The sequence below is a fragment of the Oreochromis aureus genome, linkage group 3 (assembly GCF_013358895.1).
Source record: "Oreochromis aureus strain Israel breed Guangdong linkage group 3, ZZ_aureus, whole genome shotgun sequence".
NCBI lineage: Eukaryota > Metazoa > Chordata > Actinopteri > Cichliformes > Cichlidae > Oreochromis > Oreochromis aureus.
Window position 1 is genome coordinate 32,938,650 of NC_052944.1, and position 60,948 is coordinate 32,999,597.

General features: G+C 37.0%; 5 protein-coding genes across 6 annotated transcripts; all 5 read right to left on the reverse strand.

Moving 5' to 3' along the window:
- Positions 1–15,352: 15,352 nt before the first annotated feature.
- LOC120439353 lies at positions 15,353–17,678 on the reverse strand. The gene is made up of 5 exons (XM_039610275.1): positions 17,591–17,678; positions 17,229–17,310; positions 16,983–17,046; positions 16,774–16,837; positions 15,353–16,694 (listed from the first exon to the last, which is right to left on the reverse strand). The coding sequence occupies exons 4-5, from the start codon at positions 16,802–16,804 to the stop codon at positions 15,736–15,738; spliced, it is 990 nt and encodes a 329-aa protein (XP_039466209.1). The 5' UTR covers positions 16,805–16,837; positions 16,983–17,046; positions 17,229–17,310; positions 17,591–17,678; the 3' UTR covers positions 15,353–15,735.
- Positions 17,679–21,362: 3,684 nt separating this feature from the next.
- Positions 21,363–24,143, reverse strand: LOC120439204. The gene is made up of 2 exons (XM_039609982.1): positions 24,115–24,143; positions 21,363–23,046 (listed from the first exon to the last, which is right to left on the reverse strand). The coding sequence occupies exon 2, from the start codon at positions 23,014–23,016 to the stop codon at positions 21,874–21,876; it is 1,143 nt and encodes a 380-aa protein (XP_039465916.1). The 5' UTR covers positions 23,017–23,046; positions 24,115–24,143; the 3' UTR covers positions 21,363–21,873.
- A 1,842-nt stretch (positions 24,144–25,985) lies between these two features.
- On the reverse strand, positions 25,986–28,366 carry LOC120433411. Of its 2 annotated transcripts, none has more exons than XM_039599557.1 (2): positions 28,340–28,366; positions 25,986–27,213 (listed from the first exon to the last, which is right to left on the reverse strand). In XM_039599557.1, the coding sequence occupies exon 2, from the start codon at positions 27,178–27,180 to the stop codon at positions 26,230–26,232; it is 951 nt and encodes a 316-aa protein (XP_039455491.1). In that variant the 5' UTR covers positions 27,181–27,213; positions 28,340–28,366; the 3' UTR covers positions 25,986–26,229. The 2 variants fall into 2 exon arrangements, with proteins under 2 accessions (XP_039455491.1, XP_039455487.1); XM_039599553.1 differs by lacking the exon at positions 28,340–28,366 and adding an exon at positions 27,356–27,463.
- Positions 28,367–31,584: 3,218 nt separating this feature from the next.
- Positions 31,585–37,738, reverse strand: LOC120437627. The gene is made up of 2 exons (XM_039608165.1): positions 37,696–37,738; positions 31,585–33,382 (listed from the first exon to the last, which is right to left on the reverse strand). The coding sequence occupies exon 2, from the start codon at positions 33,347–33,349 to the stop codon at positions 32,399–32,401; it is 951 nt and encodes a 316-aa protein (XP_039464099.1). The 5' UTR covers positions 33,350–33,382; positions 37,696–37,738; the 3' UTR covers positions 31,585–32,398.
- A 13,274-nt stretch (positions 37,739–51,012) lies between these two features.
- On the reverse strand, positions 51,013–53,164 carry LOC120439029. The gene is made up of 2 exons (XM_039609683.1): positions 53,091–53,164; positions 51,013–52,462 (listed from the first exon to the last, which is right to left on the reverse strand). Exon 2 carries the CDS (start codon positions 52,430–52,432, stop codon positions 51,440–51,442), a length of 993 nt encoding a protein of 330 aa, XP_039465617.1. The 5' UTR covers positions 52,433–52,462; positions 53,091–53,164; the 3' UTR covers positions 51,013–51,439.
- Positions 53,165–60,948: the final 7,784 nt, after the last annotated feature.

Below are 60,948 nucleotides of genomic sequence, written 5' to 3' on the forward strand. Positions count from 1 at the left end.
TCGGTTCGGTGGAGCCCCCATACAGCCACCACAGCACCCACCATACAACAGCATGCTATCCCTCATGAAACCACCCAGAGAGGTACACGGGCCAGACCCCACTCCTGAGAACCACAGAGGACCAGACCACCTGAGCACCACGACAAGGAGAAATAGTAAGAGTTAAAGAGAGCGTTCCCAGTGTTCTGAGTATTGTTCAGTACAACATTGCTGTCAAACAAACCTTTTTTATGGGAAAAATGGCAAAGAGAAACTACTGATAGTAGTCAATCATAACCACTAATGAGAAGTGAAGCGAGATCGATCAACTGTAGACCAGACAACAAACGACGGAGGCCCAGAAAAGTGCAATCAAACGATGAGTTTATTGACAACGGAGAACAACCATCAGCATATGGCTTATTTGCTCTGACAAAAATACACTGGGTTCTGGTTTTATAGCATAGAGGATCATGCCCCCACCTACACGTCAATACAGGTCAAAAATACATTATGTCTAGTCATTGTTTACAGACAAGGGTACATCTTGTACATCTCTAATAACTATGAACAGACATATAACTTCTTTTTGATAACACCTTCCTTTTAAGGTAATAACTTCAAACTTCAGGGCCTCTAATTTTCTCTAAATCAGGCTAATAATGGACCCTTCCTCAATCACTAGTAGACTGAATTGGCGCAGGGTCTCAAAAAAGAGCAGAAGACACTTGGGCCTTCCTGCTCAGGCCTGCTACTAGATTTCTGTGTATTGTAAGCATGCATGCAATTAACCTGCTATGTTCTCATCTTCCTCAACATGTATCACCTGGACACTCTCACCAGTGAAGCTTAAAACCCTCTTGGATAGAACATCAACTCTAAACAAGCACAGATATGCAATGTGTATAGAATGAACTCAACCTGTGAATAGAATGAATGTGATGACAAACATATTCAATGCAATATGAACCCTAAAAACAATATTACTGATAAAATAATACTGTAGAACATGTTATTAATGCATTTATCATAAGGCAGAGTATATGGCAGCAATAAAAGAATCTTGAAATCCCAACATTCCTCTTTTGACATTCCAACAAGGAATGTCACCACACTTCATGTTGTATCACCTCAACCCAGCATCAGGGTTAGGAACCATCGCCATTACTTTTACCAACAATCCTCTCACATCTTTACAAGGAATGATACAGCAACTAGCGATGACCAGTATTCCCAAAAGTACAGTCAAAGAAAATCATCACTGACATAGCCACACCTTTCCATTGTCCAAACACAGATGCCATCCAGGTTAGAGCAGATTTTCGATACCTGAGTGTTCATGCATAGTTTTAGACAAAGTTTTCAAGCCCTCAGAGCTCGGGTTACTGAGCCATCTGGGGCAGTATTATTAGGGATAAAAATTGCAGCACATGTCTCTTCAAATATGACGCAGAATCCCTTCTCATGTTAAGGGCCATTCGATTTCCATCAGCAAACTCGGACCCAATTGTTCTCGAACCCCATCATGGCATCCCTGGTTAGGTTAGAGAGTCTCAGCAGATTGCAATTCCAGTTAATGCGATCAACATTCTTAATAGGTGTCACCCAAAGCTTGAATATACTTTCACATCCTGCAACTATCAGATTTACCAGCTTCTACTTTCTGAACTCCCTGGGCACTCCTATGGAGTCTATCCAGGTCGGAGAGTTTAACCTAGGGTCATATGCATGTGTACCCTGGGTCCCTCTTTTTTCTCCAAAATATGTCTCTTACCTCTGGCGGCTAAGACAGCTGTGTTGTGTTGTGGAATAGCCTTTACCTGCCTAACTCCCTGAACACAGGAACACAGTCAGATACATGTTGTTCTCTCAGATCATTTGAGCCACCCAATCAAGCCAGAGGTTACTGTCCTTGAAACCTGTGGCACGCTTTATCAACTCCTTAGGCTTCAGTCTAAAGTAATCTGTTGTCAGAAGTACTCTCCCTTTCACCTGTGTTCCTTTTGAGCTACTGTTCCCGAGTTACCGTCTGATCAGTCAGAATGGTGATTAAGCTTTCTAAAGGCTTAGACTTTGCATCAACTAAATTTACCCTACAGCATATCATGGGGTGATTGCAGACCCATACATCATTGCTTAAACAGTTACTACTAGCTCCTGTACACTTAATGACGCCACACAAATCAAATGTGAATGAGCTGGTAGACCCTTTAACATAATTCAACTCTATGCCATTATTCATGCTGAGACACTCATCACCTTTACCTGACCCCTTTTTTTTTGTCTTTTAACAATCCCGCTTTTTATAACTACAGTCTCAGGAAGTGACTGGACTGGCCTCCGTGTTCAGACAAGTGGTCCGGAGTGCCACTGTAAAATATAGACAACAAACAACACAGCCATCATTAATATCATTGCATACAATGAACATGTAAAATGTAAGGAACATTCTAATCAGTTTTCTCATTCGTGTCTCTGATTCGTATGTTTGCATCATGTTATATAAACTTTGTATCCTGGAATGAAACTCCCTGCTTTTGTGGAGTCCTCAACTTGTCACCGCCTCCTTTCTGCTGGCGTGGCGACCTTCTGCGCTGCTCCTCTTCTTTCTTCGGGCCTCCCAGGTGGACTACTGTTGGCCCGTTGCACAGTGAGAGGATTTATTTTGCCTCTGCTCAAACCTGTGTTGGGTGTAGAGGAGTTTTAGTCAATCACTCCACTGTGCTGGTGCACACAGACCTTTGTCATGTCAAGTTAAAAGGCATTTACATAGAACATTGAGCAGCACTTATTAAAAGATTTTGAGTGAGTGTGTGTATATACTTGAACCTGCATGTATACTTTTGACCAATCCAAAAAATTCAAAATTGGATTTACCTGCACAACAGTTTTATTATCCATGGCTTCAAAATATAGAATAAATAGTCTGAAAACAGCACAACACAAAACAGCATCCTTTAACAGTTGCATCCTTTAAGTCATGTAAAATTGGCTAAACTACAGTGTAACCATTTAAAACAAAACCAGATACTTCCTTTTTTTTTAATATTCTGTCAATGAGCACAGTAACAAGCATCAAGAGTTATGATTTATAATCACAGTTGTAAAAGTACCTGATATGGTGCCATACATCTGCTGTGTTTTGCCTGTGAATCCTTCTGTGGAACTGAAGGTCAATTTATTCATATGCGATGCAAAACAATTACGGAGAAGAGTTAAGGGAATTTGGTTACCACTTCCTGGCCGAGTTGTTGTCATTTCTAATTGCTTCCACTTTATTATAATACTACTAACTACAGGGGTTTTACCTTAAAATATAAAGCAGCTTTAGGTGACTGTTGGTGGTATATAAATAAAACTGAACTGAATTTCATTTAATTAAATTTCATTGAACTGTGGAATATTTAGTAGTGACTAAATTCAACAGCTACCACACTGGAATCCACTGAGCTCCTGAGAGCAAGCCCTTCTTTCACAAATGTTTTTAGGAGGCCTTATTTTTTACACCTGTGGCTATAGAAGTTACTCGGACACCTAAATAAAATGATTTGCATGGGTGAGTGAATCCTTTTGGCAATATAGTGTATCATTGACCCCTCATAGTACCATATGAACCCAATGGAGCACTTTGCTCTCAGACTGGAGGATTACTTACTAATGCATATAGTTTGAGCTGGATCAGCTGACCTCACGTAATTAAGCTGCATTGCACTCATGTGCATTATGGGATGTACTCACGTTTTCTCACTCTATATTTTCTTTATACAACACACTGCATTTAATCATTGTTAACCTCTGGCACAGTGTGTCTTTTGGCCTTACTCCCTCCCCTCAGCACCAACCAGTCGCTGCTCCTCCCTGCTTCTGCCTGAGGCTTCTTCCTGTAAAAAGGGACTTTTTCCTTCTGTCACAAAGTGCTTGGTCATAGGAGGTTGTTTGTTTGTTGGTGTTTTCTCTCTATTATTGAAGGGTCCATTAGATGCATTGAGGCCAATGCTGCAGTGCTGCTGTGATTTGACACTAAATAAAATGGAATTTAGTTGAATTTACTTTTAACTTTAAGTAAGAGAATGATCAAGCCTAAGAAAATGACCTTATTTACATGTAAATCCTTATTTGCAAATGCAAATTTGTAAATGCTTAAGATTACGTGACTCTCAAAAGTGTTTCTAGTGTGTTGTTAAAGACCACACTGAGTTTATGAACCCTTCTTAAACTAGAGGCTCATGCTGAATTTAACTTAATCTCCTGATTTAATGTTCACCAAGAGGGTGGTCAAGCTTGAGAAAATGGTTTTATTTACATGCAGGTCCCTATTTGCAAATGCAAACATTTCATATTTAGATTTATTGCAAGTGACTATCAAGATGACTTGATTGTCAGAAGTGTTTTGTTATTCTGCCTTTCTTACCCATGTTGTTACCCTGCAAAGTCAAGTTGAGATCTTGAAACCAGTATACAGTAGAGGCTCATGTTTAGCCACACCTGTTTAACCACACACACCATTTTCATACATGTAAAAAGGACCGCACGCAAACACACACTGGTGACTGACTCCATCCAGTGGAGAAGAATGGAATGCTGGTGTAGAAAATCATAATAGTCTGTTTTTCACTTCTGTACAATGATTATTACTGTCACAAAAACCTACAAATTAATTATATTTCAGTATGGCACTATATTAATTTATTTCTAAGTCAAAATCATGCAACAGAGCAGATCAGGCTCCATAATATTTTCTACTTCATTTTTATTGTTAGGATCATCAACACATGCATTACACAGTGTGAGAAGAATTCAGGTTTCAGTCAGATCTGAGAAAAGCCAACAGTGCATGGGATTAATAAGTACAGGGATGAGTTTAATGTTAAGTGGAAGCGAGTTGACAAATGTACAAATGAATCCCTCTCAGTCTATTGTAGATTGAATTCATTAAAACCCCACAGAACAGAATCTGTAATGTGTATCAGTTTAAATACAGAATGAAATTTTTGCATCCATTTTTCTTACTTGTGAAAGGTCTTTAGCCCTCAGCTGTAAAAGGCTGATGAGGTTTTGTTGTCACCCTACCAGGCAGGCAGATGGGGTGGCTGGTAGCGTGGATACCCAGGTTTCTGAATATGATAACTTGAAAATGATGCCGCATTAAATAAAATTAATACAAAAAAAAAAAGAAAGAAAGAAAGAAAATGATGCCGCATAGGATTTTCAAACCGATTTCATAGGTGCATGTATGAAACGTTTCTGACGAGTTTGAAACCTAGTGACCTTGAAGTCAAAGTCAAGCACAAAGTTTTCGGAAAATTATGTAAACACGATAACTTGAGAATGAGTATTTTTAAATTCATCACATAGGTGCAGCTACTAAAAATGAGGAATGAGTTCAAATCCCAGTGACATTGAACTCAGCATCACTAACTGTCAAGGAAGGTGGTTGAAGCTTACTGATTTGGGCTTGTTTTGTTTTCAGTTATTGAGTCATCTATGAACCCCTCCAGGCCAGGTTGTATAAGGGTAAAGGTGCAGGTAACACATCATAAAAGAATTATTTGTCAACTTGATCCTTAAACTTTATCCTTCAAATGTACGTTTTCCTACTCAGTTTGAAATTCTGGACATTTGAAAGCATGCAGGTGTAAAACACATCATTTGCTTTACTTTGTAGATGCTGATGCTATGTTCTTATTTATATACAGTCTATGGTTCTGGTGCAAGTCTTTTAAATCACAACCCATCTGCAGCTGATATCACTGCACTGCAGGTTTGTTGTGCTGGTGTGGTGACTGGTGCCTGTGGGAAAGTCTGAGGGGAATAACAGAGGATAGAAAGATCTCTGTAAATGAAGTGAGATATAGCTTACAGAAACATAAATATCAATGCTAAAATCTTTCAAAACAACTTTTCATTTCTGGTTATAGTATTGCATTAACAGTTTAGAGAAACAGCAAATCAATCAAACTAAAACATAAAATATAGCCACTGTAGTAATTAAACATTTCTAAATGTTATCTAAATCAACTCTAAATAATTAAGAATGCAAGCTAAAGGTTTGCAAACATCATCATAGCTGTCCTGCTCCTGATGTCAAATCTTCTCTGCAGTCCTCTTTTAGAGTAAATCGCTGTTCTCCACACATGTATTTGCCGCTGGAAAACAAGATTGGTGAGCCTGATATTATGAAATTATTTATGTAAACAGGTGCTGTAAAACCTACAAAAAAGTCCCTCTCCCTGGCCTCAATGATTATCCACCACTTGTTAATATCAGATAGGATATTAGTGAATTCTAAACAGATCTGTAGCTCAATTTAGATTAGATGCTGAATTAATTCAAACATAAAACAAGCCATGAAATTTTGCTTCTTCTAGTTTCAGAAAACTTCTTTATTTAACATATGGATAAAATAAAACATAACCATATATGGGTCAGTAATGAGATGGTGTAAGTACGTTATTTAGGATCCGTACCTTCCTTTTGTTGCTTTTCACAGCCGATGTGCCTCCAGCGCAGACTCACAACACCAGACAGCTGACTTTGAAGAGAAGCCTCCAGCTGAATACACAACATACAAAAAAAGAAACAAATGGTGTCATTTGTTGCTTGAGTTGCTGAGAGCTGATAAGAAAATGGAGTAGAGGTGTTTTAAAGCAGAGCAAACATATCTATTTGCTGTACCTGCTGCAGCACTTGATCCCTGATGTTTGGATCTGTCAGATCAGCACTGCGTTTCATTCTCAGCCTCACTACAGTCCTCTTCTGCACACCTGGAAATTGTGAATGAAATAATTATTATTATTTTCATCTTTAAATAATTCTTCAGTTTTGTATCAAACCGGGGGAAATCCACTGGTGCACTTTATAACAATAAGACTTATTTAAGTTTAATCTAAAATATCTTTAATTATACATTAAACACATCAGCTATTCTTTGTAATAAAGCATAGCCAAATTGTTCAAGTTTTAATTACTACATTAAGAAGTGCTCAAAAACTTTGATATTCTTACTCTTAACCTTAGTACATTCATTGTGCTGTATGTGCAATATGTACATGGGGCTAAAGATTTAACCTGTTATATAATGTGCTATTCCTTTGCATAGGACATGTGGTTTTAGTCAGTGGGGCTATAATAGTACCAGTGTCACTACCTATGGTATCTGTTTTCAAAAGAGCAAAAAAAGAATGACGAGGTGAACATTAAAGTTAACTGTAACAAAAATCCAAAAATCATATCGGAACCTTAATAATTGCTCATTATAATTAATTATAATTATTATAATAATTATTTTACAAAGTAAAGTAAAGTAAAAAAAATTGTTCAGTTTTGTATCAAACAGAAAGGAAATGCTCTGATGGACTTGATAAGAATAAGACTTATATAAGACCAGAAGCTGCTTCTGGCCTGCTACCACTGCCCAGGTGTTTGGGAACCAGGCGCCACAACTGAGAACAGGAAGGCTACGCAGAGGGTATTAACACTGCCCAGAAATCATTGGCTGCCTTCTGCCACCCCTGGAAGCCATGACAATAAAGGGCTACTCTGTTCTAATTTCTTTCATTCTATCGAGCTACCTAAAGTTACAACAGATTGTACCTTTCATAGGAAGTCTGATGTCAGTTCGAGGAGTTGTAGCAATAGGAGTAGCAATGGTAGTATCTGTTGGAGTTGTAGTTGTAGCAATACGAGTAACAATGGTAGTGTCTGTTGGGGTTGGAGTTGTAGCAATAGGAGTAGCAATGGTAGTATCTGTTGGAGTTGTAGTTGTAGCAATACGAGTAACAATGGTAGTATCTGTTGGGGTTGTTGTAGCAATAGGAGTAGCAATGGTAGTATCTGTTGGGGTTGGAATGGTAGTGTAGCAATGGTAGTATCTGTTGGAGTTGGAGTTGTAGCAATAGGAGTAACAATGGTAGTATCTGTTGGGGTTGGAGTTGTAGCAATAGGAGTAGCAATGGTAGTATCTGTTGGAGTTGGAGTTGTAGCAATACGAGTAACAATGGTAATATCTGTTGGGGTTGGAGTTGTAGCAATAGGAGTAGCAATGGTAGTATCTGTTGGAGTTGGAGTTGGAGCTGTATTAAAGAGGTTTGGCCATAATGAGTCTGTAAAACAGGATGACAAATTTAAGGAGAAAATTAGAAAAAAAATAGAAAAAAATTCAAGTATAAAAATATATTTATATATAAAAAAATATTTAGGTTGTATGATAAAACATGAAAACATGTCACAGTAATTTCAATTAAAGACAGTTTTTAGGCACATGGATGATTTAGTGATGAGTTATTTAGTTGCTGTCATTATTATTGTTATTATTAGTTATTGCAGTACACCCCTGCTGCTATCACCATGTTCTGATTTCTGACAATCAGTTATACTAGATAGATATAAATTCATATTTTCTTACCTATCTGCTGTGTGGTCTGCACATTGAAAAAAGAAAAAAGAAACACCCCTGTAAAAACAAAGGAAATCAAAATTCATCCCAAACAATTCAGTTCAATTTTATTTATAAAGCGCCAAATCACAAGATCAGTCGCCTAAGGGCGCTTTACGCTGTAAGGGAGACCCTACAATAATACATAAGCAAACCAAAACATAGATACTGTATATATGCACTATTTCTCAACTAGAAATACAAGAAAAGAGTACAAACCAAAGATGAGCAGTTTCATTAATCTTCCCTCCATGATCTGCAATTCAACGCCCTGAATAAAATGTTGGTTTTTTTAAAAAAAAAAAATACATCTCCATTTGTAAATATATAATGTATAATGTATTTCTCTGAGTGTAGTCTCACCTCTTGGCTTTGTTTCCTCACTATGACAAAATTGTACCAGTGTATCTCCTTCCCCTTCTTCATTAACTTTGTATAATAAATAGTCCATAGCTTGGAGTTGTGTTTTTTGCTTGTGCACTGAGCCATTGTCAAAACATCATGTCTATGAACCGTGGCAAAGTGAGCAAGTTCCTAGAGATTAATGTTAGCAGGACACTTTGTCACTCTTGAAAACATCGGTACGTCTGCATGTGTGAGTAAAAGAGATATTCAGATATATTTGATTTGCAACTCACCGCAACTTGAATGATCTATGGTCAGGACATTTGCGTACTCTAGGGTTAAGTTTTCTTAGCATTGCAGGATCATTCAAAACTGTGTTTGTTTAAAAAAGAATGAGCACCAGGTCAGCTGCTTGTTTGTTTGCAATTTTCATTAAGAAATTATTTTTATATCATCCTGATCACCATATCTACTGTATATTTGACACAGGTAGAGGGAAGTAAAGCAACAATAAATATATTACCTTTATCATTCCTTCAAGCACAGATTATGGCTTTTTAGTGTCACAGTCACAGAGCACTAAGAGAAGCTAAAGGGAAGAGAGCCACACAGAAACAAAAGTCAAAGATGTTTTAGTGGTTATAATGATTTGCTTTTATAAGTGAAAGTTTATTGGCTGTTTGAAATGATTCGCAGCAAAAATTTCTGGCACAACTTCACTTGCTTCCAAGGTGCATGGAGAGGATGAAAGAATTCTGTTTGAAATGATTGGCAGTAGTTATTGCGCTGATGTAATATTGGCTCTCATTCCAGATTTTATTGTTTGTATGGGAACAAAAAAAAATCATACACATTCAGTAGGTGTCATGCAAATTGGTGCACAGGAATAAATGAAAGGGAAACTAATGAGTCCAGTCAGCTCTTGTATCTTGGAAACTGAAAAATAAATATTGCAGAACCTCTTCTTAGTCAGTTAGTTCACTGCAATATAAAAATGCCATATTGTGCTGGGTCCAAGGGAGGCGGCTCCCAAGACTTAAAGGTTAAACGGGCCTTATCCATGTTTCGTTTATGGTAGGAAACGGAACTAGGAGACATATTAACTGCATGTGTAGGTTATACAGTGGCTTGCAAAAGTATTCGCCCCTGACTTTTCCACATTTTGTCACATTACAGCCACAAACATGAATCAATTTTATTGGAATTCCAGGTGAAAGACCAATACAAAGTGGTGTACACGTGAGAAGTGGAACGAAAATCATACATGATTCCAAACATTTTTTACAAATTAATAACTGAAAAGTGGGGTGTGAGTAATTATTCAGCCCCCTGAGTCAATACTTTGTAGAACCACCTTTTGCTGCAGTTACAGCTGCCAGTCTTGTAGGGTATGTCTCTACCAGCTTTGCACATCTACAGACTGAAATCTTTGCCCATTCTTCTTTGCAAAACAGCTCCAGCTCAGTCAGATTAGATGGACAGCGTTTGCGAACAGCAGTTTTCAGATCTTGCCACAGATTCTCGATTGGATTTAGATCTGGACTTTGACTGGGCCATTCTAACACATGGATATGTTTTGTTTTAAACCATTCCATTGTTGCCCTGGCTTTATGTTTAGGGTCGTTGTCCTGCTGGAAGGTGAACCTCCACCCCAGTCTCAAGTCTTTTGCAGACTCAAGAGGTTTTCTTCCAAGATTGCCCTGTATTTGGCTCCATCCATCTTCCCATCAACTCTGACCAGCTTCCCTGTCCCTGCTGAAGAGAAGCACCCCAGAGCATGATGCTGCCACCACCATATTTGACAGTGGGGATGGTGTGTTCAGAGTGATGTGCAGTGTTAGTTTTCCGCCACACATAGCGTTTTGCATTTTGGCCAAAAGTTCCATTTTGGTCTCATCTGACCAGAGCACCTTCTTCCACATGTTTGCTGTGTCCCCACATGGCTTGTGGCAACTGCAAACAGGGACTTCTTATGGTTTTCTGTTAACAATGGCTTTCTTCTTGCCACTCTTCCATAAAGGCCAACTTTGTGCAGTGCACGACTAATAGTTGTCCTATGGACAGATTCCCCACCTGAGCTGTAGATCTCTGCAGCTCGTCCAGAGTCACCATGGGCCTCTTGGCTGCATTTCTGATCAGCGCTCTCCTTGTTCGGCCTGTGAGTTTAGGTGGACGGCCTTGTCTTGGTAGGTTTACAGTTGTGCCATACTCCTTCCATTTCTGAATGATGGCTTGAACAGTGCTCCGTGGGATGTTCAAGGCTTGGGAAATCTTTTGTAGCCTAAGCCTGCTTTAAATTTCTCAATAACTTTATCCCTGACCTGTCTGGTGTCTAAATCCAATCGAGAATCTGTGGCAAGATCTGAAAACTGCTGTTCACAAACGCTGTCCATCTAATCTGACTGAGCTGGAGCTGTGTTGCAAAGAAGAATGGGCAAGAATTTCAGTCTCTAGATGTGCAAAGCTGGTAGAGACATACCCCTAAAAGACTGGCAGCTGTAATTGCAGCAAAAGGTGCAAAAGGTGGTTCTACAAAGTATTGACTCAGGGGCTGAATAATTACGCACACCCACTTTTCAGTTATTTATTTGTAAAAAATATTTGGAATCATGTATGATTTCCGTTCCACTTCTCACGTGTACACCACTTTGTATTGGTCTTTCACGTGGAATTCCAATAAAATTGATTCATGTTTGTGGCTGTAATGTGACAAAATGTGGAAAAGTTCAAGGGGGCCGAATACTTTTGCAAGCCACTGTATGTGATGTTTTCACATATAGCTTCTTTACTCTGGTCTGAATAAGTCAATGAGTTTTGTAAACATTTAGCTTTTCTTCTGTGATTTGGTTTCCAAGCTAACACAAAAAGAACCAAAATATTCTCTTGAGAACTAAGGAAAAAAGAATGTTCCCATTAAACATTATTTAATATATCAGGACTTAGTAGGGTGGCTGAAAAAAGTCAAAAGATATAGACCAAAAACAAATGTCCATTACAGAGGACATAAATGAATAGGCTGGTTCTCAGGAGGATATACCATGTGAGATCATTCTGGAAGGACAAAAGCAAATGCAATACTTTGCTCTGGACACATTGATGCAGGAACCGAAACATCTGGTCACATGTAGATCTGTAGAATCTACATTCTAATGAAAATAAATTTTTAAATTATTTTTCAAAATCATGGATGCTGCATCCTTCAGAATAGAAGAAGAGGGAACTGACTTGCTATCAGCACAATTCAAAAGCCTGTATCTCTGATGGTATAATGGTACATTAGTGCCTATGACTGGCACTTTGCACATCTGGAAAGGCACCACCAGTGCTGATAGGTATATACAGGTTTTAGAGCAACCTATGCTTCCATTCAGATGACTTCTCTCAGGAAAAACATTGTATATTTCAACAAAACTGCATCTGGTACAGCAGCATGGCTTCACAGTATTGTGCTGAACTGGTCTGCCAATATTTCACACCCTTCCCCATCAAATTCAAAATAACCTTTTTTTGACTGGTGTTTTTTTCTCATTTTAAACATTCAATATGTTTCCTGTGTTTATGCAATTTGCAAACCATTTCATTTGGGTTGGACTTGTACATGGGTCAGTAAGAGAGACATTTCTGCATAGTTGGTTTGCAGCTGACCACAGCACTGCACAGTCAGGACATTTGCTTACTGCATGCTTTGTGTGGCAGGTCTATTCAAAACCGTGTGCTTGTTTTGAAAAGGTCAGGCAAGCTGCTTGTCACATGTACCTCCCCTACCACTGCGTATCCCTGTTTTCTTGATACATAAAAAAGAGCACATTTATTTAATGTTCAATAAATAAATGTGTATATTACTTTAATTTATTCATACATTGTATGTAAAAAGAGTAAAAGTAAAACTGAAGAAGTTATATTAGTCAGAATCACATTAAATTCAAGGATATCAACATGACAATAGCCATTTGAGCAGCAAAGTCCAGCCAAAGGTGTGTCCTTCCATGAAGCGCATACTTCAGTTTATATGGCTAGTGATCGGGGTTATTGCTCTGAGGTAGTATTAGTTTTTATTCAAGGTTTGTTGTACTTTATGCGTAAAGAAATAGAAACAAAGATGTGTAACTATAGCGGATTTCTTAAGTAGTGAAACTTATCTCATGATAGTCCTGTCTCGTGCTTTGAACGAAACAAAAACACTTTTAATAATTTAAATTATTAATTACTTAAATCAGTCTCTCTCTTTCTCTTGTAATTTCATTCTGGCCAAGTGACACAGAGAGTTCACAGAAATAACTCCAAAAAAGTTTGAAAAAAAAAGACAAATCTATTTATTTATTTATTTATAGGGAACCTCATTAGCTTCTACAGTAGTGGTTGCTACTATGACCATGGATGTGCATGACAAGTCACCTGGAGATAAGTTATCTATATTTTTAGAGCTGGGTCACACCCAAAACACTCCCTTGTCAGTCATACATCTATAAATGCCTACGTGCACCACACATTTATGCATTACCCATCCATACCCTTTTACTCTGGTACCTTCTCACATTTGTTTCAGGATCTGCCAGGCCTGGGAGCTGCCGCCAACCACTAAAGTGGCACATTCCCCAAACCGCAGCCTCTGGCCTAGCTGGTTGCTTCATCATCAATAAACTGTTATTCTACACCCCCTTTTCTAAACCTACTTCTACAGTGCTTTGTAAAAAACTGTGCTGCTGTATGTTGGCTGCATGAGAATAAACTGAAATATGACCAAGCAACCAAAGCAAAGTAGCGCTATACTGGCACTGGATTGAAGATGCTAGCATGGAAGTAAGCAAGGCCAGTGCTGCTAGCACTGCTAACATAAGCCATAGTCTGCAAACTGATCTGACACTGTGTATGTTTGCAATGTCATACACAACGCAAAGGGCTGTGTATTCCAGCAGCATTCAAAACATGGTTTGATTAATGAGGAAGGTGATTAATAGAGTCATAGTTCCTAAAATACAGTGGTCTATAACGCGGTTCACCTTTTGCGACCTCGCTGTTTCACTCAACTCATTCTTCTTGCTTTCTCCACTTCCACACCATTGATTCATTAATGTTGAATTCTCTCACAGCTGCTCTATTCCCATGTCCTGGTCCTAAAAACAGGGTTCAATCTTTGGTTTCATTCTATAATATTGGACTTATTTGTCTACGAAGGTTTGAACTTTGAGAGTGTTTAAACAAGAGAAAAAAGTGTGAAAATGTTCATGCTTGTCTGAGATAAGTGTATAAAGTGTGTAGTGAGGGGTTTTACAGCCTTAAAACATTTATAATAACTGTAAAAAATAAAGTTGGCTACTTGCTTTACCTATCGCGGGTTATTTTTAGAATGTAACTCCCGTGATAAAGGACGGACCACTCTACACACAAAAGCGTGGCCAGTGTTTATCTGCACTTCACTGTTAAAAGATGGTACAATATTCTGGAAGTAAAAGGAACATCTCTTATAAATTCCAAGACTTATCATGACCAAAAATATTCTTCATCTTGAATGCATAATTGACCTGTGAAACAAGAGAACTGTACAAGTGTAATAATTACAATATTGTTCTCTAAATTGCATCCCATCTATAGCATCCACAAACATAAAATGTCCCAAACCTGCATTTAAATCAAGTGTCTTTTTGCAGTTCTCACTCCTGGACACTTAATTCAGAGAGTGAGCATAGTAAACAATACACCTGCAAACCAAGAGCAAATTTGCACCACAGCAGAATTGTTAGTCTTAGCATTAAGGTGAAAGTACTGCTTATTCTCAAAAAGCTACGGTCTAAAGTCTAAAGATAAGTATAGTTTGATGCCCCCTTGTCTTGTTGTATGTCATAAATGACTCAGTATACAATCAGTCTTTAAAGATTAAGCGCTTGTCAAATTTCTAATGACGTTACATAAGTAGTAAATGATCCCCAGGTGCTGCATGTCCGTGTCCCAGTATGCAGTAAAAAGCTTCCAAACCATTCCTGTAAACTGCATCACAAGCTATCTCCTGAGATGTTCTCAAAACTGTTTACAGCCTCTGCTGAAGGAAGCAGAAATTATACTGAAATAACTTCTGAAAAAGTAGTTTCGGTTATTGTTTACTTAATAAATACTAAATAAAAGATAAGATATTTAAAAGCGATTAATAAGTTATTCTAAAGGGCATTAAAAATGTCATAAATACTGACATTAATATTAATCGGCTTCTGTTTAGATGAACCAGTTGAAAGAGCTTTGCTTGTTCACTATGACTACTGAGGCTTATTTGTATGCTTTTTCTTAATTCCAGGATAAAATAAAGGGGAAAATCCTTAAACATCCAAGGACAAGAGGAAGTGTCAGATAAAAGTATTTCTATGTGACTGTAATGCTACCCAACTCATGATTTACTATTCGCTTTGTGGGATTCAAATGCTTGAGGTCTCAGCTATGTGTGGATAATCAAAAACGGTCTAAAAACAATCAAGGCAGAAAAGAACATTATTTATTATTAGTTAAGTTAAAATATGTTGTGGAGATTTGTATAATAGTTTTAAAATGTAAATTTAAAATGAAGTGGAAAAAACAAGTTTAAAAATTGCCATTAAATAGTTTTATCTGATTTTATTTACAATATTATTTACTTTACAATGTGTGCAAATTCACAATTACTTCTCACAACATCCGTGTCATTTATAGACCTTTATGTGATTATAGAGATGATTGCACATTTATTCTTGCTCTTTTTATACTGGATGATTTATATCACAGGGAGAATGATTTCATCTTCCATGCACTTTTAGAGAAGTATAGCCATCTACTAAAAACTGTTACAAATCAACCTCGAGTAAAGCCCATCCTCAGTCATCCAAATCAAATCATTTTTTTTTTAAGTGTCCACAGCTACAGACAACTGAAAGACAAAAATCAAAGGTTGGATTTGTGATCCAATCACACCTACTAATGAACACAAATCACATCAACCTTCATGGTGCAGAGACTTAATTCCAGGTTTGTCTGTTATATGGATTAAATGCATTTGTATTAACATGAACCATTGGATAATGTAAGCCACGTTGCAGTGGTGGTTGCTGTTGCTGCCATTGTTTTTGAGAAGGTTGCTGCTGCCATCCTTGCTGTATTTCATCCTCTTTTTCTCCATCAGACAATTTCAGGATTAAGCAACACAAGAGTCCATCAAGAAAGACGTTAAAATTTGTGAAATAATAAACATTTGCATAAATTGTCTCGTAGTCAGCTGTCAACCTGCTGTAGACTAGGTACCTTAGAACAAAATTGGGAAAGTAGACAGCAAAGAAAGTGATCATTGAGATAACTGTGATCCCTATCTTCACTTTTTCCCCCCCTGTGGCAGCAGAGCCCAAAGCAGCTGTTAAAACAATGGCCACAGCCAATCCACAGGTGAGAATTTCTAGTAGGTATTCTGCCTCAATGGTGTAGAGCACAGAACTATAGTATAAAACACAAATCAACAAAGACACCACAGAGAAAACACAGCGTAGTTTGGAACCCAGGTGTGGGTGGCAGAGGTAAAGGATTGAAATGAGGGCTGTCAGGAGATGTATCATCACCAAATACCGTCTTGAGAAGACCCACAGCTCAAAAGTGTACTGACATGTATTTCCATACCAGCAGACAGACGCAACAAGCTCTCCTCCAAAGGTCATTGCTCCAATCACATTTAGAACATCGATGAAAATCAGAGCAAAAAGAGAGACATGGGTGTTTTGAGCACCTTTGAGGTTCATGTGCTCACATGAAAAGGATGTGATGAAGCTATTTTTAAGGAGGCTTAGTGCACCTCGTTGGAACGAGAAGGCACCGATATAGGTAACCAGGCCCAGCAGAGAGGTGGAGAGGAGAATTCCTGCAGCCAAGTTGTTGTTTACCGTAACACCCCAGTTTTTTGTGCCAAATTCCATTTTTGGGCCGTAGGGTGGAAAAACAGAATAAATCTTCAGACAGCTTTCTGTATCCTTCCTGTGATGGTGAACAATTCTTTGTCTTGGTCATTTGAGATTTGCTGATCGCATCTGTGATGTTCTCCATGACGTGGTGGTCTTAACCAGCTTTGTGGACCTGCTGGAGGAGAGAGAAGACCAATATCTGTATCAGTATTTTCCTCTGGTAATTACATTTTCATATATATTATTATTTTGTCACATTTACAGTGTAATGAGAAATATGTTGCTGCCTGTTCACATTAATGGCACAAAGGCACACTCACCAAAATATGTGCTAACTCAATGAGGGCTTTCTTGTTTCTCTTGAATGCTGGAATTTACCCTTTTCTAGAATTAATTATAGAAAGAAAGAAATACCCCGATATAAACCAAACAAAAAAACACATTTAAAACATTTTGCTCTCCATCCACTGATAATTATAGAAAATCTAAAAATTATTTCATCTATTAATTTTCAAAATATACAATATGAGAATTTGGGAACAAAAAGACAGAAAATGTAATCTTACCTTCTTTATAAAGAGTTCACCTGTCTCTGAGGGTAAATTCACCTACTGACAAACACTGCCACTCTCAGCTGCATATTTATGGCTGTAAATTATGTTGTAAAAATAATTAGTCAAGCAAATTTATTTCCTCTTATCATCAGACTCCTTGGGGTGTGTTCTGCTATTGCTTAAAAAATACTTTATTACAGTGTGTTAAATTGTCTACTATGACAGTATTTACAGTATGTTTTTGCCAAAATGCAACATTATTTAAAATAAAAAGGATTTTTGCTGTTAAGAAAAAAATCCTGAAACAGATTATAGTACAGCGTTAGTGCATAGATCGAGCTGTACATTATGTACATGTCTCTCTGCACACACACCTTGTAGTGGAGCCAGAGCCTATCTCAGCTGGCACTGGAAGTTCACATTCAGTTTATCAGTGTGCATTTGTTGCCCTTTGAGTCACTGCTCTGCCCAAAGATGGAAGAAGACCTAAACTGGAAAATGGATATTAGTTCAGATAATTAGAAAACAACCCAGAATTCACCAAGGCTCAGGCCTGTTTTGAACAGGAAGCAGCTGGAACATTAGCATCGCTGTCCACAGTGAAGTGAGTTTTATGTCGCCATGGGCTTTCAGGGAGTTGAGCAAGAAAGAAGCTCCTGCTTCAGCATCAACACATTCAAGCTTGACTGAAATTTACAGCTGCTCACACAGACAATCGAAATGCCTTTTGGAGAAAGGTTGTATATTATAATTGGACAAAGTTGAGCTATGCTGTGTTGGGTTCATTTTATAAGAGAGAAGACAAATATACTCAAAGTGCATTTTCTTAAAGTTATTAAGCAGTTAAAGTTTTAAGTTAAAAGCAGCTGCCGTGTCTCTTCCTTCACTCAGGAGACCCAAAACAAGGAAAAGAGCACCACACCCAGGCAGTAAGCACTTTTAGTATGTGTCCAGAAAGTTAACATGATTGGTTAAAAACTTGAGGGTGACCAGACTTTTAGACTTGGTCCTCCCTTAATTTTGATCCATCACTCAGGTTATCTTACAACCTACATGGCACAAACTTTTCACTCCAACATCCCCATCACGGTCCTCAGAGAAAGGGGGCTTCTCCTTGTTTATGTCTGTGTTTAAAGACTCTATTCTACTATACATATGTGTATTAAAAGATTAGATCTGAATATGTGATATCAGATGAAACATAACTGCGTGATCAAAACTATGAGGTAATTGTGAAATATAAAACAAAAGGGAACATTAGCATTAAAGATAAAAAAATAAATTCGAATCTTCTAAATAGATTCTAAAAGTGAGGCAAACCTAAGAACACTGTAGGAATAGTCAAACAGTGGTGCTAGCGTCATGCTCTGAGCTATTTTGATACCAATAGCATACATTGCACAAAGTGGATGGAATGATGGAGAAAGACTACTGCCAAACTGGAGTTCCAACAGGAAAATGATTTTCTACAAGAAAACATTGGACAACAAACTGGACTGGTCATGCAGCACACAAAGACACCTGTGTAAAAAGACCAGGTCCCCTGCCAGTTTGGAGCAGACCGCAAGGTGGTCAACACAAAGTACTCTCGGCTTCCTCAGGAGGCTGAGGTCCCTCAAAATCTGGAGGAAGCTCCTGAGGATGTTTTACCAGTCGGTGGTTGCTGGAGTACTGTTCTATGCTATGGTGTGCTGGGGGAGCAGCACAGCAAAGAAGGACTCATCCAGGCTGGAAAAACCGATCAGGAAGGCTGGCTCTGTGGTCGGCATGAAGCTGGACACTCTGGTGTCAGTGGCAGAGAGAAGGACACAAGAAACTGCTGGACATTATGGACAATGCTGGGCATCCTCTGCACACGGCCATAAACAACCAGAGGAATCTGTTCAGTGACAGGTTGCTTCTCCCAAAGTCAAAGACTGATGGCGTGTGGGACAAAGGAGTTTTACAAACTGTTTAACTCCTCGCTGGAGGGGAGGAGGAGAAACAGGAGGACAAAGGAGGGCGGGAACAACTAGTCTGCAGTGTTTGTCACTGTGCAATATTTTTTTTATATTTTTATATCCAACGGATTTTTTTTTTTTTTAAAGGATATAAAAAAATATTTTTTTTAAAATAGACTCACAATAGTTGAATTGTGCAATTCCCTGGTATTCTTATTCATATTTATGCCTATTATATACTCTGTATTTATATATGTATATATGTACATATATGGTATATTCCTGCTCACATCCTGCAACTTCTGTCAGTGCTGTTCTACTACTTAATAAAGTTTCATCTAATCTAATCTCTATCTCTAATCTGAATCACAAAGGGCATCTATGTGCTTTTATACAGTATGTTGCTTCAAGGTCACTGGTCTGCTGACCAGCTGCTCCTCAATTTCCCTTAGACTGAACATAAGAACAGGGCGTCGAGCTTTCTCTGCCATAGCACCTGTGGAGTAAGTTTGGAATGAGTTACCTCTCCAGGTGGAAAGTACACCTTAAAACTTAGTCTTTGTCATAAACTGGCTGTGTACAGGCAGGAATAGGACCCAAACACAAATTCACAGAAACTGGGCCTTAAACTCAAAATACAGCCTTATTTGCTGAATGGGGAAAAAAAGGAAATACAAAACAATGCAAAACTAAACTGGAAAATTCTAACGCTAACTCACAAGGAAACACACGAAGAGGTACGCAGCCATGAGGGAGGACGCGACACGGAACTGAGGGAGACGCTGACATAAATACACAGAAAGATAACGAGGGATGTGGAAGCACACGGGGAACACAGCTGACACGAATAATCATAACGAGACAAACACAACATCACGTACATTGATGTGAGACTATCAAAGTAAAACAGGAAGTACACAAAGACGCAGACTGGAGGGGGAGAGAGAACACAGAGAAGCACGAGGCAGGGCACAGACATGACGGGATGGGGAAATTACGGAACATAAGGAGGGGAAAGGGACAAGGTTAAAACCCAGTATTGGACGCCTATGATCTTTGTGCCCTCGGGGAGCACTGGATTAAAAACAGGCAAAATTCTGTCATGCAAATAACTAAATGGATTCAGGAAGACTTTTCAAAGCCAGCTAACTTTCATTTTAAACATGATTCATTGTACGATTCACAACTGCAGCTTATGGTTTTTGAAAGTGTGTTTTTAATGTGTGACTTGAGTGCACGGACTGAGGTATATATGATGATAGTGTGTATTTATATATCCTTGTGGCAGAGCTGGAGTTCACTTCAAGTAGGAAAACCTTCCTACATAACAGTTATTTTTGCTGTTCTGGTTCACATTGGACATTCATTCTGGCAATCATTGAATGAAGCTGGCTTGTCCAAATGTGCTTTAGCATACCTCAAGCAGCTCTGTTTGTGCTGTGGGCGGAGAAAAGTCTTCCTCTGCATCACTCTCGCATACAGCATCTCCTTGTGTAAAGTGCGTCGAATGGTAGAACGATGCTGCAAGATGATGTTGTAGGTCTTTGATGCTGGTCTGTGGGTTGACTGACTGTTCTCACCATTCGTTGCTTCTGTCTGTCCGAGATTTTTCTTGGTCTGCCACTTCGAGCCTTAACTTGAACTGAGCCTGTGGTCTTCCATTTTCTCAGTGTGTTCCTAACTGTGGAAACAGACAGCTTAAATCTCTGAGACAGCTTTCTGTATCCTTCCCTTAAACCATGATGGTGATCAATCTTTGGCTTCAGGTCATTTGAGAGTTGTTTTGAGACCCCGTGTTGCTGCTCTTCAGAGAAAATTAAAGAGGAGGGAAACTTACAATTGACCCCTTTTTGCATACTCTTTCTCATTATTGGATTCACCTGTGTATGTAGGTCAGGGGTCACTGAGCTTACCAAGCCAATTTGAGTTCCAATAATTAGTTCTAAAGGTTTTGGAATCAATAAAATGACAACAGTGCCCAAATTTATGCACCTGCCTGATTTTGTTTAAATAATTATTGCACACTTTCTGTAAATCCAATAAACTTCATTTCACTTCTGCAACTCCTGTCGATGCTGTGCTACTGCAACTGAACTTCCTGGAGGAATCACCCGGGAGAATAATGTCACTGTGTGTGTCTCCTATATGATATATTTAACTGACATTTGTTATTGTAACAACCAACGATTTATACAGGAAAATAATGACTATTAACAAGGTTACCCAAACTTTTGCATCCCACTGTATGCTACTTTCAAAACACATGGTCAATCCACTAAGGTAAAAGAAATTTCCATCACAATATTTTGTATTACAGTGAGTGCATAGTTGCTTTAATTTGTCACAAAATCATTCTAAATACATTTATAGTGCATTCTGTGTGTACTGAAACACATTTCTTCTTGTTCTGTGTTATACATTGGATTTAAAATCACAGTATGGATACAATGCTCATCTCAATCTCTAATTTTAAATTTCTTTCATCCATTTTTAATTTAAATTAAAAGGACATGAAGTACAGCCATCTGAATAGAATAATAGTGCTATAAATCAATCTTTAGCTAGGCCCTCACCCATCTACAGTCTACTCCTGTTTAATAAATCCAGTCATTTTTTAAAGCGATTTTAGTGCCCACAGTTGCAGAAAGCTGAGAAACAAATATTACATGTAGTTGATTTCAGAGTTGTGATCCAGTCAAACTTCACAGCACAAAGACTTAATTCCAGTTTTGCCTGTTATATGCAGTAACTGCATTTGTATTAACATGAACCCTTGGATAATTGAAGACCTGTTGTTGTTGCTGCCACTTTTGTTGTGGTGTTTGTTGCTGCTGTTGTTGTGTTTGTGGTGATTGTTGCTGCCATGGTTGTGGTGTTTGTTGCTGCCATGGTTGTGATGGTTGTGGTGTTTGTTGCTGCCATGGTTGTGATGGTTGAGGTGATTGTTGCTGCTGTTGTTGTGGTGGTTGCTGCAGCCCTTGTTCTTGTAGCTCCCATTGTTGTGGTGGTTGCTCTCTGTCTTCTTCTGCTGCAGACATCTTCAGAATTGAATAGCACAAGAGTCCATCGAGACAGACTTGAAAGTTTGTGAAATAATACACATTTACATAAATTACAAAATAGTCTTCTATTGGCAGCCCAGAGATGGTCCGACTATAGATCATGTAATCAAGAACAAAAACCGGAAGGTAGACAACTAAGAAGGTGAACAATGCAACAGTTGCAATTCGTAGCTTGTCTTTTTTCCTCCCTGTGGGTTTAGATTTTGCAATTATGGCCAAAGCCAGTCCGCAGGTGAGAACTTCTTGCATGTATAGTACTTCAATGGTGTAGAGCACAGAACTATAGTATAAAACACAAATCAATAAAGACACCACAGAGAAAACACAACGTAGTTTGGAACCCAGGTTTTGGTGGCAGAGATAAAGGACTGAAATGAGGGCTGTCAGAAGATGTATCATCACTAAATACCGTCTTGAAAACATCCACAGGTTTTCGGTGTACAAACATGTGTTTCCAGGACAGTTAGCTGCAACCAGGTGACTTCCGTAGGTCATTGCTCCGACCACATTTAGAACATCGATGAAAATCAGAGCAAAAAGAGAGACATGGGTGTTCTGAACACCTTTCAGGTTCCCATGGTCACACGAGAAGGACATGATGAAGCTTCTCTTAAAAAGACTGAGTGCACTGCTTTGGTCCCAGAAGGCACCGATATAGGTAGCCAGGCCCAGCAGAGAGGTGGACAGAAGAATTCCTCCAGCCAAGTTGGTGTCTTCCACAACACCCCAGTTATTTGTGCCGAATTCCATTTTTTGGCCATAGGGCGATTTGCTCATCACATGTGTTATGTTCTCCATGACGTGGTGGTCTTAACCAGCTTTGTGGACCTGCAGGAGGAGAGAGAAAAACAACATATTTTCAATTCAATATTTTGCTGTTCTGACCTTATTTGTTTCAAAGAAGACACTGATTACAATGTGATCAGTAATATATGTTTTTTTTTTTTTTTTTATCAGAACTGTACTTTTCTGTGGCCTATATTTTGTGAAAAGGTAGCCGAACGTTGAAGTATAATAAAATAAAATAAATAAATAGGGAAACACAGCTTTTTTTCAGGCCAAATTCAAATTTTCAATGAATTCATGTCTAGTATGTAGAACACAAGCAGAAAAAACAGAGATTTGTTTTAAAGGTTATTACCTATGTTGTAGCTGTGTTACTTTTACTCGACATCTAAACTGAAAAATGTGTGCAGCATGGGGAAAAGAATCGCTCAGAAATAAGTTTAGACTTCAATTCCTCTAGATGTGATAGTGTGAAGCATCACAGTCATCATCATCAACTTAAAATAAAATACTCTGCAACAGTCCAACACAGTGCATTACTGTAAACTTCACTACAGTATTGCAAATTAACTACTGTAGTATTTTCATGGAACATAGTCAAGTAACAAGCCTGTTTTGAAAATGTAAGCGATACAAAGTGCAGATATTTGCCTTAAAATGCAGAGAGTAAAAGTCAAAAGTTGTCAAAAAAAAAAAATACAACCATAGCTCAAGACCAGATTTAATTATACAACTTTTTTATTGGTTTCAGTCTAAATGTTCAGATTTTTTTGCCAGAAAATGAAGATTTAATAGAATTTCCTAAAAGCCCACATTTGTTCATAGATCTGTCCTAAAGTGCTGACTACCTCAGAAACAAATATTAAATACATAGAGAACAACAAAGTTTTGCATGATGGTTGTGGAGTGGAGACAGGTTTGCTTCCCTTTAAGCTTTTCTTTAAATACATAAACTTTGAACAGGTTTTTAAAAAATAAACATATAAAAAAAAAAAAAACACTGAACCAGCCCCTTTTCAGAAAGAATACAATACTACGAACTATTAGTACCAGTTAGATCCTATACAACAGGACTTTGGGTGTGAAAAGAAAGAAAATATCTAATCTTACCTGATACACAGACTATGCTGATGATTTGTGCCCAGGAGAAAACTACTAACTGCTGTGAGTTGCATATTTATAGTAGTAAAGTATGTTGTAAAACTCATTATTCAAGCCCATGCCTCTTTACTGTTATCATCAGACACACTCAAAACAGGATTCTTTGCCCTCATAAACTTGACACAATCATTTAGAGAGAAATGCAACTGAAATATGAAACCAAAGGTTTAGCTATTCAAATAATCAGGAACATTAAGGGAAATGTGCTTCATATAATCTAAAAGTATACAAATCAAGTCAATTTAATGTGATTAAATTAAAAGGCAGCTTTTTGGGGCATGAATATTCTGATGAGTGCATGGCAGAGCCCACCCTGGTGTTTTCTGCTATTGAGGATGAGTCGGATAAAATAGAGATTAAAAATGTGATGTGGATGATGTAAATTTACAGAAAAAAGCGGGGATACCTGTGCATGTTTTAACCCTTTAAAACCTAAACCATGAAATAACTGCCAGAAAACGTTAATTTTTGATTATGGAGTGTTTGTTGAACATTTAGACAAAATATATAAAAATATATCAAATTTGAATCTGCATATATGAGTTTTAATTTGTATCACATTTGCTATATTAGCCACATTTTTGCAATGTAGTCATTAAACATGTGCCATGCAATTTATATCATTTTTTGAGGTAAAAAAAAAAAGGTCACACTGATCATGTAGAAGTCTCAAAAACTCACAAAAACACATGTATCAAACATGATACACTTGGCTTTAAAGGGTTAAGAGAAAAAAACTAGAGCATTTTATCGAATGCCGACCTGTGAACGCTGTAGGGTCACACCACCAGAGTACTTCAACAATTTTTATTTTTCCTCTATCAAACAAAAAAAAAGTATTTGGAAACTAGTTTTTGTTGTTGGGTTTTTTTTGTACTTTCCCATGCATCAATAAAATAAAAACACTCACACACAGTCAGTCACTGAGTATTCTGGGAAAAGTGTTCACAAGTGCAACATTTTTGTTTTTCAAAATACTACTTTTATTTTAGTTCTACCATTTGATGTAATGCATTTCTATGTTTATTTAAAACATAGTCTTTAAGAGATTTACTAATCATTGCACTGTTTTAATGACATTATGGATGTGCAATAAGTTGTCATAAAGCTTATGACTATGTTACTCAAGATCATGTAGTATCTAGGTATAGTATCCAAAGCATATTAGTATAGTATACACTATACAGTAGTACAGAGATACCTCTGTTTTTTGTCTTGTACAAGTGTTCTGAATCTTACAAAGAGGTTGCACTATGCCTGCATGAATCTGTCACTTAGATGAGCACAGAAACGCCTTCTTTTATGGATTTTCCCTGTTCAGCAAAAGTGATAAAAACAGACTATTGTGCAACTTTAGTGCACAGACCGAGGTCAAGATGGAGGGTGTGTCTCTGTGTGTGCACACAAACTTGTGGTGGTGCTGAAGCCATGCACTTTACCCACTTTATATGCATGTATGTGTTGGAAATATTAGGGGGGACGCAGGAAACCCTTCATGAAGAATTCTGATTTGTTTCATCCAGATATTGTGGCTCAAATGGTGCGCTCAGTCTGGCCACTCTTTGTCTTTTCTTTCCTTCCAAGGTGAAATAAAAATTAGTTCTCTTCCACCATTGTGAGGTTAGCTCTGTGTTGATAATGAAAAAAAAGGTCCACAGTACCAACAATCAAGTTTGAAAATAGCACAGTTTCTCACAAAATCTATTTTTAAAACATATATAGTCCATTTTATTAGTATTGGGACAGTTACACATTTCTTGTTGTTCTTGTTGCAATAGATTTATTTTTTTAAAAATCACAGCAAGAGTGTAATGCTGATTACAATGTCTGATTTTATCTGTACTCCATCCACTTATAAGATTTATGACCATCTACTAAAAAACTGCTTAAAATTAGCTTTTACAAAAGTCCATCTTCAACAAACAAAATCAAATCAAATGACATGAAGCTGATTTTAGTGTTCACAAATATTAAAGGTAGATCAGTTCAAAATTGTGATTCAGTCACCGTGACCTTGTGATGATGAATCATAGCAAACTTCATGGTGCAGAGACTTGATTCCTGTTATGCAGTAACTGCATATATGTTGCTTGAATAATTTAAGTCTGTTGTTGGTGGTTGCTGCTGCTCTTGTTGTTGTAATTCCCATTGCTGTGGTTCGTCTTCTACTACACCTTCTTCAGCAGACAGTTTCAGAATTACGCAGCACAGGAGTCCATCGAGACAGACTTGGAAGTTTGTGAAAAAGAAAAAATTTAGCGCAATTATGCTATACTGCTCAGAGGGGCCTTGACTGTCGATTAGGCACTCAAAAACAAAACCGGGGAAGAAGACAACAAAAAACATGCACATTGCAAGAATCACAATCAGTTTTTTGTTTGTGGCAGTAGAGTGGGACACAGGTGGCACTTTAAGTGTTGCAGTGATGCCCATGGCCAATAAAATGGTGACAGCATTTATCATATATAGTGCTACTCTGCTGAAGACACGAAAACTATAATAAAAAACACAAAGGAGTAAAGACACCACAGAGAAAACACCGCGTAGTTTGGCTCCCAGCTGTGGTTGGCAGAGGTAAAGGAGGGATATAAAGGCAGTTAGGAGGTGTACAATCATTTCGAACCATCTTGAAAAGACCCACAGCTCAAAAGTGTACTGACATGTATTTCCATACAAGCAGGCAGACGCAGCAAGCTCTCCTCCAAAGATCATTGCTCCAATCACATTTAGAACATCGATAAAAATCAGAGCGAAAAGAGAGACGTGGATGTTTTGAGCACCTCGAAGCTTCATGTGCTCACACGAGAAGCACATAATGAAGCTTCTTTTAAGAAGACTGAGTGCTCTTCGTTGGTACCGGAAGACACCGATATAGGTAACAAGGCCCAGCAGAGAGGTGAATAGGAGAATCCCTGCTTGCAATTTAGGGTTTCCTACAACCCCCGATCTTGTTGTGCTGAATGGCATTTTTGGCCCATAGGACCATTTGCTGATTATATCTGTGATGTTCTCCATGAGGGGATGAGCTTAACCAGCGTGGTGGATTTCCTGAAGGAGAGAGGAGAACAATATCTGTATCAGTATTTTTGTCCTGGAAATTACCTTTTCATAAATAATATTGCTCTGATGTCATATTTACAGTATAATGAGAAAAGTATAGGATTTTAAAAATATATTCAACCACCTTTACCCTTAACCAGCTGCTGGCAGTGGTTTACACAAAGCAAAATACAGTTTTCCTAAGAAGAGTACAGGTTTTCTTTGCTTGTCCACATTTAGTGTCCAGTCTCTTTGTCCATATCTGCAGCAGCAGATCATGAGGAGCAGAGGGAGGACCCAAATGCATGGAGATGGGAGTTAACAGAAGGTGAGCCATTTACTAAGGCTGGTTGATGAATAACGCAAGAACGAGAAAACCAAACTGAAACAAGGACCTAAATAGGAAACCTAAACTAGGAAACAAAGCACTAGAAACCTGAAACTCTTGGACACAATGTCCTGATGTTGAACCTTACAAGTGAGGAGGGGAGGTTTACTTTCTTTTAACCACGACTGTAGAATGACTCTCTCTGACACTACAAATAATATCAATCACTGTTTAAGTCACAGCCTGAATCTAGTTTTGAATTATGTCAAAGAAAGTCAACATCTTGTATTTCTTGCAAACCCTCTTTTTTCTGTCTATTTTTACAATTTAAATTTCAACTACTGTGTAATGGAATAAATATCAGTTACAGTCAATGTCTATCTGAAAGTTAAGGGAAATTCAGGAAGCAAATCATTGTAATTTCCTTCAGTGTTAGCTACCTAACCTAACACAGTTTGGTTATCGTGTTGCCGGTGCTGCATACAGTGAAAAACAAAGAAGCAACCAAAGAAAAAACCCTCACAAACTACAGGAGTTAGTTGGTTGGGGTCAAGTTTGTTTCCTTAAACTTTTCATCAGGAAAACGAATCTCAAACAGCTACATTTTTGGACTGAACCCTTTTAACAACGAATGGGAAAGATTACACAACCTCTGGTCAAACAGGAAAAAACAATAAGAGATTTAAAATGTTTTCTTCTTCTGTATCCCATAATTTGAGAACACATATTTATATTGTAATGTGCCAGTCATAAAATATAGAAAATTAGAATTTGGGGGTGAAAACAAAAGAAAAAGATGAATATTACCTGATCTGTAGAGGGTGGCAATCACCTGGCTCTAGGAGGAAACTACTCAATGGCAAATCCTCAGTGTTTGAATTGCATATTTAGGGCTATAAAGTATCTTGTAAACTCAAGGATTCAGCATATGATGTGTTTTTTTGTTTCCCTCTTATCATAAAACCCACCCAGGTGCTTGTATCTAGTGCATTAAAAGCATTCATTTCCATTATTCCCCATTAAAAGCATAAACCTAAGCTTACCACACAGTTTGTTTGTTTGTTTTTACCTTGTTAATAGTACAGCAGACTCTGATAAAGCATTTATTTATATATATATTTATATATTCATTTCCCATAAATTCATCTATTTATGAATTTCAACAGGTAACAAACTGATGCTATCCCATCATCAGTTTGTTACCTGTTGAAATTCAGAGATTCAGATGGAGCCTGAGCAGTCAGGTTTTGTAGCATCATGTTTTTGATGAGCAGTTAAGGGTTTTGTCTTACAGAAAGCACAGAGTATGAAACTTTGTATCCAATTAAATGATGGCAAATCAAAATAAACACATTTATTAATATTGTGACTTGACTGTACTGTTTGTGCTGTATGGCATGAGGCAAAGCTGATGTTATTTTCAGAGCACCTGCATATGGATCTCTGTCAGTATGTAAGATGGACATAGATTCAAGGTCTGAAGAGAGACAGTAGTTCTCTAAACCTGCATTCTTTCCAGTGTCTACCAATCAGAAATACTTTCAGACTGTATATAATAATGCCAAAATCTTTGGGACGACAACCCTTAGTTCCCACCCTCTGATCTTAGTACGCAGTATCCTGATGTGGATAAACAATTTTTAGGATATGCTTGTTGGTTAATATTTTGTAACAGACAAGTCATTAACCAATGAACATTTCGTGTCCTCAGTTCTAGAGTCACATACTCCTCTCAGTCTGGTTTCAATACAACAACTTCACTTCATTAACCAGTGGGTGGCATCATTGTGCTACAGGAATCTTTTATATAGTCTATTGTGTAGTCACTGAGGAGGACGTGCACACACATGAAACAATAGCTGGATAGCCTCACACAGAGTCAAAGGGCACTGAAGCATCTAGATTTACTTTTTTTATAGTCAATAAAAAGGTTACTGCTTCACTGCTGTCTGATTGTGGACTTTGTGTTCACTGCTCGAATTGTATGGCTCAAACAGACATTAAACTGGACTGGAAGTAGCAATAATATTGTGTTGGATTACAATACTGCTTGTTACTATGTTCCAACATTATGCTATTTTCTTGTTTCCGTCAATTTTGATGGTGCTCTAACTTAAAAGGCTGATACAGCCAAAAGAGATTTGGATCCCTTTTTACTTACTCATTCAAGATTAGAGGGAAATTGATGAGTAACTGGGCCGTGTTGTGGACATTACAGCTTTCATCCAGGGCCAAAGAGAAAAAGATATATAAATTGCTTTCTTGGTTTTTCAGCTGAACCTCGATATTTTCCTCAAGGTCCGGAAACCGTCTTGTTATAGGTCACTTGGAGAGTGCGTCTTTTTTCCCTTGGTGCATAATGCCACGGGAGAGTCCACCAAACACTCTTTGATAAATTAGATTTTGATCAAATCAGAATATGGGTTACTGTTTCTTGGGTTTTTGTGGAAAATCACAAAGCTGGTCTTGACTGCTGTATTCCTGAATGTGTAAAGCTTAGTAAAAACTCCCTGTTACTTGTGCAGCTTTGCTAGCACATGTCTGGTCCCATATTTCTCTGCATCTCTAGTCACGTAATGGAAATTCTGAACTGAAATACAATACACCTTAAATACACCAACCTGCTTTCCACAATCTAAGTGCACACCTTTGCCTCTAACTCCAGTAAATAAATACTTAGAAGTCTATGTTTTCAAACAAAGTTGTTTTGTGATCTCCCACAAAACCGAAAAAACGAATAAGTCATTGTCTAATTGGGAGTTTATCAAAGAATATTTTGGTTGAAATAGGACAAACTGAATGACGTATACTTATTTAGGGGGGGTGTTATTGCATCTACATAATATTCCTACAGATCAGGTGTCAGTAGCTCACCAGGTAGAGTAGATGACCAGTATACCACAATTCTGCCCCAGTGGTTTGATGTTGTCTTCCTCCTTGCCTGTCTGCTTTACTGCCCTATATAGCAATGAAGGTTTAAATGCCTAGAAATAAATCTAACAATGCTGCAAATCAAACTTTAGCCAAGCCCTCACCCAAAAGGAAATTGCTGTCCATTCATCAAGTATCTGTGGATGTTGAGATCAAAGGCCAATGAGATGAGAACTGTGAGACAATTTGCCTGCTATCCGGTTGTTCAGTCTGACGTCACTGGCCGTGTCTGGGCCTAAACTCCGCTGCAGGTCCATATATCAAACGATCACTGTGGCATTACTGAGAGTTGAAAAACTGTCTAAAGTCTTTCATCTTTAATAAAATGATCAGTGTTCTTCTCTACCAGGTGTAACAATTGAGTTTAACATCCAGGCATCCATGAAAATGGAATTTATGACATTTAACGGCGTTAGAAGTTAGCAGGAAGTTAGCTCGCAAGCTTCTATCTAAATACAATATAGCATGTCCTGACTGCGGGGTTTTGGAAAAAAAAAGGTCACACTGATCATGTAGAATTCTCAAAAACTCACAAAAACACATGTATCAAACACGATACGCTTGGCTTTAAAGGGTTAAGAGAAAAAAACTAGAGCATTTTATCGAATGCCGACCTGTAAACGCTGTAGGGTCACACCACCAGAGTACTTCAACAATTTTTATTTTTCCTCTATCAAACAAAAAAAACTATTTAGAAACTACTTTTTGTTGTTGGGGTTTTTTTGTACTTTTCCATGCATCAATAAAATAAAAACACTCACACACAGTCAGTCACTGAGTATTCTGGGAAAAGTGTTCACAAGTGATTAAATTAAAGGTATTTGCAACATTTTTGTTTTTCAAAATACTACTTTTATTTTAGTTCTACCATTTGATGTAATGCATTTCTATGTTTATTTAAAACATAGTCTTTAAGAGATTTACAAATCATTGCACTGTTTTAATGACATTATGGATGTGCAATAAGTTGTCATAAAGCTTATGACTATGTTACTCAAGATCATGTAGTATCTAGGTATAGTATCCAAAGCATATTAGTATAGTATACAGTATATAGTAGTACAGAGATACCTCTCTTTTTTGTCTTGTACAAGTGTTCTGAATCTTGCAAAGAGGTTGCACTATGCCTGCATGAATCTGTCACTTAGATGAGCACAGAAACGCCTTCTTTTATGGATTTTCCCTGTTCAGCAAAAGTGATAAAAACAGACTATTGTGCAACTTTAGTGCACAGACCGAGGTCAAGATGGAGGGTGTGTCTCTGTGTGTGCACACAAACTTGTGGTGGTGCTGAAGCCATGCACTTTACCCACTTTATATGCATGTATGTGTTGGAAATTTTAGGGGGGACGCAGGAAACCCTTCATGAAGAATTCTGATTTGTTTCTTCCAGATATTGTGGCTCAAATGGTGCGTTCAGTCTGGCCACTCTTTGTCTTTTCTTTCCTTCCAAGGTGAAATAAAAATGAGTTCTCCTTCACCATTGTGAGGTTAGCTCTGTGTTGATAATGAAAAAAAAGGTCCACAGTACCAACAATCAAGTTTGAAAATAGCACAGTTTCTCACAAAATCTATTTTTAAAACATATATAGTCCATTTTATTAGTATTGGGACAGTTACACATTTCTTGTTGTTCTTGTTGCAATAGATTTATTTAAAAAAAAAATCACAGCAAGAGTGTAATGCTGATTACAATGTCTGATTTTATCTGTACTCCATCCACTTATAAGATTTATGACCATCTACTAAAAAACTGCTTAAAATTGGCTTTTACAAAAGTCCATCTTCAACAAACAAAATCAAATCAAATGACATGAAGCTGATTTTAGTGTTCACAAATATTAAAGGTAGATCAGTTCAAAATTGTGAATCAGTCACCGGGACCTTGTGATGATGAATCATAGCAAACTTCATGGTGCAGAGACTTGATTCCTGTTATGCAGTAACTGCATATATGTTGCTTGAATAATTTAAGTCTGTTGTTGGTGGTTGCTGCTGCTCTTGTTGTTGTAATTCCCATTGCTGTGGTTCGTCTTCTACTACACCTTCTTCAGCAGACAGTTTCAGAATTACGCAGCACAGGAGTCCATCGAGACAGACTTGGACGTTTGTGTAATAGAAAAAACTTAGCGCAAGTGCGCTATACAGGAAAGAGGGGCCTTGACTGTCGATTAGGCACTCAAAAACAAAACCGGGGATGAAGACAACAAAAAACATGCACATTGCAAGAATCACAATCAGTTTTTTGTTTGTGGCAGTGGAGTGGGACACAGGTGGCACTTTAAGTGTTGCAATGATGCCCATGGCCAATAAAATGGTGACAGCATTCATCATATATAGTGCCACTCTGGTGTAGACACGAAAACTATAATAAAAAACACAAAGGAGTAAAGAAACCACAGAGAAAACACCGCGTAGTTTGGCTCCCAGGTGTGGTTGGCAGAGGTAAAGGAGGGATATAAAGGCAGTTAGGAGGTGTACAATCATTTCGAACCATCTTGAAAAGACCCACAGGTCAAAAGTGTACTGACATGTATTTCCATACAAGCAGGCAGACGCAGCAAGCTCTCCTCCAAAGATCATTGCTCCAATCACATTTAGAACATCGATAAAAATCAGAGCGAAAAGAGAGACGTGGATGTTTTGAGCACCTCGAAGCTTCATGTGCTCACACGAGAAGCACATAATGAAGCTTCTTTTAAGAAGACTGAGTGCTCTTCGTTGGTACCAGAAGGCACCGATATAGGTAACAAGGCCCAGCAGAGAGGTGGACAGGACAATCCCTGCTTGAGAGTTAGGGTTCCCTACAACCACCGATCTTGTTGTGCTGAATGGCATTTTTGGCCCATAGGACCATTTGCTGATTATATCTGTGATGTTCTCCATGAGGGGATGAGCTCAACCAGTGTGGTGGATTTCCTGAAGGAGAGAGGAGAACAATATCTGTATCAGTATTTTTGTCCTGGAAATTACTTTTTCATAAATAATATTGCTCTGATGTCATATTTACAGTATAATGAGAAAAGTATAGGATTTTTAAAATATATTCAACCACCTTTACCCATAACCAGCTGCTGGCAGTGGTTTACACAAAGCATAATACAGTTTTCCTAAGAAGAGTACAGGTTTTCTTTGCTTGTCCACATTTAGTGTCCAGTCTCTTTGTCCATATCTGCAGCAGCAGATCATGAGGAGCAGAGGGAGGACCCAAATGCATGGAGATGGGAGTTGACAGAAGGTGAGCCATTTACTAAGGCTGGTTGATGAATAACGCAAGAACGAGAAAACCAAACTGAAACAAGGACCTAGACAGGAAACCTAAACTAGGAAACAAAACACTAGAAACCTGAAACTCTTGGACACAATGTCCTGATGTTGAACCTTACAAGTGAGGAGGGGAGGGTGCACTTTCTTTTAACCACGACTGCAGAATGACTCTCTCTGACAATACAAATAATATCAATCACTGTTTAAGTCACAGCCTGAATCTAGTTCTGAATTATGTCAAAGAAAGTCAACATCTTGTATTTCTTGCAAACCCTCTTTTTTCTGTCTATTTTTACAATTTAAATTTCAACTACTGTGTAATGGAATAAATATCAGTTACAGTCAATGTCTATCTGAAAGTTAAGGGAAATTCAGGAAGCAAATCATTGTAATTTCCTTCACTGTCCTTCACTGAATCCGAAAAAGCATAAAATGACCAACGAATTTCTAAACACTATGTACAGTTTGAGTTTACATCCTAAAATAACCAGGCCTAGCAGAATTACACCACATTGTGCCACCTTACTTGACAATATTTTCACCAACAATATGGAAAACAACATCGTGAGCGGATTATTAATTAATGACATCAGTGATCACCTACCAGTTTTTGCAGTTTATAACACTAATTATAAGAGAAATCAGCATGAGGAACAACTCAGATACAGACGTGTAAGGACAGAAGAAACTATGAATGCACTTAAGAACGATCTATTAAATCAGGACTGGGACAATGTGTACAAAGAAACTGATATTGATATTGCATATGGCATATTCTTAAAAATATTCATGGAATTGTACGATAAAAACTGTCCAACAATAAAATACAACAGAAAGCACAAATATTCAGATAGACCATGGATCACTAAGGGTTTACAAAATGCATGTAAAAAGAAAAATACACTCTATAGGGAATTCCTAAAACAAAGAACAAAAGATGCTGAAAATAAATATAAAAATACAAAAAATAAGTTGACCAATATTATACGTGTATGTAGAAAGGAGTATTATAGTAAAACATTGAACAACAATAAACATAATATGAAGGGAATATGGGATGTTTTAAACGGTATCATTAAAAATAATTCTGGACAACAAAGTTATCCTCAATATTTTATTGACAACGGCAATATTATGGAAAACAGTGCTGATGTGGTCAACAGCCTTAATCATTATTTTGTAAATATTGGACCAAATCTGGCAGAACAAATTCCTGAGTCACTGCCATCAGTAGACTGTAGTGAAAGCCTGATTGATAGGAACCCTAACTCAATGTTCCTCACAGCAGTGGAGGAAAAAGAAATAATTGACACTGTATACATGTGTAAATATAAAACATCTACTGATTGTAATGATATTGACATGATAATCATCAAGAAGGTCATTGAAGGAATTGTAGGACCTCTAACATATATTTGCAACTTATCATTTCAGACTGGAAAAGTTCCAAACAAAATGAAAATAGCTAAAGTTGTGCCGCTGTATAAAACTGGGGATAGACACCACTTCACAAATTACAGGCCAGTCTCTATACTACCACAATTCTCCAAAATCCTAGAAAACCTGTTTAATAAACGATTAGACAAATTCTTAGATAAATATAAATTACTCTCTGACAGTCAATATGGATTCAGATCAAAAAGATCAACATCTCTGGCATTAATCGAATCAATTGAGGAGATTACAAATGCTATAGATCAGAAACAGTATGCAGCTGGACTATTTCTGGATCTCAAGAAAGCATTCGACACAATCAATCATGACATATTAATTAATAAACTAGAACGGTACGAGATCAGGGGGGTTGTACTGCACTGGGTGAAAAATTATTTAAGTGATAGGAAACAATTTGTGAAGCTGGGTGTCCATTCCTCATCATGCTTGGACATTGCTTGTGGTGTTCCACAAGGCTCTGTACTGGGTCCAAAATTATTTATTATTTATATAAATGATATTTGTAAGGTATCTGATATATTAAAATTAGTATTATTTGCAGATGACACAAATATTTTTTGTTCTGGGGGGAATCTAAAGGAACTGCTGGATACAGTTACTTCAGAAATGTGCAAAATTAAAAAATGGTTTAACAGGAACAAACTATCTCTAAATCTAAGTAAAACTAAAATAATCTTATTTGGGAATTCCTTTAGAAATGCACAAGCGCAGATTCACATAGATGGTGTGGAAATTGAAAGAGTACTTGAACATAAGTTTCTTGGTGTGATTATAGATGATAAATTAAACTGAAGTCTCATATAAATCATATACATAACAAAATTTCAAGAAGTGTTTCAATCTTGAGTAAAGTAAAACACATTCTGGACCACAAATCACTCCACATTCTCTATTGTTCCCTGATTGCACCGTATTTGCATTACTGTGCAGAGGTTTGGGGCAATACTTACCAATGTTCGCTATCATCAATCTTTATATTACAAAAAAGGGCCATAAGGATAATCCATAAAACTGGTTACAGAGATCATACAAATCCACTATTCTTAAAATCAAAAATTCTAAAATTCACAGATCTGGTTCATTTTCTCACTGCACAAATTATGTATAAAGCAATAAATAACCTGCTTCCTGACAATATTCTAAAACTGTTTTCTAAAAGGGAACGGGGATACAATTTGAGGGGGGAATTAATTTTAAAACATCCTTATATCCGCACAACATTAAAAAGTTTTTGCATCTCTGTGTGTGGAGTGAAGCTGTGGAACAGACTAAGTAAAGATATGAAGCAATGTCCGAGCATGGTGCAGTTTAAAAAGCGGTTTAAGGATATGGTTTTTACAGGGTACAGGAGGAGGTAGAGAGTTGATAGGGTGTTCTTGTCTAATATTTTCATGTGTGCGCTGGTGCACGGGTATGTTGGTATGGGTATATATATCTGTAGGTTGTGTATCCTTTGAGGTGTTACTGGGGTTATTGAAAATGTGTATATGTGTGTATGTGTATATACGTAGGTATGGATAGATAGAAACATATATATATACACATATATATACATATATATATATATACACATATATATACACATATATATATATATATACACATATATACATATACATATATATATATACACATATATACATATACATATATATATATACATATATATATATATATATATATATATACACACATATATATATATATATATATATATACACACATATATATATATATACATATATATATATATATACACATATATATATATATATATATATATATATATATATATATATATATATATATATATATATATATATATATATATATATATATATATATATATATATATATATATATTAATAAAAAAAAAAAATACACATAACATATAATGTAATTGCAAGGAGGTATTTCTGTAGTCTATTCATTACTACATAGTGGAAAAGGGGGGGATTAAATAAGCTTATGCTTCTTCCTGCTCCTTTTGAACATGAAAGTTATTTGTAGTTGTGGTTGCTCGTTTTCCTTTTGTTTTGCTTTGTTTATTTGTCTCTTTGAATTCTATGTTGTTGTACTTTTTTAACATGTTCAAAATAAAGATTCAATCAATCAATTCAATCAATCAATCACTGTTAGCTACCTAACCTAACACAGTTTAGTTATCGTGTTGCCGGTGCTGCATACAGTGAAAAACAAAGAAGCAACCAAAGAAAAAACCCTCACAAACTACAGGAGCTAGTTGGTTAGGGACAAGTTTGTTTCCTTAAACTTTTCATCAGGAAAACAAATCTCAAACAACTACATTTTTGGACTGAACCCTTTTAACAACGAATGGGAAAGATTACACAACCTCTGGTCAAACAGGAAAAAACAATAAGAGATTTAAAATGTTTTCTTCTTCTGTATCCCATAATTTGAGAACACATATTTATATTGTAATGTGCCAGTCATAAAATATAGAAAATTAGAATTTGGGGGTGAAAACAAAAGAAAAAGATGAATATTACCTTATCTGTAGAGGGTGGCAATCACCTGTCTCTAGGAGGAAACTACTCAATGGCAAATCCTCAGTGTTTGAATTGCATATTTAGGGCTATAAAGTACCTTGTAAACTCAAGGATTCAGCATATGACGTGTTTTTTTGTTTCCCTCTTATCATAAAACCCACACAGGTGCTTGTATCTAGTGCATAAAAAGCATTCATTTCCATTATTCCCCATTAAAAGCATAAACCTAAGCTTACCACACAGTTTGTTTGGTTGTTTTTACCTTGTTAATAGTACAGCAGACTCTGATAAAGCATTTATTTATATATATATTTATATATTCATTTCCCATAAATTCATCTATTTATGAATTTCAACAGGTAATAAACTGATGCTATCCCATCATCAGTTTATTACCTGTTGAAATTCAGAGATTCAGATGGAGCCTGAGCAGTCAGGTTTTGTAGCATCATGTTTTTGATGAGTAGTTAAGGGCTTTGTCTTACAGAAAGCACAGAGTATGAAACTTTGTATCCAATTAAATGATGGCAAATCAAAATAAACACATTTATTAATATTGTGACTTGACTGTACTGTTTGTGCTGTATGGCATGAGGCAAAGTTGATGTTATTTTCAGAGCACCTGCATATGGATCTCTGTCAGTATGTAAGACGGACATAGATTCAAGGTCTGAAGAGGGACAGTAGTTCTCTAAACCTGCATTCTTTCCAGTGTCTACCAATCAGAAATACTTTCAGACTGTATATAATAATGCCAAAATCTTTGGGACAACAACCCTTACTTCCCACCCTCTGATCTTAGTACGCAGTATCCTGATGTGGATGAACAATTTTTAGGATATGCTTGTTGGTTAATATTTTGTAACAGACAAGTCATTAACCAATGAACATTTCGTGTCCTCAGTTCTAGAGTCACATACTCCTCTCAGCCTGGTTTCAATACAACAACTTCACTTCATTAACCAGTGGGTGGCATCATTGTGCTACAGGAATCTTTTATATAGTCTATTGTGTAGTCACTGAGGAGGACGTGCACACATGAAAACAATAGCTGGATAGCCTCACACAGAGTCAAAGGGCACTGAAGCATCTAGATTTACTTTTTTATAGTCAATAAAAAGGTTACTGCTTCACTGCTGTCTGATTGTGGACTTTGTGTTCACTGCTCGAATTGTATGGCTCAAACAGACATTAAACTGGACTGGAAGTAGCAATAATATTGTGTTGGATTACAATACTGCTTGTTACTATGTTCCAACATTATGCTATTTTCTTGTTTCCGTCAATTTTGATGGTGCTCTAACTTAAAAGGCTGATACAGCCAAAAGAGATTTGGTTCCCTTTTTACTTACTCATTCAAGATTAGAGGGAAATTGATGAGTAACTGGGCCGTGTTGTGGACATTACCGCTTTCATCCAGGGCCAAAGAGAAAAAAATATATAAATTGCTTTCTTGGTTTTTCAGCTTAACCTCGATATTTTCCTCAAGGTCCCGAAACTGTCTTGTTATAGGTCACTTGGAGAGTGCGTCTTTTTTCCCTTGGTGCATAATGCCACGGGAGAGTCCACCAAACACTCTTTGATAAATTAGATTTTGATCAAATCAGAATATGGGTTACTGTTTCTTGGGTTTTTGTGGAAAATCACAAAGCTGGTCTTGACTGCTGTATTCCTGAATGTGTAAAGCTTAGTAAAAACTCCCTGTTACTTGTGCAGCTTTGCTAGCACATGTCTGGTCCCATATTTCTCTGCATCTCTAGTCACGTAATGGAAATTCTGAACTGAAATACAATACACCTTAAATCCACCAACCTGCTTTCCACAATCTAAGTGCACACCTTTGCCTCTAACTCCAGTAAATAAATACTTAGAAGTCTATGTTTTCAAACAAAGTTGTTTTGTGATCTCCCACAAAACTGAAAAACGAATAAGTCATTGTCTAATTGGGAGTTTATCAAAGAATATTTTGGTTGAAATAGGACAAACTGAATGACGTATACTTATTTGGGGGTGTTATTGCATCTACATAATATTCCTACAGATCAGGTGTCAGCAGCTCACCAGGTAGAGTAGATGACCAGTATACCACAATTCTGCCCCAGTGGTTTGATGTTGTCTTCCTCCTTGCCTGTCTGCTTTACTGTCCTATATAGCAATGAAGGTTTAAATGCCTAGAAATAAATCTAACATTGCTGCAAATCAAACTTTAGCCAAGCCCTCACCCAAAAGGAAATTGCTGTCCATTCATCAAGTATCTGTGGATGTTGAGATCAAAGGCCAATGAGATGAGAACTGTGAGACAATTTGCCTGCTATAGGCAATATCAGATATCAAAAACATCAAATCTTGGACAGTGTGTCTGTTGCTGAGATTAAGGGAACTGAGTCCTGGTTTAATATTATCCATTTTACTGGCAACATTGAACTGTTTCTTATGCCTTATATGGCTTACAGGTGGGTTGCACAATGACTGAAGTTATGTCCTGGGTTAATGATCTTCTTGAAAACACTGTGTTAGTAACTTATTTAAATGCCTAATATAACAGCACCCTCTGGTGGCTGTGTAGTGCATTAAGTGTAGGGTTTGTAGTGAGACTCAGGAGTGTACTTCTATGTGAAGAAAGGAATGCAGTTAGTTAGTGTGACAGAAGAGGATGCTTTGGATAGAGTGAGATGGAGGCAGCTGATCTGTGTGGCAAACGGAGCAGCTGAAAGAATAAGAAGGCATTATTTACTTTTCCAGAAGCATCAAATCTTGCACATTCAAAACCCTAATGTTGTTGGGGTGGTGTAGTTGTAAAACGTTTAAAAAACATTGCAGCTGTGAGGCCACTACAAACGACAAAAGTTTAGAAACAAAAGAAGCTTTGAGAGAGGTCTGAGGTAGACAACAACGAGACATCCAGGCCAAGGTGTTTCAGCAAGCACTGTGTCAATGCCTGTTTAAAAGTTACAAGAACGTCTGCTACAGTAGTCATATATGATCTGTTTTCCTATTCGCAGTGTGAGGATGAACATCTTTTTGCTCACATAAAGTACATGAGAAATACTTGCATTTGGTTTTGTGCATTGTCATCAAACTCACTGCAAGCATTTTAAATGTTTTAATAGAAGCAGCAGTGGCTGACTTTAACTTTCATGTAGACATTCAGGATTCAATGTCTGGAATTCAGGGATGAAAACAAAAGAAAAACACTGAAAACTTAGCTTATTTCCAAGGGCTGCTAATGATTTGTCCCCAAGATTAGAGGTGGGTATCGTCATTGATTTCTATAACTCATTTGATTCTGGTTCACAAGGTCCCAATTCAATTCAATTCAATTCGATTTTGATCGCATTATTCAAACTAAAATTTGAATTGGGAAATTGATTTTTTTAAACCCAGCCCTACCCAAGAGGATTACAATGGATAATCATTGCCTCTTTGAGTTAATTGCTGGTACATCGGATGAAAAATGAGGGAGGCCTCAAGTTTCACCTCAAATCAACAGATAGATGGTTGAAACTTGGACACAGTTGGGTGTAGGGCTGGGCCATATCATACCGTTCACGGTAATACTGGTATAATGTTGGGCAACGATAAGAAAATATAATATCGCGATAGAATATGGGTAAAACGCGCATGCGCAGTGCCTTTGTTTTCATACGCACATGGCGGAAAAAGCATGGCGCCGACTGAGAATGAGAAGGGTGAAAGTGGATCGTTGAATGAAACGGATGAACCAGAATTGGTTTGTAAAAATGCTGCAACTTCAGTGGTGCGAAACTGGTTTGGCTTTCATCCGTCAGATACACAACAAAGCACTATGTTTGGTAGAGCATGCTAGCGGGCCGTCGTTATTACCGTATTTTTTGGAAAATACGGCACACTTAAAATCAATCCTTTGATTTTTCTGAAAATCGACAGTGCCCCATATAATCCCGTGTGCCTTATGTATGAATTATGGTTGTGTTTACTGACCTCGAAACGATTTTATGTGGTACACGGCGCTCGAAAATCTGTCAAATGTTTCAGTACGACTTTGCTAAGCTACGAACCCGCACCGCTTGATGGATTGTCGGAGTATTACGGCTATCGTAGGCAGCAGCCTCGCGGAGTGATACGTACTGTGCTTCAACATAATATAAAGTATTGTGTGTGTATAACCTCTTTTTAAGTTTTGTGGATATTATACATGGTTATGCTGAGGATATGTCGGCCAATTTCCACTGGAAATGCCTTTTGGTTAAACTGTCAGCAAGGAATTTGCACTGTTACATTTTTATATAACTTTAATGCACATAAGAAACAGCTGCTTGTTTACGTGAAAATACATTGATGGGGTTTTTTGCACTAATAAAGTTGTGGAGTTGTAAAGTATTTTGTCTAGTGTCAATTATATCGTCAGTTATATCGTTATCGCAAATTTTCAAATGTATATCGTGATAAATATTTTTGGTCATATCGCCCTGCTCTAGTTGGGTGTTACAACAGGAAAATGATCCCAAACACATGTATTTAAATCCTATTTAATGTTATGTTATTTATTTTAAAACAGTATTTAAAATCAAACAAATGTCACAGAGATTACAATGGTGATGATCATTCCTTTATTACATTCATGTTAAGATGAATAAGACAGGAAGTACAGCCATCTACAAAATACTGACACAAATCAACCTTTGCTTAAGCCCTTGCCTCCTATTTAACAAATAATGTCAAATAAGTTTAAAGAAGGAAAACAATGATGTCCACAGACACAGATAGTTAAAGCCTGAATAGCAAAGATACATGAGTTAAGAGCTGCGAGCCTATTACTGATTACATTTGCAAAAACAGCAAACCATTGACCTTCAAAATCCTAATGTCGCTGCTCCTGCTCCTGCTAAGGTTGTTGTTGTAGTTGTAGCTCCCACTGCTGTTGTCGCTCTTCTTCAGCAGCAGACAACTTCAGGATTAAGCAACACAGAAGTCCATTCATAATCAGGTGACAGTTAGTGAAAAACAAAACATTCACATAAATTGCATCGTACTCGTCTGTCACCTTCCTGTTGTCAGTGCTATAAATTAAGCATTCAAGAATAAAACTGGGTAAGAAAACAACTAAGAAAGTGCACATTGCAAGAATCCCAATCAGGTCCTTCTCTGTGGCAGCAGAAGGTAATTCAGGTGGCACTCTAAATTTTGCAGCAATACCCAGAACCAATCCTAAAGTAAAAATTGCCATCATGTATGCTGCCCACTGGATGAAGAACGTATAAAATGGGATCAGAGTACACATGATTAAGTAAATAATTGCAAAGGTACAGCGTATTTTAGTTTCCTGTTGTGGGTTGCAGAGGTAAACAATCGAAAAATAGGCAGTTAGGAGATGGAAAATCACTCCAAACCATCGTGATATAAAACATATAAGAACAGTGTAGACACAGTATTTCAAGTTGCAGGCAGAAGCAGCCATCTGACCTCCCAAGATTATTGCTGTGATTACATTTATAATATCCATGGAAATCACAGAGATAAGAGGTCCGTGGATGTTGTGAACACCTCTGGAGTTGAATTGGTGGCATGAGTAGGGCATCCACCAGCTTCTTTTAAGAAGAACAAGTCCGTCACGTTGATACCAGAAGGCCCAGGTATAGGTGGCAACTCCGAGGAGGGTGTAACCCAGAAGAATTCCTGCACCCAAGTCAGGATTTCTCACAACACCCACAGTATTGTTGGATGATGTGTCTCGTCCATAGGACCAATCATTGATAAGACTTGTGATGTTCTCCATAGCTTTGTAGTCTTAATTAGCTTAATTAGCTTTGTGAGCATGCAGGAGGAGAAAGAAAAAAAACATCTAGATCAACACTTTCTCAAAGACATTAAATATTCACATGTAATACTGATCTGTTTTCCCAGTTACAGTGTGACGATAAACATCTTTTTACCTGTTCTCATAAAGTGCACTGGAACCAAAAACACTAATGGGAAATTTCTAATGCAGTGAATCTTTGGGCATCCTGTTTCGAATCACTGCAGGTGTTTTAATAGTGAACGACCTTTACCCTTAACTAGCTGTTGCTACCAACGTTCAACACCAAAAACTGCTTCAAGTTTTATGAAATCATTTTTTATTATTTACAGTGTGGCACAAATAACATGCGGTAGAGTGCCAGTTCTGTTTATTTGTGGTTCATCAACCACCTGTTACATACTCAACATTTAACCTGAAAGTCTAACTTAAGGAAGTGATTTTATTTCTGTTTCTTCAACACCAGAAAGCAGCTACCTAATCTTTACTCTCACAGAGTTCAATTATCTATTCTTAATAGTGCTGGAGACTGAAACAAAAAGGTTGTTTTCATTAGAAAAATATAATTTGAACAGTGTATCTTTGTATCAAACACTTATATATAACCTTCAGGATCGAAGGGAATAATAATGAGAAGGCACAACCTCGAACAGAGAAAAGAGCAACGTGTTTAAATCATTAAAAGCATTTTGTACTCATTGTTCCCATAAAAAAATAAAAGTCATGAAAAAAAGCTTAAAATTCATCTTACCTGATATAAAGAGGTTACTGTCCGCAAAGTAAAAGTAACAAGTGAGAAACATTACCTCTTTCAGCTGCAACTTTAGGGATATAAAGCAGATCATAAAACTAAGAATTCAAGCACATGCCCTCTTTTATTTCATCTAACCATCAGACTAGTCATAATCTATGCAGGTGCTTGTATCTATTGCATAAAAACATTAAGTTAAGTCCTGTTAAGTTAAATAGGATTAAGTCGAATGTTTAACTGATATGGCTCATATGATGTCAGTAATTTAAAAAGTGAGAAGATTGGGAAATCTTCAGATATAAGAGGAATATTATCATAAGAGAAAAAAACTAGAGCAGCATTTTATGGAATCTTTTTCTGACCTTTGTCTGCAGGTTATGTATTAACCCACTAGTATGGCACCAGTATCCCAGACCGGCCTGCTTCACAATAAAAAGAGTAGTAGGTAGGCTGGTTGCTCAGTTTAAGGAATACAGTTTGAATCACCTGTACGAGGGTAAAGACGCAGAGAAATACAAGAACTTGACGGACTCAGTCGGAACGCACATCTGAACCTTTACTAGCAAAGCTGCAAAAGCAACAAAGACTTTCTACAAGAGCTTCACACATCCAGGGATCGAACAGTCAAGTGATTTCCCACAAAATCCCCCAAAACCTTTAAACCATTCTCTGATGCTAAGTTTAGTTTAGTCTCCGAAACTAATATGACCTGAGAATGTGCCCCTCTCCAGGTCTTTGTATGTGGGAGTGAATTTGAAATCACAGAGTGGCTGGACTTTATTACACTTACTGAAAATTATTACATTTATTTAAGCCTCATTTCTATTTCTCACTGAACAAGCATGAAGTATTACTCTTTTTAGGAATGCTGATTGGATAGTGATTAAATGTTGCTGTTTTTATTATGTCTCATTACCGTGATACATTATGTCAATCAGTTCTTCTTGGTCACTTAAAATATCTTGACTGATGACTTCATTCATGACAAGTATGTTTGAAAAGCCATTTACAGTAGTTTAAATGCTGCCAATCCCTTTGGCACAAAACTAGCCCCTTCAGTTAATGTGCAATTAAATCTGACGGGCAGATAAATGCGTATTACTGTTGATTTTTTTTTTACGTGCTGCAACCTAGTGTTGCTTTGGGTGATGACATGGAGATAATTCCTCAACAACAAGAAAATAATTAGAAAATTATCGCACACATAAAAATCCACAGGCCAGTTACTCCTGTCCTCTTCTCCTTCTCATCCCTGTGATCATGGTGCAGATGTCACTGTGACATTATTAGAGATGGAGAAAGATGTGAAAAAAAAAAAAAAGAGGAGAGTAGAGGTTGTTTTCAATAAGTAGGAATTACTCAGCATGTGAAATTTAAACCTTTCATGTAATGTCTTCATTCATTTTAGAGCTTGAAAAAGTATGTTTCTCACAGGTTGCAGTAAAAGACCAGGCAGGTTAGTGCAGGCTAAGCTCGTTAACTCATTGCTTGTTGACACCTATTCATAGACACATTCAGGATTTGAATTTATTTAACATGTTAGCTTATACCGCTAATTCAACATTTTCATCTTTATATAAAGTTTTAATCTGAAACAGAGTTCAAAGCTGACCCCTCACACTAAACTTTTTTTATTTTCACAATGCAAAATTTCACTTCCATATTATGAGTTACAGCACCCTCAAGTACACAGAATTTGTCGAATTTGGACTGAAATTTTTTCTAATCACTTTCCCAAAGGTTATATTAGAAAATCATTTTAACACATAAGGAATCACAGGCAGAAGCCTGGTATCTAAAATCGAGACGTTTTTTTCATTGACCAACCACCTAACCCAGATGTTGATACAGTATCACAACTGAAATTATCAGTTGATTATCAAGTATGTAAACATCCAGTGGTCACAACCAATGGTTATTTTTGTTATTCTACATCACAGACATTATGTAAAATATAAATGGTGCCGTTTTCCTATTGAAACTATGGTGAATCCCACTTACACTGATCAACTGCAATGGCTACAACTTCAGCAACATGCTGACACATGTTGAAAAGCAGACACAAAGTTGACTGAAAGCTTTTCACAGGGAGGCCCATTTACCTTCCAAGGAAATAGATATGGGGAATGATCACATTCAGGTTAAGGCTGAAGTCCACTTACCAGTGATCTAGGTCATTGTATCTATAGATAGCTTTCATAGTAGAGTCTGTCACCAAAGACTGCATGTGCGTACTTTTGTCTCTTTTATGACCTCATAACTTTTACAGTTTGGTCTGTTGCTTGTGATTTTGAGCTTTGTATCAATAATAAATCATTTAAATGTTTCCATCCAAATGTGCCTGTTTGTATCTGTCCTTTCCCCTTCTACAGTGTACACATCACATGGTGGTTCAAGATGATCGATGATTCTAAATGGAATTTCGTATATGTCCAGTAGTGATGAAATGCAGAAGAAACATTTATCTTATTTACTTTGGAAGAAACATTGGCAAGAAAGAAGTCTTGGCAATGAGAAAACATTGTAACTAGAAAGTTTACTATGTTTGGTGCTGTTTTTAATTTAAAAAAATCCTTTCATTGTCACAGTCGAGGAAGCTGACTGTCTGAAGTGAGGACGACCCAAGTGCAGACACGCGACAACAAAACTTAAACTTAACAGAAAATGAGCCGTTTATTAAAGGCTGGTTTTAACAGTACAAAACAAAGGGCAAAGGAGAAACTACACATTAACCTAAACTGGATGAACTAAGGCTAAATATTTTTTTTTTTTTAAAAACATGAACGTGAACATGGACATCTTATCATGAGTGCATTAAAATCCTAGAAAACATGGCATGAGCACAGCAGGACGACGGGACAGGGAATGACAGGAACTCAGAGATTAAATACACACAGGAGGTGATCAGGTGAAGTAGAAACATTTGGGGAAACAGCTGATTCGAATGAACATAATGACACCAGGAACTGGAAGAAAATCATTTACCCTGAGCAACATTCCTTTTCCTTTTAATGAAATGGGATTCACCTTTACCTTCCATTACATAATGAATTAACAAAAGTCACTGGTTTATCTTGATTTGGAAAGCTGAAAATTCTGATTGTCCAAATTTAGATCTTAAATGCGATATCTTGCAGTTGCCATTCAACATGCTGCTAGTAATACGATTACTATCTTGTGTTTGGATGGGGCCACTTGACACTCTGGGGCCAGGCTATTTATACATTTGAAAACTAATTTAAGAAACCGCAAATGATTGAAACACTTAAAACCAATAAATTATATTTCTTTAAAATGTGACAATGATGTCACCAAACAGATTTTTTTTTTTTTTTTGCATTATTTTTAAAGATTGAATATATAAGAATATCACATGTTGAACTCTAGATGGTGCTGCTTGGGTCCAAACTGTCATACAGAAACATGAGAGAATACCATGGAATGCATAAATAACTGAGCTGCTGAAGTAGGTATGTAATGCTGAATTAACTTAAAACAATTCAAATCAGCCTTAACCGTCTTTGAAATCTTCTTTACATGCTTATCAAATTTACACTGACACAGACAGCATTTAAGCATTTAGAGCATATCATTTAACTTGTAATTGTGTGAAATACTCACAAAGCTCTTAAAGCTTAAAGCACTGTCACCAAGCACTTGGTGAAAGTGGGAATGAAACTCTCTTTTAACAGGAAGAAAGTTCCAGCACAATCAAGCTGAGGGAGGAGCAGCTATCTACTGCAAATGGTAAGGGGTGATGGGAGGAAGGCAGGAAAAAAGGCACAGTGTGGAAGAGAGACAGAGATCAGACTCAGGCTCAACTTTATTATCATTCAGTTGTTTCACATAGTATGAAGGAAACACGGTTTCTTAGGTCTCAGTATTGCAACATAATTCCAAACAACAGATAAAACAGTATAAATAACTAAACTACATATTAAAATATACAAAAATAAATATAGATAAATATGGACCTGAACCCTTTCATGCATAGTGGTCACTACAGTGGACAGCTATTCAAAGGCTGTTTTCTTGTATTTGTGTCAGTGTTGATGGTATACTTGCACATAAACCACTACATTGGACACTGATCTGTCACTCCAAACCAAATTCATAAGTCAAAATGTATGCTGTCCACCTAAGTGGACATTTTATATTCACTAACCCCCCCTTAGAGACATTTTACTGGCAGACATTTTACTGGCAGACTTCAGCGGAAAGCCAGTATCATCATCAAGGACCCTGGACACTCACTTTTCCCTCCTTCCCTCTGGTAAACACTACAGGTCCATCGGGTCAAAGACAAACAGACTCAATAGAAACTTCTACCCCCAGGCTGTCAAACACACCCTACCTCCTCCCTGAGTGTAGAATAACTGCAATGCCAATACTCAGGGACATGACACTTTATTTATAACTGTATTTTTTATCTATACTATAATGCAACCAACATTCCTACCTCTTTAAACTGTATTTATTACAACCTTATTTATTATAGTAGCAACAGCATGTAATGACTAAAGACAAATTAAAATACTTAAGAAAAAAATCCTGATTGAGGTTGTCATGATTCATGCATGAAAGGATTAATAAAAAATACAGTACTGCAAAATGTGTGGCAGGGAACAGCAACTACTTCATGTGGTAGTGCATAGTGTAGGGTAAGCAGCGAACATCTGAAACAAGTATTGAGGGTTAAGGGTAAGCATATAAAGTATAGCAATCTGATTAGACCAGGGTAACAGTCTGGATCTTTTACCTTGATCCAGCACAGCCTCTTCCTGGTGGGCAGGAGAGTAAACCGTTTCATGTGCAGCGTGCATGAGGTCACGTAGGATACAGGTGGCTCTTCTCTACATCTGGTGATTGGCAAGCAGCCATACCACCCTGTGAGGTGGTAGGTTAGGACACGCAGGTATTGAAGGTTAATAACAGAACATAATCATTACTGATTAAATGCAAAGTGGTGTAAATATTAACATTTACACCACTGACAACACTTGTTGTCACAGTTTAGTTATGACCTGAGTTCAGATAACAGACACAGTTCAGTTACCTGAACTGAGTGGTGCAGCAGAAACCTCGGAAGCCTGACCTACATCTAACACAACACTGACAGGGCTGCTTCCCTTTATATATAGCATACATTATATACATTTGAAAAGCAACTCTCAAACACTGATATGCGCCCTCTACAGGAACCGGAATGACAAGATGCAACATGTCTTTGAACAGGAAAGAAAGAATAACAAATTTAAATCACTTTGTGCTTCTTATGCCCTTAAACATGAAAATGACCTGAAAGTCTTATCATCTATTTGGTAGATCATACACAGCAGAATACAAGAATATGGGAACAAAAACAAAACAAGGAACTGAATTTAACCTTGGTGATAATTTGTTGCCAGGATGACTTGCAAGCATTGTGTCTTTGAGCTGCATATCTGGGGCTGTAAAGTAGGTAATAAAACATGTACATGGCCTCTTTTATTTGCCTGTGACTTGTCATCAATCTACACACGTTTGCAGGTACTGCCTGAAAAACAAGACAAGAGCCCACTAAACAACAGCAACAGCTGGTTGGTGACTAACAGCTGCAAAAACAGCAGCACCAACGGAAAAGTTCATTATCGCTGTCATCAGTCAGAGTTTGTGCAGTGATTTAAAATACAGTGTGTACAAATGTTTAAGTTTTTTTCCACAAATGATAGTAAAGACACGACAGACAGCTGTGATCGTTATAGGGTACCTTCAACAACAGAAAACAAAGTGAAATGAATCTAAACTAAAGGTAGACCAGCTAAACAAACAGAGGATGATAAACAGACATTGCAACAAGGAACTAAGAAAAACTGAAGCTCAATGTACTGAAATAACAAGGGAGGGTAACGTGGGGAAAGCATACACAGCTGAAACTAATCATGCTAGACAAGACAATGGAAGCAAAACTAAGCACAGCACACACAAGATGAAAGACGGGATAAAATAAAACAGGAAGTAACTAAGTGGATTTACAAGCAGAGATTAAAAAAAGATTAAAAAAAACTTGACAAGAAGGCACAGGGAACACAAGGTGCCTATGATGAACAAAGGGCTCAATACTAAGACATTGGAACTATGAAAAACCACATAACTAAAAAATATGAAGACAATAAAAACTCAAACCATGAATAAAACTGGAACTAATGACTCAGATCTCAGAAGATTTAAAAAAACATGTGTTTCAAAGTCCAAACACAAAATGCTGGGTCAACGACCAAGGACCATGACGTTTACAACTCTTTACTGCTCAGAGAAAGTCATAAAGGAAGTTATTGTTCTTAAACTGAGGTGACATCATAGACATACCTCTGCACACCTACACATCCTCTAAATTGTCTAACCTAGAGCCATGTTTAAGATGATCATTTTACCCAAAGTGACCTATGCATGGGAACTTTACAGTCAGATATGTTTCTCAAATGCATTACCTGAGTTGAGGTTTTGATTTTTGACAAGCTCAGCATTCAATCTGGCTGATCTTGATCTTTTATCTCTATCGAGGGTGAAGCAAGAGAAAAATTTCCTTTAAATATCCACTGACAGTTGAAAACTGTTTCAGAGTAAAGTAAGTCATTTGTGTAGATTAATAGGGTGGTGACTGTGCTTTTATTCGACAGATATCACTAAAAAAAGTTTCCTTTATTTTTCCTGTGGGAATAGAGTGTTAGACGAGGGCCGTGCCCTCTTGTTTAATGCAGTTGTTAAAATGAAAAAAAGAATTGTTTTATACTTTATTTTCATTGTTCTTTTCTCTGTTAAGTGAGCATCAAATATGGCCAATGTTTATGAAAAAGACAAAAGTTTTTACATTTGTTTATTGAATGGAAGTTTTAGAATGCAAAGTGTGTAAAGTATAATGTTTTTCTCTATAAAAATAAATTACTTGCTTTTCTTTGATATACATTGGATTTAAAATCAAGCATTAACAGTGAGAGTACAATGATGATCTTCAACTCGGATTTTATCTTCATTACATTCACTGCAATATGAATATGACAAGAAATGCAATCTTCTAATTACTGCTGGAGATTAACTTCTAGTGAAGCCACCATCCCTCTTTAACAAATGAAGCAAAATAAGTTTAAAATAGAAAGTGATGTACACAGACAAAGACAATGTTGATGAGTTTGTCCAACATATCCATCTACGAACTCACAATAGTCTGGTGCAGCAATTTAATGTGAGTTTCGTCCATTATGTATAGTAAATACAGAAGCATCACGTCTCCAGCCCTGTTGTTGCGGTGGTTGCCATTGACGTTGTTCTGGTTGCTCCCACTGATGTTGTGGTTGTTGCCACTGACGTTTTTGAGGTTGTTGCCACTGAGGCCATTGAGTTTGTGGTTGTTGCGACTGATCATGTAGTGACTGTTGCCACTGTTGTTGCTGTTGTAGTTGCAACAGTTGTTGTGGTTGTTGCTGCTCTTCTTCTTCCTCTTCTTCTTCTTCTTCTGCACCAGCAGACAACTTCATGATTAAGAAACACAGGAGGCCATTGAAAATTAGCTGAAGGTTTGTGAAGAATAGAGCATTCTTATAAATTATTTCAATGTCAGAGGTGCCAATGATGTTGAATAGGCACTCAAGAATAAAACTGGGGAGGAAGACAACCAAGAAAATATACATGGCGAGTGTCGTGATCAGTTTCTTCTCTTTGGCAGGTGCAGGAGATGCAGCTGACAATCTGAAGTTTATAATGACACCCAAAGCCAACCCAATGGTGATAACTCCCAAAACGTAGATGGCCACCTCTTTTACAAATGCATAAACAGGGGACAAAACTAAAGTCAAAATGGAAATTACTGTAAAAAAATAGCACTGTTTGGATTCACTTTTTGGATGAATCAGGCACCAAGCAGAGGTCAGAAGATGTAAAATCACTCCATATAATCTGGTCAACAGCCATGCGACTGAAAGCCATGAAGAACTGCAAGAGATTCCACAGTCGGAGATATACTCAAGATATTCACTTCCTACAGTTATTCCCATGAAAAAATTTACAATATCCACACAGATCATATAGATAAGAGGACAGCGGATGTGCTTAATGAGCCTGCGCTGATAAAAGAAGACGCAGATATAGGTAACCAGGCCCAGCAGAGAGGTGAACAGAAGAATTCCTCCAGCCAAATTGTGGTCTTCATAAACACCTGCTCTGGTCTTCCCCATTATGTGCTGGTCTTAACTAGTTTTATCGACCTAATGGAGGAGAAAAAGTAAAAGAGAAATGTTTTAAACATTACATGACCACACATAACTTTCTATAATCTTTTCCACACCAGTGGAACATTTTATGTTAAAAGTGTTACGATGCAGATTGACAAAGTCATAAGAGGAAATATTTTATGTATAAAACAATGGTAAATATAACTATACAGCAAGGGTCATCCATGATGCCACTTGGACACAATGTGGCCATTTAAAGGTTAAATTCTAAAAAAAATTTCTCAATGCCTGTTGTGCTACTTTTAATGTTTTTGCTGTCATAATTAAATTCGACATATTTTGCAAATTAGCCTATAAAACAACTTACTTAAGACTGCAATATATCTGCTTAATACTTCATTGAAATCAGGAAAACTAAAAGTTATCCACAGCAAAAATATTAAAATCACCTCAACACATATTTTTTTTAAATTAACAAAACACATTCAACATGTTTTTCTTTTTATATCTTCACACAATGCATTATGTTCATTGACCAATTTTCTTTTGCATTGTGTAAAGAGAAAATTATTATTGATAAAACTGCAGAATTTTTACTTTTTCACAGATACAAATACTTTTATCAGCATTAAACGAATTAGAAAAGTAAGAAAACACTCACAGTGTACTCCTAATTGTAGGTACTGACCATCTGTTGCCAAGCAAAAGCTTCTGAGTGACAAACATGTCTCTTTGCTTCGTATATTTATGACTCTGAAGTGCCTTGTAAAACCTGTGGCACGTGATTTTCAAACACACCCACTTTTAACCAGTGACCAGAATTACAATAAAACAGAGTGAAGATGAATTTGCTTTGAAAGCAGGCAGCACTCTGAATGCACGTTTCTTTTGGGTGAAATGTGATCTAACTTTGGTCACATTTGTTTACAGTGAAACTTAATTTACTTAATTTTAATTGTGAGGGATTATATGATGTAAAAGATATAAATCATTTGCACTTTTTATACTTTTATTGAAGCCTGGGGAAATCTGCTGACAAAATATGAGATAAAAAAAAAGTCCAACATTTTATAAGATAATAAAATCTTCTTGCCACATTCATTCTATTTGCATTATGCAACATCCATCATGTGAAAAACAATGCCAGATGTAGCAAATATGATTGTAATCCTAGTCACGACACGTAACACATCGTACTTGAGATTTGTTTTTGAGTTTAAGTTTCATCTTCACTGTCATTCAACACCACCGAAGAGTAGTTTCCAGCTACAGTGATAATTAAAAACTCTATATGCAAATTAATAATTGATATTTTTTAACTTGACAAAAGGTTTGATAAACACTCAATTTAAAAAAAAAAACAACAACAACAACAATTATTTCATGCCTTAGGCTTTAAAGGGATTAAACATTGCTTTTGCCTGGAAAACTTTTTTGAGCCACTTTTGGGGTGGAATGCTCAAATAAAAACGGGTGGTGGTCATTTTCATGGTGGACACAGTTGGCTGGTTTGACCTGAAATTTCAGGATAAAGATTTAGTGATAAAAACTATCTAGTAATGTAAAGTATTTTTGCCTGATAATAACTACAAATATATTAGAGAAGCATGGCGCACAACATCATTGTATTTGCACAGCTGATGCTCATGACTCAGCTGTGTCTATGAGCATTAATCATGATCTTGCTCTTACTGGTCATGGGTTCTCTCCGGGTATTCCAGCCTTTTCCCACAGTCCAAAGTGAACGGTTGTGTATCACTCTATGTTAATACTGCATTGGACTGGCGACCTGTCCTGGGAGTACCCTGCTTCTTAACCCATATTGCTGGGATAGATTCCAGCTCCAGATCATTTGTAACCTTCACTAAAGCCTTTTCTGTACTGTGATGAGCTGTGAAACCTGACTAAAACTCAAATTCATGTAAACTATTCCTCTGCAGATGATCAGTTAGCTGTTTTAAAACTAGTCTTTCAAGACTTTTTGAGATAAAAAGTCTTGAGATTGGCCTATAAGTAGCTAGGATAGCTGTGTCAAAAGGCGACTTTTTAAACGGTCAGATTATTGCCACCCTAAAGGCCTGCGGTATGTAGCCTATTAATAGAGATAGATTGATCATATTTGAGGTTTAAGTGTTAATTAATAATAGGATAATTTGAACAGTCGCAAAGGCATGGGAACTAAAAGATGGAGGAGGAAGTTAAATTGATTGATTGAGCTGATTATTGAAGTTCAGAAGGATCAATAAGACAGAAGGACTCTAAATAAATATCAACAGTATTGAAAGAAGCTATACATAATGATACTGTCTCTATTCTGTAAGATGATTGTGAGTATTTTTTTCATCTAATTGTTAACCTTTTATTTATTAGGAAATTCATGAAGTCAGGGTTAGGGTTAACCCTAACCCTAACAATTAAGGTTAAAGGAATACTCAACAGATACTCAACAGATAGTTCAGCTGAGTGCTGGCTCTTTGCTAGCCTTGCTACAGTGCTGAAGGAAAATCTGGGATGGGTCTCATTTTCTTCAACAAACAACAACAAACTCTTTTTCATGGATAAATCAAGATGTTCTAAAATGGTGAAATAATATGTTCTCTAAAGTTTACGCCCTAAGGTGTTTGAGAGTTATACCAGGGAGTCAAGTAATTCTGACTTGAGGTTTTCTCTTTCTAAGGAGCCATCACTTCCATAGCCATTTTCAGTGATGTAACCATATTAACAAGATAATCAACTTCTCTGGGAATATGTCTTGGAATGAAAACGTCAGGACTTCTTTAAGTTTCCTTGAAGATGTTTCGCCTCTCATCCCAGAAGCTTCTTCAGTTCTAAGAGCAATTGCTAGAGAGTCCCAGATTTTAAACCCTTTGAGAGTGTCCCCCCCCAGCCACACTTATTCATTGTGGCTTATTCAGTGTGGCTAGAAGATTTATACAGAAATACTGTGGATAAATGTGCAACATTTATCATCTTCACATATTTCACATATACATCTTCCTGCAGATGTATATCTGCAGGAAGATTCTCAATGAATTACAGTACATATGCAGTAGTGAGTGGTGCAATGCAGAAGAAATGGTATGCATGTAATTGTCCTGTGTTATGAAATTTGGAAGAAATCTTAGAAGGGAGAAAATCTTTTAACTGCAAAACTTAATGCACTGCATTAATTTGTCTCTATGCTGTTTTTCATTAACAAAAAATTTTAATCAGAATAAAAAGGGAATTTAATTTGTGCATTTGTGAAGATGACCCCACTCAACCTTAACCTCTGCATTGCATTAATTTAATACCCTGCAGTGTTATTGTGTTATTTCTTAGATCTGAGTGAAAACCAAATTCTTCTTGTAGTTGTGTAAGGATACACAATACTAATAATGTAGGTACTGATGATACTACCGACAAATATGAAGTGGGCATGAAAAAAATGATGTTCTGGGTTGTTGCATAGTTTGGGCACAGAAATGAACTGATATGATGTTATACTGATATCTAATTGACTTTGGCACAGTGGTAAAATATTTACCAACTACAGTGCTGTCTCATTGTTCATCACTGGAGGGAGTCAGACACAAGTGTGTGTGTGTGTGTGTGTGTGTGTGTGTGTGTGTGTGTGTGTGTGTGTGTGTGTGTGTACTTTTACGTGGCCCACAACATCTAAGAGCTGTTGTGGGCTCACCACCACCAGGAAGTGCAGTGTGTGTTGTGGAGGCATTCAAGGATGGAGGCCCTGGTGTTTGTTGAAACTAGCTCTTGTGACTTGGAATGTCACCTCTCTGGTGGGGAAGGAACATGATCTAGTGTGTGAGTATGAGAAATACTAGCTAGATGTGGTCAAGCCTCAATGCATGGCTTGTGCTTAGGAACCAAGGGAAGGGGTGCCGCATTCAGTTCCTGAGTTGCCCTCAGTGAGAGGCAGTGAGCAGGGGTGAGCATACTTGTATCCACCTGGCTCCTCCCATTGTCCTCCCATCACCCCCACTCAGATGGCTACCCCTTGTCGAGCCTGTTTGAGCTGGTGTTTTTTTCCTGTCAAAAGTGACTTTCTACCGTCCACTTTTGCCAAGGGCTCAAAGGCAGATGTATTGTTATAAGGCAGATGTATTTTTATAATGTCTGTGGCTAACATTATAAATTGCCTTGAGGTGACTATTGTTTTTATGATTTTCGAATTGATGTAAATAAAATAAATTGAACTGTGTGATTTGGATCAGGTTGTGGGGGAAGATCCTTGACAGACCAGCAAATGCAACCAGTAGTTGGAGGGCAATGCAAGAATCAGACACTGGTCTGCAAGATCTTCATTTCCTACCTCCAGCTTCCACCAGATGACTGTCACTGGCCCTTTAAATCTTTTATGGCACACCTGTAACCAAATATATTATAGTTTCTCCATAATTGCTTTGCATAGTGTAAATAAAATGACTTTCAGAACTACAGAGAGGTTCATAAGCAACACAAATCTACAGCTGACCATATCAGGTACTTATATAAAGCTTGTATAAATTATTTTTCACAATTTAATTACATTATTAAATTCCTTCTGTTGTGATGCTTTTTGTTTTGCTGGGTAACAAAATAATAATGACAACCAAATGTTTTGATTTTTTTTAATTATTGATGTAAATGGATATACTGTTGTAGGGAAAAATGTATATGACTTAAAGGTGCTGTTTTGGTTTTTGCTGTTATGCTTTCAGACTACTTCTTCTATTTTTGAAGCGATGTGTCTTAAAACTGTTGTCTGTTCAGGTAAATCCAAACACTGAAAACACAATCTCTATTTTCTGAGTTAATTTCATGAATGATGATTAAAAGACAACATTAATTGGCATATAAACATTGCCAAATTTTTTATTAAATATTTTAAATGGGAAGCCAGCAAGCAGACACCAGAATTGATATGATTGTAGTTAAGTGGATACCTAAAAATGGAGAGAAGATGCAAACTCCACACAAAAAGGCACAAGTCAAATGTCGGATTTGAACACAGGATGTTCTTACTGTAGGGCAGCACTGCTAACCATTGTGCGACCATATTTGAAGTGTTCTTTTGTGTTTTCATACTACTATACTACAATACTACTAATGCCAAGGTTTTAGCGAGATTTAAAACCATTACAATAGAAAATTATATACCATCTATACATCTGTATTTCCAATGGAAGTGTTATGATTGTTCAAGTAATTGATGTGACTAATGTTAAAGGAGAATTATAATTGTGCACTATCAACACAGAAAGGTAATTGATTTTGCTTTTAAAATAATTTAGTCAACCTGCACATATAAATGAAAAAAATGGAGCCCAAAAGTAGGATCATGTGTGTGATTTTTGTAAATTCTCTTTCAATTTAGTTATTTATTCGATATAAAAAGTCCTTTTCATAATTCATGTGTAGTAGTGGTTAATGCATATTAGATCATTAAGTACTTAGTAATCTAGTAAGTTGATTTACAGGTGAAATTGTACATTTGTAAAGAAATGTGCCAAGATATGTGAGTAATATTTAAATATTTAAATATTTAAATATTTATTCACGTTTGATATTCTGCTTCTTTGGGTTGCAGGAATTTTCCTGTTGTATTTGATGACTACCATCACGACTGCACTGCTTTTAACAGGGTCCAAAGAAACAGGTAAATAAGATTGCACAGCAGCAACCTCTTCTGTTTGTTTTTACCAATTGCACTTTTGATTTTGTGTAATGTAAATTAGGTCAGTGATCAAGGAGATTGTTTTGTGATTTGTACTGACACTGCAACAATACAGTATCAGAGTTTAAGGGAAATCACAAATCACCAAATTTAATCACTGTTGTAAGAATTTCATGAGTTTACAGGTGATTACACTTTTAGTTCTATACATGTTTTTACAGTTTTAGGGAATATTGTGATGGCACTTCCTGTGTGTCTCAGGGGGTATCTTCACAGATCGAAAACTATGTAAAACAAGATTGAATCATGAATGAGCAAATATTTTAAATAAAATTACATTCTGTATTGATTTCATACTTTCAGTCTGGTTTATATAACTCTGGTATTTCCTGCCTCCCTCTGGTTCTATTTCCGGCTCAGTCTGGTCTTGGTGGTTGTTTATTTTTCTGGCTTTGTGTCGTCTGAGTTTCCCGTCTTTTGTTACTGCCTGTTTTATTTTGGTGGTCTTAAACCTCTTGTGTGTCATGTCTAGTTCTACTTCCTCTTTATAGTTATCTGTTAGTACTTAAGCCTTGTTCCCACTTACTGCCTGTTCCCTCATCATCCTGTGTCTTGATGCATTCTCAATCATCCAAGTAAGTAAATCTCCAAAAGTTGATTCTGTTCATCTGGACGTAGCGTTTTCAGTGGGAGAAACGTTTCGTCACTCATCCAAGTGACTTCAGTCTCGGCTGACTGCAGGTTTCCCCAAACTTATAAACAGTACATTTGCATAATGACTGAAATCAGCCCACTGAAGGAACAATGGGCTGGGAGGTCAGTTCCTTCATCATGATTATGCAAATTCTCATGACCATTGATCAACAACCACTGATCAATGACCACTGTGCTCTAATTATCCTTGACAAATTGAACCTCTGTGTTGATATTGTTTTTCTATATTTCAATAAAAAGGATAAGCTAATCTCTTTTTTTAGTGCAGTACCACTTCATCAATGAATCCCTGACCTGGTATGAGGCTCAGAGCTTCTGCAGATTGAAGTACTCTGACCTGGCCACCATAAATAACATGTATGAAGAAAACCACCTGGTCAGTACACTGGACAGTCACGCGACTGCCACATGGATCGGACTTTACAACGGACAGTACAACAGGTGGCTGTGGTCTGATGGCAGCGGCAGAGCAGACTTCACCAAATGGAGCCTTAATCAACCAGACAACTATGGCGGCATTGAGTCATGTGGCGAGATGTATGCTGATGGCTTCTGGAATGACGCGCCATGTGGTGTAACCAAAGCTTATGTGTGTTATGAAAGTAAGTAATGCAATTAGAGTAATGTAGATGAAAACACACCTTAAAAACAAAGTGATTAATATTAACAGCAACTCTGAGACCTTAGGTATGGGGCGCCGTTTGTAAAGTGAAACATGCTGAAATTAACGGCAACATTTTTCCACATTTAGCTCAAAACCTTACAAAAACATGTTTTTTCGAGTTATTTTTTACAACATTTCGTAAAATATTTGTAACTTTTCATATTTAAAACACAATTTTAAATGTTAAATCTAAATGTTAAATATTAAATCTAAATCTAAATGTTAAATCTAAATGTTAAATGTTAAATCTAAATATTATATTTAAATTAAATCTAAATGTTAAATCTAAATATTATATTTAAATTAAATCTAAATGTTAAATCTAAATATTATATTTAAATCTAAATCTAAATGTTAAATGTAAATATTATATTTAAATCTAAATGTTAAATCTAGATGTTAAATGTTAAATCTAAATGTTACAGGAAACGAACATGCAAATTTATTGTACGGATCAATGGAATTACCACAACAAAAGCTTTACGAAAACCTCCAGTGCAAAAGTGTGCCAATAGTGGTCAGATTGTGTCTGCTCTCCCCCTCACTTCTCACCGCCATGAGCTGCTTCACTTCTTGCCTACGAGCATGTCCAGCGATTTAGCTGGACTTGTGCTGAAGCAATTATGAAGTGGAGACTGCAGCTGCTGAGAGTCCACTACTGCTGAATCTTTGGCCGACAAAACGGATCTTCCGATGTTTTCAGTTAAATGGCTGAACATGCTCATAGGCGAGATGTGAAGCAGCTCATGGCAGTGAGAAGTGACTATCAGGGGAGAGCAGACACAATCTGACCACTACCGGCACACTTTTGCACCAGAGGTTTTCGTAAAGCTTTCATTTTGGTATTTCCGTTGAGCTGTACAATAAATTTGCATGTTAGCTAAATATTTAGTTTCCTGTAACATTTAGATTTAACATTTAGATTTAACATTTAACATTTAGACTTGACATTTAACATTGTGTTTTAAATATGTAAAGTTACAAATATTTTACAAAATGTTGTAAAAAATGTTTTTGTAAAATAAAACAAAAAAAACATGTTTTTGTAAGGTTTTCAGCTAAATGTGGAAACATGTTGCCGTTAATTTCAGCATGTTTCACTTTACAAACGGCGCCCCATACTTAGGAGTTTCTATTGCTTAATCTGATCTTAATTTGTCTAATGATTTTAATATAAATTATTTTGGATAATGATAAAGGTAATTTTATATTAGTTATTTATATCTAAAAACAAAGACAAGAAAAAGTCATTAGTTGACTTGTAGACATGTTAGTGGTGTCATTCTGAGGGTCTGATTCACCACTTTTGGTCCACAATAAAATAACTGAAATATCTGGCAGATTACTATGAAAACTGAATATTTTCAAAAGGATATATTCCTGGATATATCTGCTAACTAATATTAGAAATAATCTAATAGGCCAATCAATGGTGGGGAAGTTCAGGAGGTTGCTACCCTTAAAACAAAGTTTTAAGGGTAGCAG

What these genes read in the sequence shown, in the direction of transcription:
- LOC120439204 (XM_039609982.1), bottom strand. Translation starts at nt 23,016, where the DNA reads ATGGAGAACATAACACATGTGATGAGCAAATCGCCCTATGGCCAAAAA.
- LOC120437627 (XM_039608165.1), bottom strand. Translation starts at nt 33,349, where the DNA reads ATGGAGAACATCACAGATATAATCAGCAAATGGTCCTATGGGCCAAAA.
- LOC120439353 (XM_039610275.1), bottom strand. Translation starts at nt 16,804, where the DNA reads ATGGAGAACATCACAGATGCGATCAGCAAAT. An exon ending in CACAGATGCGATCAGCAAAT is followed by an intron (nt 16,695 to 16,773) that starts CTCAAATGACCA and finishes ATTCTGTTTTTC; the next exon opens with CACCCTACGGCCCAAAAATG.
- LOC120433411 (XM_039599557.1), bottom strand. Translation starts at nt 27,180, where the DNA reads ATGGAGAACATCACAGATATAATCAGCAAATGGTCCTATGGGCCAAAA.
- LOC120439029 (XM_039609683.1), bottom strand. Translation starts at nt 52,432, where the DNA reads ATGGGGAAGACCAGAGCAGGTGTTTATGAAGACCACAATTTGGCTGGA.